The sequence below is a fragment of the Malania oleifera genome, chromosome 8 (genome assembly GCF_029873635.1).
Source record: "Malania oleifera isolate guangnan ecotype guangnan chromosome 8, ASM2987363v1, whole genome shotgun sequence".
Taxonomy (NCBI): domain Eukaryota; kingdom Viridiplantae; phylum Streptophyta; class Magnoliopsida; order Santalales; family Ximeniaceae; genus Malania; species Malania oleifera.
This window is the reverse complement of record NC_080424.1, coordinates 57,236,273-57,297,220: the sequence shown is the minus strand read 5'-3', so window position 1 is coordinate 57,297,220 and position 60,948 is coordinate 57,236,273. Positions and strand designations below refer to the sequence as shown.

The window sequence follows — 60,948 nt, the reverse complement described above, 5'->3', positions numbered from 1 at the left end:
GAACAGAGTCCCCGTGTGAACAAGCCTTGTGGGAACAATCCCCAAGAGAGTCATCTCGTGGGCGTCGTCCCTTGCTGCAAATCCCCTACAAGGGCAATCCCCTACAAAGACGAGCACCTTGGGAGCAAATCCCCACAAGGAGGCCTGCCAAAGTCAACCCATCTGGGAACGTCCAACAAAAAGTTTAAGCTGCTTCTACAAAAAAATTTCTCAAATTTCATCCTTTCCATTATTGCATTTAACGAAATTCCTTCAAAGCATTTCAATGACTATATGTGTAGAGGGTCAAATATAACTATCACTCTAAGTCAAAGTATTGATTGATATAAAATTTACATGTGCATTCTTTTTAAGGTAATTATTAATTATATTTGGTCAAAATTAGCAATGCATATCAAAGTTGGCCAAGAAGACATGTGACATGACAACATCTACTAATCCTAATCTTAAAATATTGTTGAGAGTTTTAGTTTGGTATGTCCGAGTCAAGATTCGCTTAGTCTTTTCTTAAGTTACTCAAAGCTTTCGCGTGTAACTACCTGTGTTTTCTTAATTTTATTCTCACCCTAACTATGCATAGTGGCATGATTGATTCAATTTTATCATTTTTCTTTTGTTAATTAAGATTTGACATGAACAATGACCTTACTTTTTTTACACTAAAGCAATTAAACTCTGTGCATGTGTGCACGCGCGCACCCTTGCCTATACCCATCAAAAACACCTTCGCTTGCAACTAAAACAATCCGCACGACTTGATTCTCCTTTTTGGGCCTCTCTAGAGTATCCATGTAACTTGTTTGTAACAAAACTCTCGTGTCATATGAAGAACCCCATCGATGGTAAGAGTTTACCTAATTCATGAAACAAACATGCAACCCCAAAAAATAAAGAGCAAGAACAATAGTCTTTCAAGTATTTTATGATAGGTAGGTAAGATAAACAACCAAGCAAGCAGTGAAGAAGAAGAGACTCGTTTAATAGTGAAAAACATTTTTTGTTTTCCATTTTTAGTTTTCTAGAGAATTATAAAATCGTAAACTTAATTTTAAATTTTTAAAAATTTGTATTAAGAGTATAGAAAATAAAAAGTTTGTTTAAATGTGAAAAATATTTTTTTTTATAATTATTAAAAAAATTAAAATAATCACAAAAAAAAAGCAACTTATTTTTCAATTTTCCAAATCTCATATAAGATAATATTTTGAATCATGAATATTAGGACTTGAACTTGGATTTGTGTATTATTTAGAAAAAATTATATACAAATTTCATGTTCCCATATACAAAATACGAGTTAAAAATATAAATAAAAAAATAATAACAAAAAGATGTTTTTCAAAGTTTTTATATAAATTAAAAAAATAAAGTGATACTTTATAATTATTTAAAAATTTAAAAATAATAAATAAAACTATTGTCACAAGCAAATATTGTTAAAACTGTTTATTGTTGTTCCTTTATTTCATACAAATATTGAAAAAAAAAAAAAAATAGCTAACATTTTCCTAATTTTTTAAAAAATTAAAATGAAAAATAAAAACTATTTTCCAAAACTAAACAGACCTTTCTCAAATTTATTCCAACTCATTTTGGAATTACCAAATAAATACATAAATAAAGTAAGGGTTGGGTCTGCCAAATGTAAATAAACATAGAAAGCAAGTCTGGCCAGCTCTAACCAACATTATGGATGAGTTCCACAACAATCTGGAACGGATATACCCAACTTCTTGTTCGACCTGAAAGCTGCTGAACTTTGAAAACATTTGATCCTTACTCGCAGGTCCATAAGTACCGGTGCTAGCACCAACTGGAGCCAGATCCCTATGATATATTTCTCAAACCTGAAGTAGCCAAACAGATGGGGACAATGATTTGGGACTGTTGCTACTGCAAAGATGACAGTGCCAACGACACATTGCGAGAGATGCGATCATGTATCGGTTCCTGCACAAAGACAACACAACCATGTCAGATTCAGTCCTAAGAACAATATGGCAGCCGCTACTAGGCTAAATTTTACCTCCATCACAGGCATTTCAAATTTCGAATTTGTTATAGTCTCGAACAAGAAAATGTATCTGCAGGCAGAGAAAAGCACCAAACTCAGCTAATATGAATGGATGAGCACATATTAAATTTGACTGCAAGGAACATAGAAAATCTCCAAGAAAACATTTTAGAATTAATTGAAATAAGCATTAACAGAACAACAATTCATCCACGGACAAATGGACTACTGTACTGAAACAAGATTAAAATCAATTTGATTCTATAACAAACTTACCAATAAAAATGATGTGTTGGTGCAGACGAGCACAATATTTTATTATCGCACTGCTTGAATGTCATACCAATTATGGGACAGAAAACAGATGGAATACGGAAAAGTTTTCACACACAACCTAAGGATGGGTTGGGGGTTTTCATTCTTGCCACGAAAAAAAACAAACGCTCCACGCCAGAATAACAATGTGAGACCATGATTGTGGTTCAATGCCACACTTATTTTTGTGAATTTACAGTCTCAAGTGTTGATCCCAATCCAAAAATAAGATGTTAACTTCTAGCTGCAGAGGTCCACAATAAAGTTTAAATATTTGAAAAATTAAAAACATGAACAAAATATCATCTAGTTTTTTGATTTTGAATCTCTAAAAATAAGAAAGAAAATGAAGACAGAAAGGAACTACCCTCAGGTTATCCCGTGGTTTTAAATAATGGCCGTGACTGTTGCGTAATGATTTTTTCGGTTACCAATATTGTTACACGCCGCAAAATCGGTGGGAAGAAAAATAACGGCTGTAGCGGCCATTACGGACCGCGACTGTTACGTAAAGGCCGCTACGGCCGTTACGTAACCACTACAGGACTGTTACACCAAAAAAAATATTTTATTTTTTACTTTTTCTTCTCACTTTTTCCCTCACTTTCATAAACCATATACCATGCAGTGAGCGGGGGAAAAGATTATAATAAGAATGACAATGATACAAAATTTACTATTTCTTTAAATACTCATAAGAGATGCATTAATTAACAATTTAAAAATACTAACTTGATAGGAAAATATTTTATTTTGATAATATTAGTAATGTGATATTCATGTTATATATTTTTTCAACTTGAACCTTCTTTCTTTTCTAGTTATTTTATATTTGTATTATTCGCATGTCTTATGTGTCTAATAGATTAATGGAGTGTATAATGTATTTTGTTTTATTATTTAATTTAGCACACATAAGAATTTATCACAGATAAGAACAATGAGAAGTATAAATACACACACAAATGTAATTATTATCAGTGATAGTTTACAACAAATGTAAACTTGTTGCCCTTACCAAATAACTTAGTTACTTGAACTAAATGATTCAAAATACACTAAAACTCTTTCAAAGAAGAGCTAAAAGCTTAAAACATGCAAGTATGCTAATATGCACAAGGTTGTGCGTGCTTCAAAATAATTCGTGGTTGTTACACCCACTTCCCGTTATGTAACATCCGCTACTCCCGCTTCCCGTTACATTACGCTACCCTCTACCGCGATTTAAAACCATGGGTTATCCCTCACAATTAACAAGAAAAAACACTAAAAAAAAAGGGGAAAAAAAAGAAGAAGAGGAAACCTAACATCAGATTATCATTCATAATCATACCTCAAAAAAAGAATAACACATTTGGGGGGGGGGGGGGAATAGTTTTAATACTATCCAGTATCCAGTCATGATGTGTATGCTCCAAATATTTTAAATTCCGAGCACAAGAACACCTCCGCTCCTGCTGTTGTCCTCAATTTGTTGTTCAAAGGCATCACATTGTTTTTCATTACGAAGCCACTTCACATTTCATATTTGATTGACAGCTAAAGAAAGTTGCCATATAGGAAATGAGGGTGTTTTATAGATTTATCATAGATAATATGGTTGATGTTGTGAAAACACGGCCCAAGTTTATACACACATACACAACAAATATGAAAAAAAAATAAAATCAAAAGAGAGAAAAGGAACAACAAATTTGTGTGGTTTGGCAATGTGCATATACGGAGCCTTTGCACAATTTCTACTATATCATCAAATGAAAACTATATTAGTGATTCAATCCTGAGCTAATATGTATATATAGCGTCATATAAAAATCTCAAAATATCCTCATATGATAATACAATTACACTGCACCTTAGCTCAAACATATAGTACCATATCGCAGAGGGCTTCACCGGCCCGCAACCCCCCCCCCCCCCCCCCCAAAAAAACGCATGCCCCCCATGGCTTGGAGATATTGCACAAAGGCTGCAGGAGTCCTATACAGATTTCAAGTGGATAACTCCTCTGAATATGAGCCATAACTCAACAATCACCACTTTGACAAATATTCACATCCTAGGAGCTTTTAGATCTATATCTCTGCCTAATGTTGCACATCATTGATTCAACAACTAACAATATGCTATTCAACCAATGCAAGAACTCTTTAGTAACAACCTTGGTCGACATGTCAGTTGCATTTTCTTGTGTAGTTATTTTAACCAACTGAATCTCATTAGTACCAGTCAACTTTCGTATCTTGTGATATCTAACTATAATGTGCTTTGTTCAAGCATAATAGACTTGATTCATTGCTAAGTAAATAGCACTTTGATTGTCATAACGCAAATACTAGTCTACTGCTCTATGCCAAGTTTAGTTACCAATCCCTTCAACCACATAGCCTCCTTTGCAGTCTCTATCACTATCATGTACTCTACATTAGTTGTAGATAATGCAAAAACTGATTGTAATATGAATTTCAAACATATAGGTCCCCCTACCATAGTGTATGCATAACCTATGGTAGGCCTCCTATTATATAAATTCCCTACATAATCTATATCAACAAATCCATGTATTAAAGCTTAATCCTATCTTGTACCAAATTCAATGCCAAAATTTGCAGTTCCTTTCAAGTACCTGAGGAATCACTTCAAAGCACTCCAATGCTCCTTGCCTAGATTTGTCATAAACTTACTCACCATACTAACTACATGTACAAGATTTGGATCAGTACAAACCATGGCACACATCAAATGACCCATTGCATTTGCATATGGTACCCTTGGCATCTCCTCCATATCCTCCTATATTATGGACATTGTGTTGAAGATAGCTTGATGATTTACCATTGGGGTAGACACTAGCTTAGCATTGCTCATACTAAATCTCTCCAATACTTTCCCTATGCAACTCTTTTAAAAGACCCAAAAGTTTTTATCTTTTCTATCTCTTCGTATTTCCATCTCAAGGATCTTCTTTGCAGCACCAAAATCCTTCATCTCAAATTCCTAGCTTAATAAGGATTTTAAACCATTGACATTATGGATATTCTTTGCAACAATTAACATATCATCAACATATAATAGTAGAAAGATACATGACCCATCAAATAGACTTCTAAAATAAATACAACAATCATACTTACAGCGGATATATCCGAAACTCATCATGTATGAATAAAATCACTTGCACCACTACCTTAGTGATTGTTTCTGAGCATACAGTGAATTCCTCAATCAACAAACATAATTCTCCTTCCCATGTTCCTTGAAACCTTTTGATTGCTCCATATAAATTTGCTCCTAAGTCTCCACGAAAAAAATCTTGTTTTAGCATCTAACTGCTTTAACTCCAAATCAAACTAAGTTACCACGGCCAATAAAACCGGAATGGAGATATGTCGAATAATCAGAGAAAATACCTAATCATACCCTATCCCTTCTCTCTAAGATTACCCTTTTGCCACTAGTCCGACCTTGAATCGTTTACCTTCTCTTTCTGAAATATCATCTTTCTTCATACCTTAGCAAAGATGCCTCATCGAACACCACATCTCCACCCATAAATACATTCTTATCCTCTAGATTCCATAACTTGACCTTTTAACCCCTCATTTCCCCTTTTCATAGCCAATTAAAATGCACCTCTTGGATTTAGGATCTAGTTTGGATCAAAGCTCACTAGAAATGTGTGCATATGTTAGACAATCGAAAATCCTCAATGTGGAGTAGTCAACCTTTTAACCTATCCAAACTTCCTCAGCCACTTTACCATCCAGCTTTGTAGAAGCTGACCTGTTAATAATATAATAAGTTGTGTTGACTGCGTCCACCCAAAAAGTCTTAGGCAACTCTACATGTAGTCTCATTTTCCTAACTTTCTCAAGTAGGGTCCTATTCATCCTTTTAGCCACCCTATTTTGTTAGGGAATCCGACGAACTATAAAATGCCTGACAATTCCCCAAGACCTGCAGAAGTTTAGAACCTCATTAAACTTGTGCTCCAGCTCGTTATCTAACTTGAGACACTTCACTGACTTTCCATTTGTTTCTTAACCTCTGCCTTCCACTACTTGAATTTGTAAAATACCTCTGACTTTTCCTTCATGAAGTAAATTCAAATCTTTCTAGAGTAATCATTGATGAAGCTAATAAAATACTGAGCTCCATTCCTAACTGGTACCTTGCAGGCCCCCCAAACATAACTGCAAAAATAATCTAAAAGGAAGATAGTTTTAATTTCACTCTACATTATTTACCCAAAACACAATGCCTACAAAAATCAACTCTGCACTCCTTCAATTCTTTCAGCAATTTTCTCTTATAGAGTTCCATAATACCCTACCCACTCATATGTCCCAGACGCATATGCTAGAGCATAGTGTCAACTGTATCACTATCCAATGACACGACTGTTGCACAAACCACAACTGTACTGCCTATTAGTTGATACAAATTGTTATCAACTTGTTTACCTTTCATGACAACCATAGAACGCTCTAACACCTTTAGGATTCCACTTCCAAGAGTTGTTGAAAGACCATAAAAAGACTTTTATAAGTAACTTGGGGAAATCAAGTTCTTCTTCAATTTTAGAGCAGGTCTAAAATTTTGTAATGTTCTAATAATGTCATTCTAACTTTCATAGTATCAACGCCAATAATTGGACAAGGATGATCATTCCAAAGAACAACTGACCCACCATCACATTCCCTGTAAGTATAAAATCACTCTCTATATGGACAATAATGAAAGGAGCAACTAGAATCCATAGTCCAAGTATCCTGAAAAGAATTGTTACCTGAAGCAACCTGCAAGAGCTTATCATTGCTTGAACTTTCTTCCCCCACATTTGCAGAGCTTGATGATCGGTCTTTCTTGTCTTTCTTTTTCTTCCAAAGAGGAAAATCCCACTTGTAGTGCCCCTTTTATATGCCCTTGAAGCACTCAACATTCTTAGTCCTTGATCTAAACTTCGATCTGTCCCTCTGCTTATTCTTCTCCTTGGATCTCCCTCTCCTATGCTCAGACTTAGCAACCAAGCCCTTTAATTCATGGTCCTCTTTGTTAAGTCTCCTTCTAGCCTCATTTGACTTCAGAACCCCATAAACCTCTTCATAGCTTAGAATGCACTTTCCGTAAAGTAGTGTTGTAACCAAGAGTTCAAATAAAAGAAAAAAGAGAAGATAACAACATTAGCGCTTTATCTTCGTCTTCAATCCTCACATTCACTTTGACCAAATCATTGAGAATTTGATTGAACAATTAATATGCTAATTCAGATCCCTACCCTCAAGCATACGAAAAAACAATAATGGCTTCTTCAAGAGCAATTTGTTAGTATTGTTCTTCGGCATATACAGACTCTCCAATTTCTTCCATAAACCCTTGAGAGTTTTCTCCCCCATTACATCGAATATGACAAAATCTACCACACAAGATCGAATAGTATTGAGGGTGATCTATTCTAGTTCCATCTAATCATCTTCATCCATCTTCTCTGGTTTCTCTCCTGTTAAAGCCCTGCAAATATTCTGTTGAACCAACAGATCAGTAACCCGCATCTACTGCATGTTGAAGTTCCCTTTACAATCGAACTTTTTGAATCTGGTCTTCATCCCACTCATCCTTGCTACAATCAAGATGCAAACCCTAAAAAACCACCTAGCATGAACCTAGTACTTTACTACCAAGTGTTGTGAAATCACGCCCTACGATTATGCACACAAACACAACAAATATGAAAGGGGAGCAAAGGGGCAGCCCAGTGCACAAAGCTCCCGCGTATGCGGGGTCCGGGAAAGGGGCGGACCAAAAAGAAAAAAACAAAAAAAAAAAGAAAAAAAAAAAAAGAGAGAGAAGAAGAATAATGAGTTTATGTGGTTCGATAATGTGCCTACATCCATGGAGGGGAGCACAATTTCCACCATATCATCAAACGAAAGCTACCTTAGTGTTTTAACCCTCAGCTACAATATGCATATATAGTCCCATATAAAAACTCCAAAATAATCTCATTCAATTACATTACACTATGCCACAAACATACTGTACCCCACCACATGGGGATAAAGCCCCCTTTCATCCCCCCCCCCCCCCCCCAAACGCTTCGTGCCCCCTTGCCCTTCACATGAAACCTCCCACTTGTAAAATACTTCAAGTGGATAACCCCTTTGAATGAATCATAACTTGACAATTGAACATGCTAAATTGTCTACTTCCTTATTTGAGTCAACCCCCAACCAATGTGCCTAGGAGAAGAAAGAAAGAAATTTGTTTCAATGTGCTTTAGCACAAACTATTTGATAAAATGTTTTCGTTTTAGCAGTGCACTACTGTTTTTTTTTTTTTCTTTATTTTTTCTTATTTATTTTTACAAAGTCAACTATCCAAAAGTGTTGCACAAACTTCCTAATGATTTAAATGTGACAAAGATCAAATTTGTCAAATGCAAAAGAAAAACACCCCATTCAACCAATTTCTTGAATAGATTCATAACAAAGTTGGATAATGAATTCCTATAAATTTTTTCTTAAGTAATCTGTAATCTAAACCAAAAAAATTCAAAATTTACATTGAATCCTAATTCTGACATTCCCCCATTCTATCACTAACTTTAACTAACTCACTCCTCACTGGCTATGCTACAAATGCCCAAACCATTTTAGCTGACCTTCCCTTACCTTCTACAAGTGTACACATAGCTTACCATGAATATGTTCAATTTATATTTTCCAAAACTACCAGTCATTCACCTTAGCATTCACATTTTAGCAACTTTTACCATTGTATATTTTGCTTTAAGGTATTTGTTTGCACGTAATGACCCTAAACAGAGATGGTTCACTTGAGGGACCCTAAATTAAGAGACCCATGCTGTGTTTCTTTACTTATTTGAATGTCCTTTGAACTGATCTTATTCGGTCAGTAGCAAAATTGTTGCTGAACGCCATTCCAAGAGAGAATACGCTTGTCCCACTCTCCCTCCCCTCTCCCAGCAAGCAGCAGCTCTGCAATGACCACATCCATGGACCCAAATCACTAGCAACCATGGGTGACTGGAAGTCAAAAGGATTCAGTCTTGGCCTCTGCTCCAGAATGACTCGGCATTCTGCTCCTACACACTGGTCTTGTCTCCAAACATTGCACCATCCCAGCTCGGATCCTCCATGTTCGCTATTTCCCTTTCTCCTCTTGTTGAATGGAGTTTTGTTAAGCAGCAGAATCTCCCATGAGATTCAAACTACCTAATGGCAAACATGTACTGTGGGTAGTCATAAATGACATTATGGGTTTTGAGTAATGGCACCGAATTGGGACTGCAATCCAAGATTACATTATTCTTACTGCAATTATCAATCTGATGAATTAGCCCATAATGAAATTCCAGGAAGAGCAGCGAAAGGGAAGCTGCTGCTGCTGCTGCTGCTGCTCTGCTCTTCCAATAACTATCATCCCCATGGATGGAGCTGCAATTGGAGTTCATCTTTCTTTTATTTTTGTGCTGATTTTTTTGGTTGAATTGAACTGCAATTTGTGTTCAATTTCTGTTTTATTTTTCTTATTGAATTTTTTCTTGAATTTGAACTGTTATTTTTGTTCAGAGGAAACAACTCTGTTTTATTTTTGCTGAATTTTTTCTTTCATTTGAAGAATGCCAGCAATTTGCATTCAAACAGAATTAAAATGGCAAAAGTACACGTTCAGATGTTAAACAATTCAATTATCAAACATATATGGATGGCTTAGTGTTTAGAACATAATATTTGTTTGTGAACTGGTTCACTATTTCAGAAGTTAACTCTGCATTCCGCTTAATGCTTAATTCTATCAAACCCCCTTAGTTGCCCAACATTCTAACCCACATTACGTAGCTGGTCTTATAGTCATCTGATAGAACTTTCTTTCTGATGTAATGGTACCATATGATCACAACACGCCTGAGGCACTTTTCTACTTTACCTAACCTGCTTCAACAGTGTATGACGCTACTTTCAATTTCTCCTTCAGCTTACATTAACAGATACAAATTATCAAATTATACTTCTGCCAAGGATTTCTTGATCATTAAGTTTAATATATAGGCCAATATTCCTAATAAATGACTAAAATTAAATTTCATGTAATTTTTCGTATTTCCACTTATATTAAAACCTTTAAATTTTAAATCTTCTCTCCATAATTTGAATTTAGATTTTACTGCATCTCTAGTTTCATCAAACAAGACAAAATCATCTACAAAACAACAAACACCGTGAAATTCATTTTGGAAATTCCCAGTAAATTCATCCATCACTTGAACGCCATTATAGAAAGGAAGATGGAAAGAAAAAAAAATGATACTTAGCTAGGGAACATCCAAAACCCGAGAACTTCTGCTATAAACATAAGAGGTCAATTACCACTCACTACATGTACATTGATCAGTTTATTCTACAACGGATTTGAACAAAAAAGTTAGTCCGCTTAAAAGATATAGTGACAGAAATGACATACCTCCAAGCCAATTCGCAAACAAGTTCTTGAGGAGCATCCGGTAGCACCTAAGATAATTGTATCATCAGGGTGAGATTTGATTTATGGTTTTTATAAGCAGAAACATGAGAGTAAAAATAATAGACTTCTTGCGGTGATTTACCTCATCTTCATATGGATTACAGTGATCTCTGAACCATAACCTCAAAAACTCCTAGCAAGATTTCATTTTATTGGGAAATCAGTCACTTGACATTACCATGGTATGATATCACTACAGATAATCATGTAAAACATCACATGACAATGAAACCACACCATATTTAAAAAATACAAATGGGATGCTTGCATGAGATTATCATCTACATCAATTTTTTAAAATTAACAGCAAATCCACCTCAGCATATATAGATGCAGGATAACCAGGAAAACAAAAAAAAGAAAAAAAAATACAACACACCTTGTCTACATTTTCTGGTTCAAGACCATTCTGAAAGCGCTCTTCATAAGAATGTGAAATCCAATATCTGCTTGAGTCAGGTGTATGGACCTAAATTTGACATATAGGAACTCAAGCCTCACCATGAACTCTTTCTTTTTTAGTGCATGAGGGCACACATACCCATGATAAAGAGAGGACTAAGAAAAAAGGCAACAGATGCTTCATTGAAAATGATATCTAACCTCATCAATCAAAAGAACTGCACCATCACTTCCCTTTCCAAATTCATATTTTGTGTCTACCAATATCAAGCCATGTTCCAAAGCTATACGCTGCGCTCACAAAGGAAAAACATAGCTAGTTAAATTCACGAACATAAAAACAAACTTAACCAAAAAACCCACACCATAAGGGCAAATATGAATGAGGCTCATTTTTTTTTTAAAAAATAAAATTCTAGAGGAAACATGACTTGCCAAATCAAGTAGCAGTCTTAAGAATCCAAAAGTAGTTAAAAGGAAACTATAAATAGCAACTAGAAATGAACCAGTTGATCAGCATCACACCAGTACCAAAAGTTGTAGAAACCCAGTGCCTAGGTGAAGGCATTTATTCAATTGTAACTTTAGAGCAACAAAGGAAATCCCTGTCAGGAATTTATAAGAAATGTGCAATATGCATGACATTCAGGGGATTTGAATCACTTAATGGGCTTGAAATCTTGCTGTACTACTCCTTTCACCTAGGGGTCCTGATGACTACAGAACCAAATACATGGAAGAAAACATTAATTTTTCAGCAATTTTACAGGGAAGAAAATTCAAAGGCTGTAGGAAGATGGGCTAAATATCTGTTTTACTTTGAGAAATTTTAGAGCAGTGTACACAAATCAATGGATCACACAAACATCACAAGTATATTCTAAATATTCTAACTCTAAATCAGTTTTTATCCAACTCAGGAACCTAGAGGTAGTTATGGCTTTGTGGTTGTAGTTGTTTGTCTCAAACTTGCATTAAACTATATCACATATCTAAAACAAGTTGGGTATAAAAAGAGAAGTTTTCACACACAATACTTCATGTTTTGACCTTATTTCCTCACTGGCAGTAGGTATGTCAGTCACTTCTCAATACACCAATTATGCCCTTCCATGTCTGAGATCAGTCTGAGCATTAACATAAATGGGCGCCACCTCTATTTGATTCATAAGGTGGGACCGAGAAAAAAAAAAAAAAGAGGTGCATTACATGTTTTTGTTACAGAAAGATACCATCTTAACATTTTTGTTAACCTCTATCATCCTTCTACACTTGGACAAACTAACACAAATATAAGTAGATCTGTGTGGGCCCATTCATTCAGGTTTTTTCAGGGGTTTGCTGCTGCCCAATCTTGTTAAGGATTGGCAGGCAGCGTTTTGTAAATTTTATGGTTGTTTCATTTTGTTCTTTGGAGTTCTTCTTGTTCCCCCCTTATGTACAATTTCGTTCTTTGTTAATATAAATCTTTGTTGTTATAAAAAAATAAGTAGAAGTGTGTGTTTTTAAAATGAAGTTCCTGTACATGTCCAAAGATATAGAAGGAACCAAAAAAAAAAAAAAGAACTACGATTATGGTAACACAAAGTTCCTGTGCATGGCCAAAGGTCCTAGCATACACTACACCTTTCTAATGGTGGGACACTCAAATTTACATTGTGTAAACGGCACATAATGGGTGTGAAACAATAAAAGACGCAGAAAACTTAAGGACACATTTTTTAGCCTAGTTTATGATGTATTCCCTTCTTGAGCCAATGTATAATATATAGCACAGAGAGATGGGGGCGGACTAAAATCGAAGGCCCTTTGCAGATTTAAAAGGCCTGTGTTTTGAAAAGATCTGAAACATTCTTTCACTTGGAATGTTCCCACAACAAAAACCAAAAAATATGTTGCAAAACACATTTCACATGTATAGCCTTTTAAAATGTGATATAGAAACAATATCATTTCCAAGCCAGGCCTTAATTTACAGTTTTTCTTTTCTATTATCCCATATGATAGACTCCTTTTATCATTTATTTTTTTGGAATACTAGAAGGCATGACTTTAAATTAGCTGGCTATTTTGAGAGCATTGGGTGGTGGATCTAAAATGTTTGATCAACATAGACAGCAAAGGTTTTATGCATCATTAAATTTCAATGGATGAATGAGCACAATAACCTAGAATAGGAACAAAAGAAAAGACACCTGATTATAAGCAAAGATACCTGCCCATATTCAAATAAGCTTAATGCTTTCCTGCTTGCTTCATCATAATCAGCTTGAGTCATCAGCCCACGCCTAATTATCTGCAAATAAAATACATCACATAAGCTGACTAGGTCAGCAATCACGGAGATCAAAGCAGCATTATTAGTTAAACAATAGATTAGTCCTATTAATAAAGGGGAAGAAGGGGAATGAAAAAGGTTTTCCATATAACCTGAAAAGGATCACTTATGTTTCTCTAAGTCTTCCTATATTTTGGAATTGTTAACATGAATTCTGCAATAGCATGTATGCACACCATCTGTACATCTACTATCCTTATGTAATTCAAATAATTAATGTACATGCTTTGTGTCCTCTTTCGACATGAAAATTGTGTTGAGATAAATGTCAACAATAGCAAACTGTATATTGATAGCCTTAGCTCTTGGGGTAATCTGAAGGATTGCAGCAGCGAGGAGCCAGATGATTGATGACTACAGTGTGAGAATTTTATAGAAATAAAAATATAACACACTACCAGAACAAAAAAAAAAACTAAGAAGAAATATATAGAATAATAAACACACTGTAACAACATATCAGTTAGACAACTGCAGCTTCTTTTTATTCAAACAGACAGACGAGCTTTATCAACAAATAGTTTTTTGAGATAAAAATTAAAGTGTGAAATTTGTAGACAAGGAATTCAGTTATGACAGAGCACATCTAAAAAAAACACAATTCAACATCTTCTGGAATCACAGGAACGTCATGATGATCTGCAGCTTTAGTTGTATGTGTAAGTACACTGAGAAGAAGCTATTGGTTTTCTTACCAAGCCTATTACATGTTAAAGGGTAATCTGAAGGGTTGCAGCAGTGAGGAGCCAGATGATTAATGACTACAGTGCAATAATTTTATAGCAAGAACTATAACTTAACATTTGAACAAACAAATATGGAGAAATATACAGCATGATGTGAACATGGAATAACAACATCATGATCAGTTAGATGATGGAAGGATTTTTTTTTTTTTTTTTCTTTTTTTAGTTTTTTTGCCAATGGACAGGGAAGCTTATCAACAAATAATTCCTTGGGATGAAAAATAAAGCCCAATTAATTGTAGTCTTGTCGATAAGGAATTCAGTTATGACAGTAAAGCACATTTATAAATAAATAAAAGCACAATTAAACCTCTTCTGGAGTCACAGGAACATCATGATCAACAGCCTTAGTTGTAGGTGTAAGTATATTGGCAGGGAGCTTTTGGTTTTTTACCAGGCCTATTAAATGTTCAGAGATCATTAGAAAAAAATGTATCTTTTTTATAAATAAAAAGGCAATATAATGATTGGAAACCACACCATCTGCGAGCACATTGCCACAGTAATTTCTGGCACCTCCCTTGTAGACTGTCCAGAGTGATGTATCAGTACTTCCAGTTACAAAACCTCTGACTGCAAGCACACAACACAATTGCCATACATGAAAGAATTAATGACTTCATAACATGAAAGATGAGCATAGGTTTTAAGAAATTCATAATGCATGAATATTATACATCTTGTCTTATTCAAAATAGTTGACAGCATTTCTAACTCAACTTGTAGGATTAGATGCTTTCTTAAATCATTGATGGTAATATCAAATGAAAAAATGTATCCATTTAAACGATATTCTCACTAACCAAGAATTGTTTTTTTTTTCTCCAAATCAAAGATAGCACAATGAAACTGCAATGACAAAGGGTTTGATTTGCATTTAATCCAAAATACAATCAAAAGTATATTTGAGCAAATATGATTTGTTAAAAACAGTATGAAAAAACAAATTACTTTGAGAATCATATTGAAATGATAACATGTAAATCATCCTTCATGCAAATAGCTACCAACAAAAAACAAGGTACGTAACAACTCACCAACAAATTCAACGGGAAAAACGGAACATTTCTTAGCAATTGTAACATTCCTATCAGGAGAAGATACAATTGCATTTGGACTGATGTGTTGAGTTTTATCAAACCACCACAAGCTTGTCTCGTTAAGAACCTGTAGGATTTAGCTCCAAATGCAACATAAAAGAAACCTTGGTTATAATACCAAATCAACCTCAGTAAATCACTATCACATATCAATTTATAGACTTCATAACAAAGAATTCTTCAATAAGCTTTCCAACCATATTGCTCTTTTCCCATGCCAGGTACTAGACAAACCAATAAACATACATACAAGGTACCTGGCCTTTGAATGGAATAGACGCAAGAATTCTATCAAATGCGCTCTGCCTATCAGTTGTCACCAGAACAAGATAGTCTCCACCATCATAAATATCTCTGACCTGCGATGTCAATCCAACTGGTCATATTTGACAGTCAAAATTACAAACCAACAATACTCTATTTGGTTGCTGATAAATTTATAGAGAAGGTGGATTGTCTAAAACATTAGTCATAAATTTCTGCTATTTCTGAACAGTTATACCATGCTCAGTGAGTGGACACTTAGGCTTTCTTTGGTCCTAACTAGTGACAAATCTAAAACTCAAAATTCTAATTTCTTCTCTCTTCCTGCACTTTCTCAGCAACAAAACAATATAGTCATTTCTGAATTGATTATGGTTTGGGTGTGTGTGTGTGTGTGTGTGTGTGTGTGTGCATGAGAGAGGGAGAGAAGAGGGGGGGGGGGGAGAAAGAGAGAGAAAAGGAGAGAGAGAGATCACCTTGCCTCTAGTTTTAGATTTGAGACCAGGGACAGTCAGATGGAGGTTTGTTTCAGACAGACAGTTCAATAATGAGTTTTGAATGGCACCAATGACCTCTTCTTTGCAACGACTGCTCGTGATAGCATCGAGAGAGGGTTGCTGCTGTGGACTCGATGTTATGGAACAGGAGATTCTAGGGGCTTTCTTGGATCTTTGTATGGGCCTACAGTGGCGGATTAAAGAGAAGGAAGAGGGTTTGATTGATGATGTCTGGTTATTCAGGGTTTTGGGTGGGTTTAAGGCAGGTATATACTGAGCCATGCTTGCGTCCGTCACTCTCTATCTGGCTAATAAGGCACTCAAGCCTGTATGCGCACATTACATCATGATTCACAACCATAGCAAGTGAAAAATGCAATCAATCTAACATATATATACACACACGCAAACTAGCAGTACCTCATGCTACGCACACACAAAAATGTTATCCATCAATTATTGTAATGACAACATATTTTTTTTCCATTTTTTAGTTCATCCTTAAATTTCTTTACTTCACTCCCTATAATCTCACTCAACTATTCTTATCTTATTTTTCATAGAGCTTTGAAATAAAATTGGAATGTATATTATGTCATCCAGTAAATGTAAATTTTAAGAGTTTTCAATGTCAGACCAGTGTTGTAACTATTACAATTGAATTATAAAACAATCTAAAACTTACATGCATGCACATCTCTTATTTACATGGATGCACATTTTTAGATGCTGCAGAAAACTTGAAACTCTTATTTTTGGACAATCCACATTTTTTAACCAGCAAAAATACAGGAAAAATGTCTCTATACAAACTATAATATTCAATTTCACATCCAAATCATCAGTTGTTTAACAATCAATCAAGTCCTATCCAAATCTGTTTTGTGGATGGATGTGCGTGTGTCCAAACAAAAATTAATGCAACAAAAAAAAAATTGGAAAAAAAAGAGGAATCTTCTTCTTTCTTGTTTGGATAGAAAGAACAAAAGGGACAATCATGGAAGTAAATCTGAAAACAGTTCTATACATAATTTTGCACTGAATCGAAGGTTGCCCAATTAGGATAACTAAATATAGGCCTTACTTTCCTTTAAGAGGCTGCCTTAGGAAAGTACCTTTAAGGAAATTGATGTTTAGGAAGCATTTAAGTAAATTAATTTTTTAGGTATACATTATAGTAAGAGAGAATTGTTGTGGGAAAAAGAAAAGGCAGCAAACATGAACACCAATGGCAGCAAATTTGTGCAGAGAAAAAGACAAAAGAAACAACAAATAGCAACAACACAGGCCCAAAATAGTTGCAAACGGCACAACAAAGCACCTAAACAACACAAAAAATCCAAATTCGTAACAAAAAAGAGAACAAAATAGACAATTTACAGTAGCGAAAATCAATTTCAACAGCAGTCATTTTGTGGACAAGAAAATTCCAAAAAAAAAAAAAAAAGGTCCCAAAAGGCACAAAAATAACACCAAAATAGCAGAACAAAGGCAAGGCGCAAAAATCAGCTCCCAAATATCACCAAAGAACACCAGAATAGCAGGGATTACATGGTGAGATTATTTTCTTCTCTGCGCTAATTTTAGTAGTGGCATATGCTCCATGCCTCAAAAAAGAAGGGTTTGTTAACCGTTAGTTCTTTTTAAAGATCTTGGGCCAAGTATAAACTTAATTCCCTTATGTTTGATTGCTGCTTGCAGCACGCATGGTGGTTCAGCTTCGAGCTCTTTTTCAGACACATCTTTCATACGTTTCAGGGACTCCACATTGAATTTCTCGCACATTTTGTACTTTTGTGCATTTTCTAGCTAAGATTACACATAATAACCAAAATTTGAGAACAAATGACCAAGTAAGCTTAATGGTTCCAAAAAATGGAAAAAGAAAAGAAATTGTGCTACTTGCAACCCTCTCATACCACATCTCAATCGTCACGCAGTATGGTTTCAAAGTACTCTAGAATATTCATTTAAATTTTAAAAAAAATAAAAATACTTTAAAATAGTAATTAGTAAGATATTTCACAAAACACATTTTATAAAGCCGAATTATTGCAATCCTATTACAGGGAACATGGCCACATGCTGCTACATATCCTAGCTTCCTTAATTCGCCCAGTTTTAGCACATAGAAAAACTTCAAATGCAAGGCCTGCCATACTTTCTGGAATTCTTGTTTATATTGTTCAGATGCCCAAGCTCTGATGCACCAACTTACTACACTGCATATCAACACTGCAGGAGTGAATTTTCCATACCATTATTTAAATGCTTTTTTACAGCCATACCCCTAAAGATATTACAATGGGTGGCACCAAGCAAATTTTTGCTTTAAGGTGGGAAAACATAAGATCCCTGCATAACCCAGGGTGCACTTAGAGAAGAAAAGTTAGACAAAAGAAGTGTTTTCCTTCAATTCAATTTAAAACAGGGATCCAGGTTGAATTTCCCACAGCAAATGCATGCTTCTAATAATTTAGGATAAAGGAATCTGGGACCATCTCTCTGAAAATCAAGCTCTAATCTTTGTCTCAAAATTATTTATTATCTTATCTACAGACACATAGCTACATTTGTAAAACTCTTCTAAAATATAAGCTGCTATTATGATCCAGGTCTGGTTTTTCTAGTTTGCACCCTTCTTGAATTTTCATGCAAGTGTTAAAGAAGACTAAAAGATAGCACCAAAGAAACACCAAAACAGAAGCTAAAAAAGGCATAAAAATCAGCAACTAAACAACACAAAAAAAATATCAAAATAGAAACAAAATAAGGACAATTTACAGCAGCAAAAACTGACATCAACAGCAGCAAATTTGTGCATAGAAAAATAGAAAAAATTACTGAAACGACATCACTGCACCAAAATAGCATCAAAATCAACGAACAAAATATCAGCACCTAAACAATAATGTTAACACCCAGAAAAGAACTCCAGAGTAGTAACACCAAAAAAAAAAGGATCAAAAAGACACAAAAATAACACCAAAACAGCATAAAAAAGGATAAAAAAAATGCACCTAACCAAAATAAAAGAACACAAGAATTGAATTGCTAAAATCATGTCTTATCATTCTATTGGTAGGGGTGTAATAGGCTCTATATGGTTCGGTTATAGACAAAACCAATACGAAACCGAATTTCTCAGTTTTGAAACTCTTTGAAGTTTGAATCGAAATGAAACCGTAAACCATTGGTTAGTTTGACAAACTTTGTCAGTTAATTAGTAATATCAGTCGACTGCATGGTTATCAAAATCCCGATCAACATCGAACAATTCTACAATCCTACAATCCAGACTTGCCTAATTGATCCAGATCATATGTAAAATTGAAAGTAGGATCCCAGTAGGTCCCTAATAAGATCATAGGATCATGGTCCTACTTGGGATCTCACCCATCCTACTCGTGCAAAAGAATATGGATTTTTATGTTTAGAATTTTAAATAAAAAGGCTAAATTTATATTTTATTGGCCTTGACACTTTACTTTTGCAATAGAGACAAAATTTGGTTCAATTGGCCCAAATGCATCAAAATTAGGGCAAACTAATAAGCATCTCCTAGGATTTGTTCGTTCAAGTCAAGAGAGCTACTGAGCATCCCTTGAAAGCTCTTGTCCTTCCAAACAAAAAGCTCTCGAAGAGCTTAGAGTTCTTGATAGGCAGATTCCAAGTTATCTATCAGCAGGCAGGGACTGTTCCTTCTTCCAAGAGCAGCAAAGGCAAGCTGAGAGCTTAAAGTCACAGGCATGCAGCTGTTAAGCATTTTAGTAGATTTTTTGCTTTCTTCCTCTTCTTTTCTCTCATCATCAACAAACCAAAAGCCTCATTTTTTTTCCTGAAGCAAAGAGCAAACAGATTTCTTTTTCTTCTTCTTTTCATTTCAACTAACAAAAAGTTCTTATTCCTTCAAACAAAAGCTTCTTTTTCTTCATTTCTTCTTCTTCCTCCCCTCTTTCTTTGTTCTTCTTTTTCTTCTTATGGTCTGATGGCAAAGCCACAGAAGCTGAGAAGTTTACAGCAATTTGAATTCAGATTAGCAATTTCTTCTTCTTTTCTCTTCATTCTTTTTTTATTTTCTTTGAATTACAATTATTAAATAAACAAGCTAGCAACAGTATGCCTTTGTGGAGATCTTTGCAATTCAGACCATTCAGATTTTTTAAGAGTCAAAATTATTGAAGGAAAAACCTGCTAGGTGATAACTAGCAAGCAAGCTACGCTCCTGAAATTTGTTTTAATTTCTTAAAATATTTTATTGAGAGTTGTCATAAAATGGCAAATAGGTAAATTTATAATTTATTTTATGCTGTAAGTAGAATATTACAATCCACGATCCAATCCTATGATCCAATCCTGTGGACGCCCCCAACGATCCTATGTAGGATGCCTATTCTAACAACCTTGGTTGACTGTTGGGTTTTTAAAGGGGTGTTGGACTCTTCCTCCTCTTCCCTAGTTTGTTGCATTTGTGTTTTGGTTTTATGTTAGTGTTCGCACTTCTGTTTAACCCAGAAAGAGTGGGGCAAAAATTGTATCCAAGCTCATGATTAATGCCGAGGCATTTTAACTGACACAAAATGACAGGCATAATCATATTGAGACATTTATACAAACATTTAGTACCCATGTTAGCACAAATAAATGAAATCATGACCAGGAATTTCAGTAAACAGCAGCTATATAAACATAAGGAATATTATTGAACTCAAAACAACCATCAGTCTCCAAGCTAGAAAGAATCAAATTACTCAAAGAAAGCAAAAAATCTTGGACGAGTTAGTAATTCAAAACAACCTGTCTGTTGGAAGAGGAAGAGGATATCTCAATGGATCAAAATAGATACGATACATCACACGTTAACTGTTAAATTAAAGCTTAAAAATAACATGAAAATAAGAAAAGGTGAGGAAAGCTGAAAATGCAACGTAGAACAAGGATATTTATTCATCCGACCCTTAAATCCACCCATCCGCATACATCCAGCATCTCCACGAGTTTATACTAAGTCAAAAACAAAAAGACAACATAAATGCCAGAATACATAGAAACACATGACGGGGGTGAAGAACCAAGGCTTCAGTATTTTGTTAGGCTTCAAATAGTAGAGAAGATGCAGCAGGACGTTGGGGAAATTTGTCAAACACTGGTTGGGCGTAGAGATGCACTGGGAAAGAAAACAATAAATAGCATCCAAACCAACATCTACTCGTGTATAGCTGCAAAAGAGATGCAGTAAAGAAAATGTGACCTGCGCTGCTTGGCGCTGTCAAAGGGGAGAAGTTGGCCGGGGTGGAGAGGGATGCTGCCCAGTATTTCTGTGTCAGCTAAAGCGAATTTGAGAATTGAGATTCAGAAGGGAGACCTGTGCCGTTCGGCGCTGTCACAGAGGAGAAGGCCGGGGTGGAGAGGGCTGCTGCGCCTGCCGGTATTCCTGGGTCAGCTAAAGCGAATTTGAGAATTGAGAATCAGAGGAGAATAGTTTCAAAACTGGAATTTGGCTGAGGGCGTGAAAATTATGAAAATTAAAGTTAGAAATAAAAAAAATTAAAAACTAATAAATAATAACTTTTTAACTTTTATTAATATTTTATAAATATAAAATTTTTATTTAATAAATATCCATATTTGTCCTCAAATCAAATAATACTTAAAAAAATGATTTAAAATATTTAAAATATAAAAAGAAAACAAATTACAAAATTTTATAATAAAAACAAAAAATAATTATGATTATCAATTTTAATTATTATATTTTAAAATTTTACTTTTAGTATTATCGGAATTTGTATGCCACAATTGGAAAAATAGTAAACATGTATTAAAAATGATTTATTAATTTATTTTTAAAAAGTTTTAGGAATATTTTATTTTAATTATATTTTAAATTCAAGTGTAATTTTATTTTATTTTTAATTAAAAATTATTATATAATGAATGATTTAATCTACATTAATTAACTTTGCATATTAAAATATTTTAGTAATAGGTTATCAAAATACCTAAAAGGCATCAAATATATTTTTTAAAACTATTTCAAAAATGACTGAAAATTAACAATAAAATGCAAAGTCCTAATTTTTTTTAATTATATATATGTATATATATATATATATATATATATGAAAATAGAAAATAAAAAGCCAAAAAATGATAACGAAAACTAGTCAAAATTTTTGAAACTGGATGAAAATACTAATGAAATATCAAATTGAATGTCTTAAGGGTATTGAACATGAAGCACTATAAGAAAATTAGTAGACGTATTGGAACAGTTAATGCTTAGCACAATCTAGCATACATGAACTCTGAATGCATAATGACGCTAGAAATCTCTCACCTTAAAAGAATTAGTAGAAAAAGGCATTGAAATCGACGACAAAAAAAGGGCCTATAATTGGTAAGAAAACCTAAAATCAATTTTATTCTCAAGCAACAACTTATACATTAGTTAAATAGTTGAAAAAAAAACTACTTTTTCCTTTTGGATTATTATAATCAAACATTTTTAAAAATAATTTTCTTTATTTTTTATTATTTATTAAAAATTCGTTTCCTAAGTATGTTTTTATTTTTATTTTTAATTTTTCATAAATTTTATCGCATTTGAAGCCATGTTATTTCTAGTGTTTTTTTTTTCTCCATCCTTTTCATGCCCAAATATAATGTATCAATTTGATGCAATTCAATTTTTGTTGTGTGTATGTGCGGTGGTTACAAAGTGAAGAGGAAAATATTTGAAAAATCTATGTGTCTGTAAAGTGATTAAAAGAAATATACAAATGATGTTAATGAGAAACATTTACAACAAATTGCCTAGATGCACAATCTTTATACATGAAAGATATTGTTATTTACGTAGTTCAAACTTCAATTCCCTTTGTTATATAGGTAACAAAATGTTATATTACAATTGTAAATTGGAAGGAAGAAATGGTTAATAGATGTAAATGAATTTATATGTTTTAAAGACTTGGTAGTAGAATGAAGAAAATCCTTTTCCTTCCCAACTACTAGCATGTTTGAGAAATATTGTTAAGATAGGGATAGTGGTGAATATTATCAAGGAAGTGTCCATATGGATTATTGGTGTTGTGTAAATCAATGCACAACGGAAAACTGAATCACACAATGTAGCAACCAACGATGAAATATACAGAAAAACATAATCACGTAAATTATATGAAAGCAATAAAAAAATAACACGAAGAATTACGTGTGTAGTGACCCAAAAATTATACTACTATGAATATAAAAATGCTCTGATACTAATAATAATAATAATAATAATAATAATAATAATAATAATAATAATAATAATATCTATAATGTCAACTCGAACCCAAAATGGGGTTCCGGGGATATTCCTATTCTTAAATACATACTTTTCATGCAGCGGAAAATACAATGTACCTGAACCTCACATACAATACTAGAGTTCTACTGTTTCCATAAATATACATACACGTCCCCAAAAAATCCATAAGATATCCTAAGGATTCCACAAACATATCCTCCAACTCAAAACACTTACCTTGATACTATAGTACCAAGGCCTCCTCTACCTTGAAGTTCGCTCAAGACGGCTATCTGGGTTTCCTAAAATATTTAAATTCTTAAGTAAGACACTTCTCAGTAAAATGGGATAGATTATCATCAATGTGTGGCAACATGAGCTCTAGTGTGTTATAGACATATCCTGTAAATAATTAACTTTAACTGATAAATCATGTAAATATGTACCCATACTAAGTTTGGTAAAATCATATTTTCAACATAAGCTTACCTTGACATAATAAGTTTCTATATACATGTAAATCGTCTGCTATATCTATATAATACTGAAAATTTTCCCCTAGATGGATTTAGCTAGTTGATATCATGTATTACCCCCACATGATTGGGTTGTGCAGTCGTAGGTGGAACTTAGCAATGGCTAGCCTACCATGCTAAGCCAAAACTGACTCATCTGTAAGCACGATTGGCCACCTTAACCTGGTTCAGACTGCCATAAGGGATATACTACTCTTCAATGGCCCAATCGTCTACCATACACCAACACTCTATTTGAGACGTGTGGTGGCAACAATCTGAAATAATAGTTATGGTACAGTGCTCTGAATTTAAACTAATCCATCAAGGTTCTGCTACCATATAATACATAATATAACTGTAACATATCTCATTTTCATATTTCTGCGTAAAAACTATTATATCATAATTTTTATGTCATATCATAATTTCTGAAAAAACTGTTTTATCATAATTGATCGCGGCATAAAACCGGCTGAATTGTCACGGCACTGGCCCGACTAAACTATCATGACTCTAGGCCGGCTGAACTGTCAGAGCACTGAGCCGGCTGAACTATCACGGCACTAGGCCGGCTGAATTGTCACAACACTAGGCCAGCTGAACTATCACGACATTGGGCTGGCTGAATTGTCACATTATAATGAACAATATCATACTTTCTATAATGTTTATAACATTTTCTAAAAAATCATTACCAAAATGTACTTGTTCTATGTAATCATAAAATAATTTGGCTTGCTTATATATACTGTGAAATATTCATACTCATGCCACACAAGTGAGTATTACTCTATAATATACTATCTGCCCGGGGGAAACATATTTGCTGAAAAAAAATAATATTAAATCAACTTCTAGGGTTTACTCAACTCAAACACCTGGTTTCCCAAAAAAACACATTAATTTATAAACACCATTTCCATATACCTCATTATCCAGAAAATCATACATATAATTTTTTGTAATAATTATTATTAATTAAATAATATAATATAATGCAATAATGTATTAATATAATATTATATAATATATATATATATATATATATATATATATATATTATAACATAACCTTTCCTAAAGAATCAGGAAAGGTTATCTTGAGAAGACCCCCTAGTGGCGTGCTTCACTCTCTCTCTCTCTCTCTCTCTCTCTCTTTGTCTCCCTCGCTCTCTCTCTCCTCCGCCACTTCTCTCTCTTTTTCTCCTTGATTTCCTCGGCTAAAGCTGCGTCGATTGAAGAATGGAAAATACCCCTCGGTTCCATTCTCTGCCACCGACATTTTAACCGAAGTAGATTTATCGTAGGAGTTTCGTAGGCACCACTCTTGGGGTGAGGTAAGAGGAATAAATTATGTCATGAATTTTTTATAATTTAACCGATTAAATTGTAATATGAAATTACAGGAATTATATATACGTTTTTCTGAATATATTGGTATATGGAAATTGGATTTTGAATTATTATTATTATTATGAATTAATTAAATAGGTGTTTATGAGTTTAGGGATTTTATAATAATTGTATTTTAAAGTTGAACCAATTGAATAAGAGTATTTGATTTTTGGATTATTGTAGTAAATTTTCTGAATGATTTGGCCAATTGAAATTATTAGTTTGAGTTGTTAAACATGTTTTGGTAAAGGATTAAAGTGAGTAGGGTTGGTTATCTCTGTTTTTCCTTTAAATATATATATTGAGTTAAATAAATAGTGGAGATAATTAAATTGGTATTTTCAGTAAAACGGATATTGGGTATAAATTTTCTATTTTCCAGTAGTTTATATAATTATAATTATAGAATAAATTATGTGGCATGAGGTTTAATTATATTTTACTGCATAATTGAATTTGAGTATTTTTGTGGTATTATCGTGAAAATGTGATTTGGACTATTTGATGAAAATACTGGAAATGTGTTGATATATATATATATATATATATATATATATATATATATATATATATATAAATTTTTGGAATGGTTGAAAAGAATGCATGTATAGTAAATAATTATGGTGGCATATAGACTATGGGTAGTTTTATCAAATTGCAAAGTATGGTTTAAGAACTCCGATGGACCATAAATCGCTCGGTATCGTAGCTACAGTAATGAAGAGTTAGTGCAACCACGCGTCTCGAGGAGAATGTTAGTATTGAATAGTCGATTGGGCCAGTGAAGTGTAGAGTTTCCCTTGGAGTCTAGACCAGCATGGGAACGCTAGTCGTACTAGCAGAGATGGAGTGTAGTTGACTTAGTTTGGTGGTAGGTCGGCTAGGTTTAAGTCCAGCATATGGGCCGCACAACCCATCATGGAAGGAAGCATGTCGTTTATCCATTCGAGGTGAGTTCTTATATTCATATTTGTAGATTCAATTAGAGTATAACATGTAGAGTATATGAAAACATAGCATATTTAACAGAGTATAACTAAGCAGAGTATTTTAGGTATTACAATTCACAGAGTATAGTTACAAAATATTTACAGTACACAACTTATAGTTACAAAAGTATTAACAGCTTATAGTTTATAGTATTTATATAGGTGTGAGTTATAGTTTGCATGTGAATGTTATTTATAGTAAAGTATTAAATGTATTTTATATTGTGACATTACATGTGATTGAAACGAGGTAAACTCTCCGTTCGAAGGCTTGCTGAGTAAGGCGAGTGCCTTGATAGGTATCAGATGTAACTACGCCCAAGTTAAATGGGCAAGGTTATATAAGGTATCAGAGCAAAGGGGCGCTACATGTTATGGGCTTGTAATCTCCCCAATCCTCGGGAACTCTTGCTTATAAATAATGGTGTATGTGTGAGTATAATCGATAAAATTATTAAACATTTGTTGTTGTTTATTAACAAATGGTTATTTTATGTATACACCAAACTCATTGGCCACACATTGATGATAATTTATTTCATCCTTACTGAGAAGTGTCTCACCCCATCATTATCAAATATTTTTCAGATGCCCTGGGGAGAGAGTCATAGTAGCGCAACAGAAGCATGGGTGAGGTTAGAAAAAGTAGCTTAGATTAATAATTAAATTTGTTATTTATGGTTTATCTTAGAATTTATAAGAATGTATTTAAATTTTTTATTGGAGATATTCTTGTAATAAAAGGTTTTTAGTACTCTAGTATTTGAATATTGAGGTCTTCCGCTATATAATTATTTGGTATCAGAGATTTATTATTTTTAGATAACACTCCGGACCCCAATTTCAGGTTCGGAGCGTTACATTTGACATGTCATGAATATCATCAATTTAAAATGAATCGTCAACAATGTACTCACCGATTTTACATTATCCATGCTAAACCTCTCCAACACCCTCTCAAAATAGCTCCCCTGAGATAACCCCAATCTCTCTACAGCTCTATCCCCACAAATCTCCATCCCAAGAATCTTCTTGGTCGCACCCAAATCCTTTATGTCAAACTCTTTACAACAAAGTCTTCAACTAATTTACCTTATTCATATTTTTCGCAGCAATCAACATGTCATCAACATAAAGCAACAAAAAATGAGTGAATCATCTTCAAGACTCTTCACATAAATGCAGCAATCATACTCACACCTCTTGTAGCCAATCCAGATCATGTAGGAGTCAAAATGTTTGTACCATTACCTCAGAGACTACTTTAGCCCGTAAAGTGATTTCCTTGGTTTACAAACTAAGTGCTCCTATCCAAGTTGATTAAACCCTTCTAGTTGTACTACGTAAATCAGCTCCTCCAAAACACCATGAAGAAACGTTGTCTTTACTTCCATTTGCTCCAAATGTATATTGAAAGGCGCCACCAATCCCAACACTATCTTGATGGAAGTGTGTCGACCACAAAGGAGAATATTTCATCATAATCAACTCTTTTCCTCTATGAGTAACCCTTTGCTACTAATGGAGTCTTGAGCCTCTCTCCTTTTTTTGATACCACTTCTTTCTTCCTATACACCCACTTGCATCTTATCACCCTCTTCCCTTCTAGAAGCTCCACCAACTTCCACGTCTGGTTCTTATGCAATGACTCCATCTCCTCCACCATAGCACCCATCCATATACTTTTCTCTTGGTTGTGCACCGCCTCTTGAAAAGTAGTAGGATCTTTGCTACTGGTAATGAGTGCATAAGACACCATATCATCAAATCCATACTTGAGCAGTGGCCTAATGGTGCATCTAGGGTCTGTGTATAGATATACTGTGATCCTACTGGTCTCTCAAGTTAGAACTCCCTACATTCTGAACATTGCCATCTCTGCCCTGAGTCTCTAACTCCACCTACATCACATGCTCATTTCTACTTCAATTTTCTAACACCTATTTCTCTTTTTCTTCCTCTTAAGTACGCTATAACATGGCTTTTTGAAAAAAAACCACATCACTATTGATCACTACCTTATTTGCCTTTGAATCCCACAACTTGAACTCTTTCACACCTTTCTGATACCCTAGAAAAATGCACCATCTAGGCTTTGCATCAAGCTTTGATCTCTTCTCACTAGGAATGTGCACATAGGCTGGACATCTAGATACTCTCAAACCAGAGTAGTCTACCATATTACCTATCCACACCTCCTCTACAACTTTCCCCTCTAGTGATGTCCTTGGTGATCGGTTAACAAAGAAACACATTATACTCACTGCTTCAGCCCAGAAGTTATTTGCACACCTTGTATTCAACCTGAGACACTGAGCTCTTTTAGCTAAAGTTCGATTCATCCTTTTCGCCACACCATTCTGTTACGGTGTCTTACATACTGTAAAACGTCTCCTTATGTCATGCTGCTCACACAACTCTATGAACCTCAAATCAGTGTACTTAGATCCATTATCTAACCCGAGGCATTTAATCTTTCTCCTGGTCTAGCTTTCCACCTCAACTTTCCACAATTTAAACATGGCAAGTGTCTTTGACTTGTGCCACAAGAAGTACACTCAGACCTTTCATGAGTAATAATCGATAAAACTCACGAAGTATATATGTCCACCTCTATGATGTTACCCTAACCGACCCCCAATCATTCGAATGAATGTAGTCAAGAATATCCTCCATCTTATGCGTGGCAATCTTGAAATGCACCATGTTCTATTTCCCAAAAACACAATACTTGCAGAAATTCAGCCTACATGTCTTGATCCCCTTCAAAAGATTTCCCTTATAAAGCTTCTTCATTCCATGCTCACCTATATGCCCTAACTGCATATGCCACAAAACAGTATTATTTGACTCAGAATTTGCAACTATAGCTCCACCTACAATTGTGGTACCTAACAATGCATATATATTTCCTACTAATTTATGTCCCTTCATCACCATTAAAACGCCTTTACACACCTTCATTACCCGACTTTCAGACTTGTAACTAAACCTATTACAATCTAAAGTATCCAATGCAATTAAATTCTTACATAGATCTGGTATGTGCCTAACATCACATAATGTTCTCACAACACCATTAAACATTTTATTTCTGATATTACCTATTCCAACAATTTTGCATGAAGCATCATTTCCTATCAAAACAGAACCAGAATTTACTGACCTGTAGGTGCTAAACCAATTTTTATTTGGTGTCATGAGATAAAAGCACGCTGAATCAAGGATCCAAGAATCCATGAGGCGATTTGAACCGGTTGAAATAAAAGCATATCACCATCACCGCTCTCTGAATCTACTTCTTCAACTACATTTGCCGATTTTGAAGAACCATCTTGATTTTTTGCATTCCCCTTCTTCCTTTACGAGCACTCTAATTTTTTGTGCCCTTTTTTCCCACACTTAAAACATTGTATGTCATTCTTCTCCCTAGATTGCAACTGAGAGTTATTATTACTCGATCCACTCCGGAACTTGCTTCTCCCATGTTCCTAGTTACCTTTCACCATAAGCCCTTCACCTTGTGAAATCTCATCGCTAGCTTTCTTCCTCTGATGAAAACCTAGTAGAGCGCTTGTAACATCCTCCAAATTCAGGGTTTCTTTTCCCTATGTCAGAGTTGTAACCATATTTTCATACATATGAGAAGCAGGTAGGGAATTTAGTAGCATCAACACCTTGTCTTCCTCCTCAAACTTCACATCAACTCACATCAAATCACTTATAATATGATTTGAATACATCAACTCACATCCGCCTAAGATACAAATTGTTCATCAAAGACTTGGAATTATACCGACTTTCTAATTTCTGCTAAATATCGTTGGAGATTCCTTATCCATGACGTGATACAACGCGTCATCAGCCAAACAAGGCCTGATAGTTAACATAGCCTTTGTTTCTAATTCCTTCCAACTTGTTTCATCCATGCCTTCCGATTGACTTCCGTATAATGCCTTCACCATACCATGTTGCACTAACAAATCCTTAATCCTTCTCTGCCATAGTCCAAAATTTTCTGATCCATCGAACTTGACAACATCGAACTTTGTAGAAGAAATCCCATCATTGTAATTGATAACTCTGATACCAGTTTGTTATGCAGATCAATGCACAACAGAAAATCAAATCACACAATGTAGCTACCAACGATGAAATTGAGAAGTAAGGTGTACTCCCAAGAGGGGGTGAATTGGGTTTTTAAAATTTCTTTAGAAACTTTAATATAGTATAGCCATTTTCAGATTAAATTAATTACAATCACACAAGTATAATTGATTTGCAGTGACCAACACTCAATCCAAGATTTAGTATTTATTGTTGAATGATGATAAAGGTTAGAATTTCAATATTTAGAATTCAACTTTTCAATATATCAATCTAATCAATAAGGTAAGCTTGATTTCACAATATGAAACAAAATAAAAATTTCAGCAAGCTTCCAAATTTCAGATTTTGATATCAAACGAGTTACTTGAGTTTAAGTTTGTTAATGAACTTTGATATTTATCAACATACTTCCTTTAATCAAGATTTCTGCTACCAACGTACTTTCTTTAATCAAGGTTTCCGCAATTCCCAATAACTTATTTAATTTGTAGCAATTAAGTAAACATCCATGCAATTTATATATGTAGAAACTTAAAGAGATTAGGGAAGAGAAAGACACCAAGATTTTACGAGGTTCGGCTATACCCGCCTACGTCCTCGCCTTAGGCAAACCATCCAAGAATTTCACTATACCACTCCCTTAACCGGGTGGAGCAAACCGTTTACACACTCCTTCTAGTAGGATAGAGCCCTCCTCTCCAAGCGATACCCTACGCTCGATAGTCCAACGATTCAACAATCCTGAACCATAAAAAACAACAAGAGAAACAAAAACAATTTTTGTTTACAAGAAACTTTCTCTATAGTAATCCTAAAAAAAAAATTAAAATTAAAATTTAAAATGTTAAAAAATAATAATAAAAATATTAATTATTATTATTATTATTATTATTAATTAATTAATATTATATTATATATATATATATATATATATATATATATTAGCTAAGTTTCCTGAAGGATCAGGAAACAGAAAATTTTTTTTTTTATTTCTTCTTCTTCTTCTTCTTCCTCTTCTTCTTTCTCAGTCTACGCAGTCTCAACCTCTTCCTCGTCTCTTCTCTCCCACTCTCCTCCATCACGTCTCCATTATTCGGCCCATCAAAAATCCAAAAACTGTTGGACTCTGCTCGTTGCCACTGACATTTCTACTAGTGCGGATATGTCATAGGAGCGGCGTAGACATATCTCCTGGGGTAAGGCCAAATCTCAAACTTACCTCAATTTCTCTTAAATTATAAGCCCTATTAACAAATGGAAATTTCCAGGAGACTCGTGGGGAGATTCTCTACAATCTAACCAGAGCAAGTTTTCGAATTGGAGCTCTGGGTACCAATCCTAAATTGGGGGTAAGTTTAATAATTTAAGCTTTTATTAGGCTATTTAGGGTATTCAGAACTTAGGGAAATTTTAGGGAAAGTTGTTCTAAGAATTGTGACGAATAATATAGTGAATTTTGAATTTTAGGGCTCAAGGATTTTTTTTAACGCCTGAGGTGTAGGCCGGGGTATTAGCGGGGTTTTTTTTTCAGGAATCAGGTAAGGGGATTAAGTTAAGTCAGGAATTTTATTTAATTTGAACTGATTAAATTAATATATATATATATATGTTTTTATTTATTCATTTGGGAATTTAAATACTATTTTGAAAACCAACCGTTCGAAATGGGTTTTACAAACGTAGGATATAAGGTATGATATTTTTGAATAAAATGAATGGTGGAAAGCTTGTTATTTATATAGATATGTTAGAATGGGGAAAATTGTGTGGCAGATGATTTAATTTGTATGGATTATTATATATTTGGATTTGAAATTTTGAAATACTGGAATTGTTGTGGAAAATACTGAAAATGCTTGTGAAAATACTGGAACTGTTTGTGAAATGCAGGGGTTTGAACTAACAGCCAGTGGCTGAGTATTGTTTGGTTGGCCAAGGGCCAGGATTATTATTTGATGGTCGAGGGTCGAGTTTTATTTGATGGCTATATGCCGAATTGTATTTTTGGCTGGGGGCCGGGTGTTTGGAATAATAAGAAATATATGTGAAATGATGTTTTAAATGATATTTTCTATTATTTAAATTGCATGATATGATTTAGGAACCCTAGGGACTAGTGTAGTGTGAGCACGTTTTGTTGCTAGAGATTTGTTATGTGGCCGTGTGCGCCCACACCTGTGCTGAGAGGTGTAGGGTGGCCTTATCCGATTTGTCTACATAAGGAGAATGCACCCCTGGGTGAGGGCAATCGGACTAGCAGTTGAAGTTGCGTGTACCCGCGAAGTATGTTAGCGGAGAGTATAGATGACTATTGCTTGGGTGGATCCCCCAGGACATTAGTCCAACCTTCGGGCCACACAATCCGTGCCATGGGATGTAAATGGCGTGTTTGTCACAGGGAGTGTCTTATATGCATATCTGTTAATTTATGTGAATACGGTTAATTAATAAGATAACTTTGAGGGCTTACTGAGAAAGGTGAGTGCTCTGGTAGCAGTAATGGTACTAGAGCAGAGGGAAACTACTTGTATGGGCAGGTAATCTTCCCTATCTTGGGCTAATTGTATGTGTGAGTATGAAATAAGAATGTTTTCATAAATGTGTTTATCTACTTGGTGAACTGGTTATTTTCTGTACACTAAATGCATACTGGCCACACACTGACATTAACTTAGTCTTTCCCTTACTAAGCCATGCCTCACCCCTACTTTAGAAATTATCTTTTCAGGAAATCCTAAAGATCGGGTCTAGCGGGCTAAAGGTGTAAAATTAAGCAGGTGGTGTGTAGATAGAGATTTTATTTTTGTTTAGTTTTGTGTGATGTAATTATGTGAAAATGAATATATTTGTGTATAAAGATAGTTAGAACTCTGGTAATGTAATGTGAGGATTTTATATTTTATTTCCATTGCGTATGTGTGTTATATATTTGATGAATAAGGTATCAGATACACTTATGTCACTAAAGTAGCACTCCGAGCCCACATGACGGGTCGGGGTTGAAATAAGAATGTTTTCATAATGTGTTTATCTGCTTGGTGAACTGGTTATTTTCTATACACTAAATAAATATTGGTCACACACTGACATTAACTTAGTCTTTCCTTTACTGAGTTGTGCCTCACCCCTACTTTACAAATTATCTTTTCAAGAAAGCCTAAAGATCGGGTCTAGCGGGCTAGAGGAGCTGGGCTAGAGGTGTAAAATTAAGTAGGTGGTGTGTAGATAGAGATTTTGTTTTTGTTTAGTTTTATGGGATGTAATTATGTGAAAATGAATATATTTGTATATAAAGATAGTTAGAACTCTAGTAATGTAATGTGAGGATTTTATATTTTATTTCCGCTGCGTATGTGTGTTATATATTTGATGAATAAGGTATCAGATACATTGACGTCACTAAAGTAGCACTCCGGGTCCACATGATGGGTCGGGGTTGTTACAGGTGGTATCAGAGCTTACCTTTGTTAGATTCTGCAGATTTCGAGGATTGATAATTACCAGAGTATAGGTTGAGATAAGATAGGGATAGGAGTGGGTAGGTTAAGATGAGTTTTAGTCTGGAAGCTTGGGGGCAGAAATTTATTGACGGAATTTTATGATTTTCTGAATCAGTCGCAAGTTTCAAAAAACCATGGTAAATCCATTGATGGTTTTGTTTCTAGGTTGAGGGACTTGAACTCAGAAAATTTAGGTTGGAATATTAGGATGAGTGGGTATATGCATGAAGTTAATGTTAGGATGGTGATTTTTACCTCAATGGTTTGTGATAGAATTGGAATATGAATATTATTAAATTAGAACTCGTATATTATATCAATTCCACTATTTCCATATTGTCAGATAGTGTCATTGTATTATTTGATTCAGGTGCAACCCACTCGTTTTGTGTCTTAGGGATTTGTTAAACTATATGGGTTAAGGGTTCAACTGTTAGAGACAGAGTTAGTAGTGGACACACCGACAGGGTCAGTGCTAGTTTGTAGCAAGGTGATCAGGGATTATCTAGTTGAGATTCAGGGTAGAGAGTTGCCTGCTAGTTTGATAGTCCTTGATATGCATAGTTTTGATATTATTCTGGGAATGGACTGGCTAGCATCCAGCTACGCGAGCATTGATTGTCGCAGGAAGGAGGCGGTATTCAGACCTCCTAAGGAGCAAGAGTTTGTATTTGTTGGGTCGTGTGCGTTCGGCACCACAGATCCTTTCGGCTATCCAGATGAAGATGTTACTTTTGGGGGGATGCCAGGGTTACCTTGCAATGGTGAAGGAAGTACTGAAAAAGGAACTCAAGTTGGAAAATATCCCAGTGATAATGGAGTTCTCTGATGTTTTTCCAGGGGATTTAGCGGGGTTGCCTCCTACTCAGGAGGTGGGATTTGCAATTGATATGATCTCAGGGACAACACCAATTTCCAAAGTCCCATACAGAATGGCTCCAACTGAATTAAAGGAGTTAAAGGAGCAACTATAGGAGCTTCTATATAGGTGGTTTATCAGACCGAGTGTATTGTCTTAGGGTGCAGCGGTGTTGTTTTTGAAGAAGAAGGACGGGTCAATGAGTGTGTGTATCGACTACAGAGAGATTAATAAAGTAACGGTGAAGAACTAGTATCCATTACCCCAAATTGACGACTTGTTTGATCAGCTTCAAGGTATGCAAATTTTCTCTAAAATCGATCTGCGATCTAGATATCATCAAGTGAAGGTTAGATCAGATGATGTATCGAAGACTACTTTTCGGACTCGGTATGACCATTACTAGTTCTTGGTTATGCCATTCAGGTTGACGAATGCTCTAGCGGTATTTATGGATTTGATGAACAGGGTATTCCACGAGTACTTAGACCAGTTTGTTATTGTGTTCATAGATGATATTTTGGTTTACTCGAGGAGCCTTAAGGAGCATGAAGCTCATCTGAGACTAGTACTTCAGGTGCTCATGGAAAAGAAGTTATTTGCTAAACTTAAGAAATGTGAATTCTGGCTGGAGTAGGTTGCATTTCTAGGTCATGTGGTATCCAAGGAAGGGATTTTAGTGGATCTGAGCAAAGTGGAGGCTGTAGTTGACTGGGCAAGGCCGAAGAACGTGCAGGAAGTCAGAGGTTTTCTAGGTCTTGCCGGACACTACCGCCAATTTGTCGAGGGGTTCTCCAGATTATTAGGGTCTTTGACGTGACTGATGAAGAAGAATGTGAAGTTTGACTGGACCGAAAAGTGCAAGCAGAGCTTCCAGGTGTTGAAGCAGCGTCTAGTCACTGCCTTAGTGTTGACCCTTCTATCAGGTGAGGGTGTATTTGTAATTTACAGTGATGCATCACAAAAGGGACTTGGTTGTGTTCTAATGCAGCAGGGAAAATTCATTGCATATGCGTCTCGCCAGTTGAAAGAGTACAAAAAGAACTATCCTACACAGGACTTGGAGTTTGCAGTAGTTGTGTTTGCATTAAAGATCTGGCGACACTACCTTTATGGTGTAAGGTGCGAGATTTTTACTGACCATAAGAGTCTCAAGTACTTCTTCACCCAAAAGGAGTTGAATATGAGGTAGTGCATATGGTTCAAGCTGATAAAGGATTATGACTGCATCATTAGTTATCACCTAGGAAAGGCGAACGTGGTAGCCAATGCATTGAGCTGGAAATCTGGGAGTACGTCAGCCTCAACAAATATGGCTTCTCATCATATCATGATGGACCTGGAGAGGTTGGGTGTAGAATTGGTAGAAGGGAATTATTAGGCGCTCATTTCTAGTTTGGTGGTTCAACCAACTTTACGGGAAAGAATCAGAACAGCTCAGTTGAAAGATGCAGCGTTGATGGAGATTGTAGAGAAGATACAGGATGAGCAGTACGCAGAATTTAATGTTGTTGAGGATGGAGTTCTCAGATTTCACACTCGATTGTGTGTGCCAGATGACGCAAAGATAAAGAGGACGATTCTAAGGGAAGCTCACCGTTCTCTCTATACTGTTCACCCAGGTAGCACAAAGATGTATAGAGACTTACGTGAAACATTCTGGTGGAGTAACATGAAGAGGGAAATTGCTAAATTTGTGGGTCAGTGCTTAACATGTCAGCGGGTGAAGGCAGAACACCAGAGGCCAGCAGGACCACTTCAACCACTGGACATCCCTACATGGAAGTGGGAGCATATCTCGATGGATTTTGTATCGGGATTGCCTTCAGCGTTGAATGGGTAGAATGTCATATGAGTAGTGGTTGACAGATTGACGAAGACTTCCCATTTCATTTTGGTTAGAACCAGTTATTCCATGGATAAGCTCGCAGAGCTCTATGTTCAGGAGATAGTTAGAATACATGGCGTGGCTGTATCCATCGTTTAAGATTGGGATCCGCGGTTCACTTCCCGTTTCTAGAAGAGTTTGCAAGGAGCGTTGGGTTCTTAACTCACTTTCAGTTCTACATTTCACCCTCAGATGGATGGACAGTCCGAACGAACCATTCAGATTCTCGAGGATATGCTACGGGCATGTGTATTAGATTTTGGGGGCAGTTGGATTTGATATCTGCCGTTGGTTGAGTTTGCATACAATAACAGTTACCAGGCCAACATTGGAATGGAACCATATGAGGCATTGTATGGTCGCCGGTACAAATCTCCGTTGTACTGGGATGAAGTAGGCGAGCGGCAGATTTTGGGACCAGAACTTGTTCGCATGCCTCTACAAAGGTTGAACTTATCAGGGAAAGGATTAAAGCAGCCCAGAGTCGGCAGAAGAGTTATGCGGATACTCACCGATGAGAGCTAGAATTCGAAATAGGGGATATGATATTCTTAAGGATTGCTCCAATGAAGGGAGTGATGAGGTATGGAAAGAAGGGCAAGCTGAGCCCTAGATACATTGGACTGTTTGAGATTTTGGAGAGGATTGGTTCGGCGGCGTACATGATAACACTACCCCGAGCGCTGTCTAGGATACACGACGTGTTTCATGTGTCCATGTTGAGGAGGTACGTTCCAGACCCCTCGCATGTGATCATTTATGAATTGTTGGAGATTGGGGATACTCTGGCATACGAGGAGGTACCAGTTTAGATTTTGGATTGGAAAATACAGGAACTGCGTACTAAGGATATACCGTTAGTGAAGGTGTTGTGGCAAAATCATGCAGTTGGGGAGGCTTCTTGGGAATTAGAAATGAAAATACGTCAGAAGTACCCGTAGCTATTCAGTGAGGGCTAGTGCCAGACAGGTAAAGGTATGGATGGTATATAGAGAGATTAGAGTAGGTTGTGTGGTTAGTGGTGTATAGTTTTTATTATGGATAGTCTTTGAGAAAATTTGTTATGGTTATTGTAATTTCCCAAAAGTAGTATTGTAACCACAGTATTCCTCCGCCATAAGTAAGGGTAGTTAATAAACGTGGGATGAGGCCACTATGTGGGTGGCTACCGACTCTTCTATAGACAAAGATCGTAAATTAAGGAGATAATTGGTAATACTTAACAAATTTCGAGGATGAAATTTTTGTAAGGAGGGGAGAATGTAGTAATCCTAAAATAATAATAATAATAATAATAATAATAATAATAATAATAATAATAATAATAATAATAATAATAATAATAAAATTAATTAAAAATATATATTTAAATTAAAATTAAAATTTTAAAAAATAATAATAAATTATTATTAATTATTATTATTATTATTATTAATTAATAATATAATATAATATATATATATATATATATATATATATATATCAGTTAAGTTTCCTGAAGGATCAGGAAATAGAATTTTTTTTTTTTATTTCTTTTGCTTCTTCTCCTTCTTCTTCTTCTTTCTCAGTCTACGCAGTCTCAATGTCTCCCTCTCTCCTCTCCCACTCTCCTCCATCACATCTCCCTTATTCGGCCATCAAAAATCCAAAAATATTGTTGGACTCTGCTCGCCGCCACCGACATTTCTATTGGTGCGGATATGTCGTAGGAGCGGCGTAGGCATATCTTTTAGGGTAAGGCCAAATCTCAAACTTACCTCAATTTCTCTTAAATTATAAGCCCCATTAACAAACAAAAATTGTCAGGAGACTCGTGGGGAGATTCTCTACAATCTAACTGGAGCGAGTTTTCAAATTGAAGCTCCGAGGTACCAATCCTAAATCATGGGTAAGTTTAATAATTTAGGCTTTTATTAGGCTATTTAGGGTATTCAGAACCTAGGGAAATTTTAGGGAAAGTTGTTCTAAGAATTGTGACAAATAATATAGTGAATTTTGAATTTCAGGGCTTAGGGATTTTTTTTAACGCCTGAGGCATAGGCCGGGGTATTAGCGAGGTTTTTTTTTTCAGGAATCAGGTAAGGGGATTAAGTTAAGTCAGGAATTTAATTTAATTTGAACCGATTAAATTAATATATATATTTATTTATTATTTATTATTTATTCATTTGGGAATTTAAATGCTATTTTGAAAACCAACCGTTCGAAATGGGTTTTACAAACGTAGGATATACGGTATGATATTTTTGAATAAAATGAATGGTGGAAAGCTTGTTTATTTATATAGATATGTTAGAATGTGGAAAATTGTGTGGCAGATGATTTAATTTGTATGGATTATTGTATATTTGGATTTGAAAATTTGAAATACTGGAATTGTTGGGGAAAATACTAGAAATGCTTGTGAAAATACTGGAACTGTTTATGAAATGCAGGAGTTTGAACTTACGGCCAGTGGCCGAGTATTGTTTGATTGGCTAAGGGTTAGGATTATTATTTGACGACTGAGGGCCGAGTTTTATTTGATGCCTATATGCCGAATTGTATTTTTGGCTGGGGGCCGAGTGTTTGGAATAACAAGAAATATATGTGAAATGATGTTTTAAATGATATTTTCTATTATTTAAATTACATGATATGCTTTAGGAACCCTAGGGACCAGTGTAGTGTGAGCACGGTACCGTTGTTAGAGATTTGTTATGTGGCCATGTGCGCCTACACCCACACCTGTGTTGAGAGGTACAGGGGTGGCCTTATCCGATTTGCCTACATAAGGAGAATGCACCCCTGGGTGAGGGCAATCGGACCAGCAGTTGAAGCTGCGTGTACCCGCGGAGTATGTTAGCGGAGAGTATAGATGACTACTGTCTGGGTGGATCTCCTAGGACATTAGTCCAACCTTCGGGCCACACAACCCGTGCCATGGGAATGTAAATGGCGTATTTGTCACAGGGAGTGTCTTATATGCGTATCTGTTAATTTATGTGAATACGGTTAATTAATAAGATAACTTTGAGGGCTTACTGAGAGAGGAGAGTGCTCTGGTAGCAAATGGTACTAGAGCAAAGGGAAGCTACTTGTATAGGCGGGTAATCTTCCCTATACTCGGCTAATTGTGTGTGTGAGTGTGAAATAAGAATGTTTTCATAAATGTGTTTATCTGCTTGGTGAACTGGTTATTTTCTGTACACTAAATGCATACTGGCCACACACTGACATTAACTTAGTCTTTTCCTTACTGAGCTGTGCCTCACCTTTACTTTACAAATTATCTTTTCAGGAAATCCTAAAGATCGGGTCTAGCGGGGTAAAGGAGCCGAGCTAGAGGTGTAAAATTAAGTAGGTGGTGTGTAGATAGAGATTTTATTTTTGTTTAGTTTTATGTGATGTAATTATGTGAAAATGAATATATTTGTGTGTAAAGATAGTTAGAACTCTGGTAATGTAATGTGAGGATTTTATATTTTATTTCCGCTGCGTATGTGTGTTATATTTTTGATGAATAAGGTATCAGATACACTAACGTCACTAAAGTAGCACTCCGAGCCCTCATGACGGGTCGGGGTTGTTACATTCTCAGCAAGGGCAAATTAGTACAATTTAAAACAAATATACTTCAATCAAATTCAATATAGAAAGATGAAGCTCAAGAATTTATCACCGGGGTTCTTTCTTAGATTAAGAAACTCAGTAGAAAAGCAAAGAACCGTAGACTTTTATCAATAGATTTTCAGTAGAAAACTTTAGCAAGGGTTTTAGTAAGATAGCTTTTGAAAGAGTAGAAAGTATTATGCTTGAACTTTGATTGTATGTATTGGTGTCTTTAATCCTTTGATATAACATTTATTAAGATGGAAAAAGTTTAATTTTCGTATTCCCCAAGTTACTTGGAGTGTTTCCCAAGTTTTCATAAAGTTTGGGGTTCAAGCAATCTATTTTGGAAACTTTTCATCGCTGTTTAAATTTGAATTTTACGAAGGTCAGTCGATTGGACTATCAGGGCCAATCACCTGATTTTTAAAAAACCAACAAAATTTCAAAGTCAGAATGGATTCAGTCGCCTAGACTCATTGGGTCAGTCGACTGGGCCTATTCTGTTTCCCAAAATATTTCAGCATAAAAGGTCAGTCGCTGATCATGCAAAATTCCATAATTGTTGATTTTAAAGATACTGATTCTTCAATTTTTGAAAAACTTCAATATAACTAAAAAAAATAACATTTTTCGAAGTTTTCAAAAATTGGTCTCTATGTCAATAAAAGATTCCTAAGAGCTTCATTCATTCATATTGAAATGTTTGAAGTACTTACATGAGACTTCTTAAATATTATGACTCTTCTTATCACTAAGTCTTCATGTATAGCTTCCATTCTTCATATTGAGATTTACTTTTAGATTTGCCTTTAGCTTCATGAAATCTTGTCACATTAAGTTCGAGCTTTTCACAAACTTTGTCAAACACTTTGATGTTGGTCACTTGAGTCACTTGATCTTGATACTTGAGTTACCTAAAACATCATCACTTAACCAAACATGTTAAGTTTCCTTGATTTGTTATCATCAAAATAAGATTCGTAAGACTTGTTAGGCCAACAATCTCCCCCTTTTTGATGATGACAAATAAAGAGCAAAAGTGAGTGAACCTGAATAAGGCTCCTCCTTACAATAAGTGTACTCTTAATAATATTTGAAAAATGAAATATCTGATGTTATCAGAATTAATTTAAGTTCATATTTCAAGATCAATATATCAACCATGTATAAGTGTTTATAAATGTTAGCAATGTACATATCTCAGTTTGAATCTCAAAATCATACTTTGTCAATTTCTCATTTGAATTCGAAAAAAAAAAAAAAAAAAGCAATGCAATATCCATAGTTGAATTAAAAAAAAAAATTTAATATCATCATTACGTAGTCATATCTCAGTTTTTGCTTTTCATCTTTTATCTCAATTTTGCTCTTAAAACTTTCTCCCCCTTTTGACATCAATCAAAAAGAGAAGAGGATCAAAGAAAAGTCAAATGAAGACACATAATAGCACAAAAATAGAGAATTATATTCATCCAGATGTGTACACAATGTAAGAACATCAGAAGATACAAAAATATAGAACTATGTTATAAAGCACAAAGAGCAAAAAAAAAAAAAAAAAAACATCAATCATCTACAGCATCATCATCATTAGCTACATCAGTTTCATCTTCTTAAGTACTTTCATCATCAACTTCTTCTCGTCAGCTACTTTTTCTTCTACTCTATTAGAACTATCATCACTAGCATTGGCTAAACTAATGCCCTGATAGTTGAGGTGTAGTCCCAAAAGGGGGAGTTGAATTGGGTTTAAAAATTTTCTTTTAAATCTTTTTATGAATTCTTAAACTCTTTTAATTCTTTCAATGAATTCTTAACTTTTTGTTGATTTTAGTAATCACACAAAAACTTAGTTCTTTTTATTCAATCCATAACCACACAATTAAACAAAAATCTTAATTAACCAATCAATCAACCAAACCAATCAACCACAATATATTCAACCAAGATATGAGATTCAACTTTTATACAAGTTTCAGCTTTTACAGCCCTGTCTATGTTTGTAAGCCCTATAAATAATGAAATTTGATTTTGCTGTCTCAATATGATGTGCAATATAAAATCCAACACTTTTTCCAAAAGCTTTGACTTTAAATAAACTTTTAGTTAAAGAGTCTTTGGGTTAACCAATCAAAGTACTCCCTTACGGTTGCTGCAAATTATTGATCAACCAACATACTCCCTTTCGGTTTCTGCAAGCCCAAAAATAAATTAATCTTCAGCTTATTTAATTTCCAAACTACATAGTATATGATCAGGAATTTAAATTATCCACGCAGTTTATAAGTATGCTTGAAAATAAAGAGAGCAAGGGAAAGAGAGAGTGCGACCACAGTTTTTACGAGGTTTGGCTTATCCCTAGCCTACGTCCTCACCTTAGTTAAACAACCTAAGGATTCCACTATACCTGTTCCTTTTCGGGTGAAACAAAACGGTTACAAGTGATATCCCACACTCAAACACTCCTTCACTAGGCTAGAGCAACGCCTCTCCAAGCAATATCCCAAGCTTGGGTGCTCCTTCAATAGGCTAGAGTAATCACCTCTCCAAGCAATACCCAATGCTTGGTCAATGATCCAACAACCTAGAATTGTCATGATCTACAAAAACAAGATCAAGAATTTGTGTATAAAGCAATACCCTCAGATAGGACAGATTAGTACAATTTCAAACTATATACTTCAATCAAAAATATCAACTAGAAAATAAGATTGAAGCTCAAGATATGATATCACCAAGTTTCTTCTCTTAGATGAGATTCACTGGTTCAGAATTCAGAGAAGAATCACCAGTTGCTTCAGAATTATCATAGCAATTCGATTTAGCAAGGTTGAGTAAGAGAGAGCTTTGAGAGTATGTGAGAGTTTCAACTTGAGAATAGATTTTCAATTTCTTGGTTATGTTTGATTTCACAAACCACGTATTTATAGGCTTAGAAAAGTAATTTCGTGCTGCCCAAGGTTGCTTGGAGTGTCCCCCAAGGTTTTAGATAATTTGGGGCCCAAGAAACTTATATTTGAATTAAAAAACTTTTAAAATTTCTAACCATTAACAGTGTTCAGATGTCAGAGGAGCCGAGCTTAGTCATCTGAGGTACTTTAAAACTCTGGAAAACTTAATTGGTTACAGGGTCAAACGTCTGAGGTTCACACTTCAGTCGTCTAGGCCTCTACTGCCTCTTCAGGATTTTGACAAAAAAATCTTCAGAAGATTGAACTAATTCTTTAGTCATTAGAGCAAATTCTTCAGACGTCTGAGGTTTTATCTTCAGTCGTCAGGGCAGACAAAAACCAGTTTATCATATTTGTTTTCAAAAACCTCTTTGCTCTCTTGCTTTTGTTGATTCATAAAAATTTTTCCTAGGATTTTTTTAAAGTAGAGTCTCTAAGTCCATAACCCCTAAAGAGCTTCAAAAATATTTTCATATGACATTTTGAAAAGAAGTACTTACATCACATATCCTAAAGCCGTAGTACTCTAAGCTTTGAAGTCTTCCAAGATATTTGGCTTTGAGTTCCTTTTGACTTGAACTTGAGTCAGCTTTAAATATCTTCATGCTTTGCTCATATTGGTGTTACTTAAGCTTTTGTTGGATCACTTTAAATCTGAATATGACTTTTTTAGACCTTTAGTGATCTTGAGTGTTAACTTTACCGTGAACCCAAGAGGGGGGTGAATTGGTATTTTCAAAAATTAATGTCCTAGGTTAATCCCCTAACAACAATATTACACAACCTTATGGTTAATCTAATGCAAATAAATTAAATCAATTTAAATATGCAAGAAAAATTAAATTGCACAATAAAATTAACTAAGCATGCACGAGAAAGAGGTAAATAAGAGATGACACCTAAAAATGTTATCAAGGTTCGACAAACTGCCTACATCCTCGCCTTGGCCAACAAGCACAAGGATTACCACTATAAGGCTCACTTAACGGGTGGAGCGGCACCTAAACAATCAGGTTAATTAGCACAAGGCTGACCTCAACCTTTACAACCAATCCGTACTGGGCTGGATTACCGCTCCCTTAGGCCACACCTAGAATACAATAGATTTCTCTAACAAATTTGCATACAACAAGAATGCTTCTTATATAAGACGATTATGTACCAATCTAATCAACACACCACTGAATGATATGATGAAGTAAGCTCAATGTGTTCTATGTGTCTACTCTCAAATATTTATGTAAATATTGCAATCAGTGCATGAGAGTGTAAGTGATATGATCTTTGTGTCAAAATAATGATTTCAATCACAATGCACAAATAAAGATCCTTAGCACACTTTAAATATCTCAACAAATATTTTCTCGAAATATAAATCTCAAGAGATATTCAGATTTAGTTTGTAAAAATGATTTGATCTTTGTGTTCAAAATGATGAAATCAATTAAAGAATATTGCTGCAAAGATCTTTTAGCACATGGACAAATATCTCAACAAATTTTTCTCATAGTAAACCACACGAGATATTTGAAGATGACTTGAAAAGTAATTTTAGCAATCAAAATACAATATGAACTCCTTGAGATATTGCAATGAAAATGTAGCATTCAAAAGCTCAAATGAAGTTTTCCTAAGGAAGACTTATCAATAAAGTCTCCTAGGAAAAACTTAAAGCTTTGCTCTTAAAGAAAATAATCTCAATCAACCAAGCAAGAAAGAGCAATAACTTAATGATAAGAACACTCAAGCACACACTTACAAAGAGATTTTAGCAATAGGAAATAACAAGAGTGAGTGTAGGAGGCTTCAAAATGAGTATATGAGATTTTTGAATTTCAAAAAAATTTTGCTAATCAAGATTGCTAATCAGTTGCTAATCTTTTCAAATGAGGGGGTTTATATAGAGTTCCCCAAAATTATAACCATTCATGACATATATGGTATTATTAGGATTATTTTAAAACATTTTAGCAAAGTTAACCCTGTTTAAAAACTTTTAACCTCGTTAAAAATATTTTCCAACCCGAGAGCACCGATCAACCGAACTTAAGGTTCGGTTGACCAAGTGACAGAGTTTGGTCGACCGTGCAAGAAATGAATTGAGAGTTCGGTTGACCGTGCAAGAAATGAATTGAGAGTTCGGTCGATTGTACTGAGGGTTTCAAAGGCGATTTTTCCAATTTCGCACAGTTTGGTCGACTAGGTGATTTTGAACTAGGTAATTTGGTCGACCAGGTGGTTGGAATCTCCTACGTGGGGGTTCGGTCGACCAGGGTGTTGCCCATATATTTCTGATTGGTCGAATGAGGGGTCAAACCGTTGACCCAGTGGGAGTTTGGTCGATCAAGCTGTATGAACTTGGCAAGGTTCAGTCAACCATGCTATGGTCAAAATATTGACCTCTGACTGGTTCGATCGACCGAATGCTTTTATACATTTCGGTTTGGTCGATCGAACATGCATTTATAATGCATTTCGGTTCTAATCCCCTTATACTTAACCCTATTCATATAAACACATTTGTTTATGCATGCATGTGGGTCCTAAGGTCATTCTAGGTCTTTTTGAGCTTACCTATCATATCATGCATGTACTGCATTTGATTATTACAGACCATTTTTCTCCTAATTACTATTACAGACCCGCATTACATAAAATGAATTTAAAGTACAACACAAATATGGTCGTCAGGGTCTTCAAGCTCTACTTTATGTGCCATCATTTTGATTTTCCAATTATATACTTGCACATATCCTTAGATAGCCGTCAAATACAACAAGTATTTGTCATTATCAAAACCGGGTGTGACCTATAAGGTCAACATTGAGCTTGCATTTATACTTTCTTTTGAACCTTGTGTTTAAATATTCTTGCAACATCACCACTTTACCAACATATGCTAATCCATCCTTCATTTGTTATCATCAAAATAAGATTTTAAAGCCTTGTTAGGCCAACAATCTCCCACTTTTTAATGATGACAAATAAGGAGCAAATGTGAGAGATCCTTTGAAAAGGCTACCCTTTACAATAAGCATGCATTTTAACAAATTTTGAAAAATGATGACATGTATAAGTTAAAAAAGAATTACAATTAAGCATCTATAGCATATATAAAGCATATGTTTCAATATACCTGTATAAGTTCAAAAAGAATTACAATTAAGTATCTATAGCATATATAAAGCATATATTTCAACATATCTTGCTCACATTTTATCATGTTACAATATAGTTGGCTTATCATGTTCTCATATTATCAATATCATCCTCACACTTCTTTTTGCTTAACATTCATTTTTGCTCACATTTGCTTAATATTCTCTCCCCCTTTGACATCAATCAAAAAGAATCAAGGGGCATTGAGCAAATAATAATCATAAAAGAACATAGTTATGTTTTACAAGCATAGGAAATATAAGCAAGGATAAATTAGCTTAAGACAAGCATAAAACTCAGTGTTTTACAAAGAAAGTGCAAAATACATTAGAAAATAAAAATCCAGTTGTCAGCATTGCCATCTCCTTCTTCTTTTGCATCATCTCCTTCTTATTTTGCATCATCTGCTTCTTCTTCTTCATTGCCTTCCTCTCCTTCTTCTCCTTCAACAATCTTTTCTTCAGAAGCTTCATCATCACTTCTAGGAGCTGAACATGTGTCCATGGGATCAGCGCCACGGGAAGAGCTTGCCTAATATTGCTCAATACGTGTGAGACGCTGATCAAGAGATGCATATGTAGTCTAAAGTGAATGAAGACCTGATCGCATGTCACTGCTAAAAGTGGTAAAATCATGATGAAATGACCTGAACCAAGCAGGAATGTCTTCAGGAAGTCCTAGGTCATGAGCTAGGGGAGGAGATGGAGGATATGTAGCTGCTAGAGCTAGTGCAAGTCTTCCTCCTTTAAGATGCCATCCTTGATCATTCTTATCGTATCCCATTTGCTTAAGAGTGGTAGAATCGAAAAGATCATAATAGGTATGCTTAATGAGCAATTCAGTGGGAGGAGTGAGGTTAAGCTGTGCAAACAAAAGATTTAAAGCACCTCCATAGGGAAGAGTTACTCAAGGTACTTTGAGCCTAGACCACATCCACTTCAAGATGAGACTAGACAAGTCAAGCTTCTTTCCTTTAAGCAGACACCATAGAACAAATAACTCTATGTAGGAAAGATGATCAAAGGAGCCGAACTTGGGTATGATATTATAGCAAATGATTTTATGAAGAATTTGGGCTTGGAGATTTAATTGCTTATACAGTGGAGAGTGTCCAAAATATGCCGATTCATTCTCCATGATCAGAGGCATAAATTCTTTAGGAGTAAAACCTTGTTCTAGAATCCAGGATTGTGTAAATGTAAGACAATTAAATTCTCCTAGAGTTATTTGCAAGATGGGGGCTAAAAATTGAAGAGTTAAACTAATTCTTTTGCCTCTAACTTCTAAGGTTAATACTTCATCAATATGAACCATGTTAGCATAAAATAATTCGATGAGATTAGGAAACATGCCTTTGGCTTGGTACACTATAAAGTTCAACCATCCTATATTCCTAAAGACAGATAATATATTAGGAAATTCTGTTTAAAAGAAGGTGGAATCAATTACCTTACCAAGAATAGGATTAGTGGAACGAAGAGTGGATTGATAGCGGAGTTTAGATTGAGAATTTACGAGCCATCTTTCGATATTGCTATCATCTCTTCCTGCAGATGGACCTCGATTTACCGTTGACTTTATATGAGGCATGTTCAATATCAAAGAGAAATCAAAACACTTGTTGTAAACACTAGAATCCGTAGGAGGTGAAGTATAATCGAGTTGTGAGGTTTGAATTCGAGTGAGTATTGGTGAGGACTCAAGGAAATTTAGAGTAGGAACTTCAGAAGAGTTATAGAACAGGGTTCAGAGGTTTGAAGTTAGGGTTTTAACGTGTTATATTTATAAATCCCGTGACTTCATTCTTTTAAAGATTTAGTTCAGACATCTAAAGATTTTCAGAATAGGAAACTGAACAGACAGTAGCCCCTCAGACGTCTAAGGTGTGATGCTCAGTCGTCTGAGCCTTCACAACTGTAGTGTTCAGTCGTCTGAGCTTCCAAGCTTAGTTGTCTGAAGTCTGTGAATTTTATAAAATTTTGATTTTGCTTATTCTGAAATCTTCCTAACTCACGTCCTTACTATGCAACAATCCAAAGTACCTTCTAATATATATAAATCTTTCTTCAGATAAGGGTTTTGTGAAAATATTAGCCTTTAGTATGTAGCATACATCATATAAGCATGGCGCATATTATTTACTTATTGTGCATCGTACTACAATTTTACTCAAGTTGTTCTCATTCTTAGTTATCTTTTCTTAATCAAAATACTCATGTAATAAGCTCAATATGCTTCATATTTTCTTTTCTTTTGATATTATATGAACACCCAAAATCCATATTTCTTTCTAAATATTAATTCTTTCTAAGTTAAGTCTTGTATGAATCATCCTATGATTTTGGCCAACAATGTCATTTTTGATGTTATAGTTGCCAATAAGCTCATAAATTCTTCTTTGAGATTTTCCATTTCAACTAGCTCAATATGCTTGTATTATAGGATTAAGAGCTTTCTTAATTTCTAATAGGGAATGACTAATCCTAGTATCTTTGGAGTCCTTAATTTGTGAACAAGTCTTTCATCTTGGTACCCATACTTTCTTAGGTCCAGATGGTTTAACAAGAGATGTTTCTTCTACTCTCCAAACTTGTTTAGTTTTCATACCCTTTCTCTTTAATGGACATTTAAACTTTATATGTCCCTTCTTTTTACATAGGAAGCATGTGGTGTGAGTGTAAGCATTTGAAGAGGTGCTAGCATAACTTTTAGATGCTTTTGTAAAGTATCCCATGTAAAGATTCTCTTTCCTTTTATTTTCAATTCCCTTGAATCCTATACCTTCTTTATCTAATTACATTCTTTGTGAGCCAATCATTTTTTCAAAGTTTTCTTTTCCCTTAGTAAAGTTGTAAATGATCTTTTCTCTATCTTCAATTTGACTTTTGAGATAATTTATCTTTATATCTTTCTTGCCATCAACATTCACTTGTGATTTCACTATTTCTTGAGACAAGTTATTGATTTTACTTTCTAATTCAGAAATATATATGTCTTTCTCAATTTCCATAGAAGTTTGGAATCTTAGATCTTTTATTTCTTTCATCATCTTTTCATTCTTGTTTTCTAATCTCTTGATTTTCAAATCATTCTCTCTTTCAGCAAGTTTAAGGGATTCTAACTCCTTTATTGTACCTTCATTCTTTATTTTCAATGAAGTATATTGTTTAGTTACTTTAACTAGGATCTTATGAACTTTGAATAATTCAGTTTGTAACTCTTCATAAGATGGCATGCTCTCATCATTTGATTTATTAGATGAATCACTATTATATTCATTAACTGATTTGTATGAATAGTTTTGTTCTTTTTCATCATCATCCCATGCCATATAACAAGTATAAACAACCTCTTGGCCACTTTATTCATTCTTTGAACTACTAGTACTTAGATTGTCCCATGTAGTGACCTTCATTTCCCTTTTCTTTTTCTTTTTAGAATCTTTCTTAAGTTTTGAACAATCCGGTTTTAGGTGTCCAACTTTCTTGCAATTATAGCATGTTGGAAGTTCTTTCTTTGTTTCTTTATTATTAGTTTCTTCCTCATCTGAATTTGAGTTCTGGAATTTTCATTTGAATTTATTCTTCCTTCTTAGTATTCTTGCAAGTTTATTGGATATAAAGGCTAGTTCATCTTCTTCATCTTCACAATTAGAGTTTTTGTTTGATGCTTTAAATGCAACAGATTCTTGGGCTTTAGTTTTTCCACTCCTTTCATTCATGGCCATCTCATAGGTGAGAAGGGATCCTATGAGTTCATCTAAGGATGTGTTTTTGAGATTTATTCCTTCAGTTATTGTAGTAGCATTGGGTTCCCATATTGGAGGAAGTCCTCTAAGTATTTTCCGGATCATCTCATAGGTTGAATATGTTTTTCCTAAAGCATTGAGGGAGTTTATAATATGTGTGAACCTTGTATACATATTTGTTATAGTTTCATCTGGGTTCATCATGAAAGCTTCATACTTGCTTGTGAGCATGTCTATTCTACAATCTCTAACATCAATGGGTCCTTCATAAGTAACTTCTAATTTATCCCAAATCTTTGGCTGATTTAGATGTCATGGCCCTATTAAACTCATTTATATTAAGAGCACAATATAATACATTCATGGCACTAGAATTTACTTGCAACATCTTATGGTCATTGTCAGTCACGTCTTTTTCTTCTTGGGAATTTCCTTGCCATCTACTGTTTTAGTAGGAATTAAGTCACCATGTGTGACAACCTTCCAAGCCTTCCAATACATTGTTTGAATATAAATTCTCACCCTTTGTTTCCAAAATGTATAATTTAAACCACAAAAGATGGGAGGCCTAGTTGAGGATTGACCTTCTCCAAAGTGAGCTACTCCTATATGTGTCATCTATATCTTTATATAACTACTTGTTAGGAATTGTTATAACCCCGCTCTGATACCAATTGATAGTTGAGGTGTAGTCCCAAGAGGGGGGGGGTGAATTGGGTTTAAAAATTTTATTTTAAATCTTTTTATGAATTCTTAAACTCTTTTAATTCTTTCAAAGAATTCTTAACTTTTTGTTGATTTTAGCAATCACACAAAAACTTAGTTCTTTTTATTCAATCCACAACCACACAATTAAACAAAAAACTTAATTAACCAATCAATCAACCAAACCAATCAACCACAATATATTCAACCAAGATATGAGATTTAGCTTTTATACAAGTTTTAGCTTTTACAACCCTGTCTATGTTTGTAAGCCTTGTAAATAATGAAATTTGATTTTTCTATCTCAATATGATGTACAATATAAAATCCAACACTCTTTCCAAAAGTTTAGACTTTAAATAAACTTTCAGTTAAAGAGTCTTTGGGTGTTAACCAATCAACGTACTCCATTACGGTTTCCACAAATTATTGATCAACCAACGTACTCCCTTTCGGTTTCTGCAAGCCCAAAAACAAATTAATCTTCAACTTATTTAATTTCCAAACCACGTAGTATATATGATCAAGAATTTAAATTATCCACGTAGTTTATAAGTATGCTTGAAAAATAAAGAGAGTAAGGGAAAGAGAGAGTGAGATCACAGTTTTTACGATGTTCGGCTTATCCCCAGCCTACGTCCTCACCTTAGGCAAACCACCTAAGAATTCCACTATACCTGTTCCTTTTCGGGTGAAAAAAAACACCTTTACAAGCAATATTCTATGCTCAAACACTCCTTCACTAGGCTAGAGCAACGCCTCTCCAAGCAATGCCTCTCCAAGCAATGCCCCAAGCTTGGGTACTCCTTCAATAGGCTAGAGTAATCACCTCTCCAAGCGATACCCAATGCTTGGTCAATGATCCAACAACCTAGAATCGTCATGATCTACAAAAACAAGATCAAGAATTTGTGTATAAAGAAATACCCTCAGATAGGACAGATTAGTACAATTTCAAACTATATACTTCAATCAAAAATATCAACTAGAAAATAAGATTGAAGCTCAAGATATGATATCACCAAGTTTCTTCTCTTAGATGAGATTCAGTGGTTCAGAATTCAGAGAAGAATCACCAGTTGCTTCAGAATTATCACAGCAATTCGATTTAGCAAGGTTGAGCAAGAGAGAGCTTTGAGAGTATGTGAAAGTTTCAACTTGAGAATAGATTTTCAATTTCTTGGTTATGTTTGATTTCACAAACCATGTATTTATAAGCTTAGAAAAGTAATTTCATGTTGCCTAAAGATGCTTGGAGTGTCCCCCAAGGTTTTAGATAATTTGGGGCGCAATAGTGTTCAAACGTCCGAGGAGTCGAGCACAGCTGTCTGAGGTACTTTAAAACTCTGAAAAACTTAATTGGTTACAGGGTTAGTCGTCTAAGGTTCACACTTCATTTTTTTGGGCCTCTACTGCCTCTTCAATATTTTGACAAAAAAATCTTTAGAAGACTAAACTAATTCTTCAGTTATCTGAGCAAATTCTTCAGACATCTAAGATTTTATCTTCAGTCGTATGGGCAGACAAAAACCAGTTTTTCATATTTGTTTTCAAAAACCTCTTTGCTCTCTTGCTTTTGTTGATTCATAAAAATTTTTTCGAGGATTTTTTAAAATGGAGTCTCTAATTCCATAACCCCTAAAGAGCTTCAAAAATATTTTCATATGACATTTTGAAATGAAGTACTTATATCACATATCTTAAAGCCTTAGTACTCTCAGCTTTGAAGTCTTCCAAGATATTTGGCTTTGAGCTCCTTTTGACTCGAGCTTGAGTCAGCTTTATATATCTTCATGCTTTCCTCATATTAGTGTTACTTGAGCTTTTGTTGGATCACTTTAAATCTGAATATGATTTGTTTAGACCTTTAATGATCTTGAGCTTGCATTTATAAATTTTTTTGAACCTTGTGTTTATATATTCCTGCAACATCACCACTTTACCAATATATGTTTATCCATCCTTCATTTGTTATCATCAAAACAAGATTTGAAAGCCTTGTTTGGCCAACATGTCCATAGGATCTATGCCACGTAAAGAACTAGCTAGATGTTTTTCAATATGACCAACCCTCTTATCAAGTGAGGAATATCTGGTCTGAGAGATGCAAAATTCTCTTGAAGAGAGTGAAGTCCTAATCTCATGTCACTACTGAAGGTGGTGAATTGGTAATGAAAGGGAAGGAACCAGGAAGGAGCAACGTTATCCTAAGGAGCAGGGTGCTGAGCTGGCGGTTGCAGCTCAGGAGCTTGTCTATGCCTTCTACCCCATTTGGGAAACCAACCTTGCTCATGTTTTTCATACCCCATTTTCTTGAGTGTGGTTGAGGAAAAAAATATCGTAATGGGTACGTTTGATGAATAGGTCAGTAGGAGAGGCAATATGAAGATAAACGAAGAGGAGATTCAGAATTCCTCCATAAGGAAGAGTCACTCGGCGAGCTTTAGTACAGGATATCATTCATTTAAGGACTAAGCTCGATAAGTCTAGCTTCTTGTCTTTTAGAAAACATCACATAATAAAACAGTCCAGGTATGTCATATAATAATGAGAACCAACCTGAGGGAGGATGTTGTATTTGATAATCTTTTGGAGGATCCGGGCTTGGAGATTCAATTGTTTGTACAATGGAGGATGTTCGTAGTAAGTAGGAGCTTCAAACATATTCTGAGGTAAAAATTCTTCGAAAGTAAATCCTTGCTACATGATTCATGTTTGTCCAAAAGGAGGACATTCGAATTCTCCTTGGCGTATATTGAAAATAGTAGCCAAGTTTTGTTGTGTAAGTGTAATGACCTGAAGAATAAAGATATTTAAATAATAGAGAAAGGGGAAAATGGAAACAGTAACATAAGGAGGCAGAAGCCTTCAGCGTTTGTCGACGATGTTGCATACTAGGCTCGTTAACGAGGGTGTGTCTCGTCAATGAGAAGATGCCGAGAGGATGTTTTGGGCGACTCTGAAACTCATTGACGAAGGGGAGAGTTCATCAACGAATTGCCTCTTGACCTCATCGACGAGGTGACGTGGCTCGTCGATGAAGCTCATAGTATAAATAGTGCAAAACTTGGTTTTACATAGAAAAAATCGGCAGAAAACATTTTCTCTCTCCTCCTTACGGGTTCTCTCTCCTCTCTCTTTGATTTCGGCTCCATCGTTTGCCGAATCGACGATTTGAGGTCACCACAATACTCCTAGGGAAGTTCTCTCCAAGTCTGTCGGAGCAGATCGTCGGTAGAATAGAGTTGAAATTCATCCCTAATTTAAGGTAAGACTTTTTATGCCAAATTTGGTCTTACCGTAGTTATAGAGAATGTTATTCACAGAAAAATACTGAAGTTTAGTTCTGGGAGTTATCATTTTCAGGGTGTTAAATGGGGAACCCTGCGAATGCAGGACGAGCATATTTTTAGGGGATTTATTTTCAGTATCAGGTAAGAGAATAAACTAAAGTAGTCATTTTCCATGAAAATTATTATTAATTAGAAGAATTATGTTCAGGAAAGCATGTATTATTTTTGTATATTATTTAGAATATGCATATTTGGGAAAATACTGCTATGATGTAGAAATGTACATATATATATATATATATATATATATATATATGTATGAAATGCCATAAATTATAATTTTAGAATGGAATGTACGGTGTATTCAGCATTGTGCGGCATGAATATTATTTTACATGAAAAATATTTTGTTATGGTTATTTTACGTATAAAGCATGTTTTAGAAATTATGAAGTAATACGGTACATTATGGTTTCAAAATTCATAATAAATGAATTATTTATTCAGAACAATATTTATGAGATGTTCAGTGCAAGGCCGTGGTTGATAGTCGGCGCAAGGCCATGTACATGTATGATATTGGTGCAAGGCCACAAATATGAAAGTAAACGGCGCAAGGCCGTATGTATTTACGTTATTACAGAAATTGCTATCAACCTTTTTATGATAAACTGTATATTATCAGTATTATGTATTATCAAAACCCATATGATAGTTTAGTTCAGTTACAAAAGCACAGTACCGTAGCTATACAAATCAGATTACTATGTTCAGATTTGTGCTAACCGCCCCACGAGGGGGTGGGAAATGGATAGTCGATGTGGCTTTCAGTGTAGAGTTGTAGACGTCCACCTGACAGTCTGGACTAGGGTGTGGAGGGCCCATCGTACTTACAGACATTTTTAACTCGGCAGTGGTCGGCCAGCCATTATCGGGTCTCGCCTTCGAGCTGCACAACCCGTCATGGGGGGTAATACATGACATCGGCTAGCTATACATCTTAGGTAAATTTTCAGTATTATCATTAGTTATACCAGATAGTTCATGAACCGTATGATTTATTAGAAATATGAAAGTATATGTTTACGCAGTTATTAAATGATTAATGTTTTCTGGTATGCAAAATGTATTGTATATCTATATTAACATTAAATATTCATGTTGCCATACAACTGTATTTAGTTTATTTTCCCTTACTGAGAAGTGTCTCACCCCCCAAACTTAAATGATTTTCAGGAAACCAAGAAGGACCTGTAGATCGAGGCCGCCGTTGAGTTAGTACAGTACTGCCCCACTAGGAGGGTAGGTTTTGATCTAGGAATAGTAGATTGGTATTGTGAGTTCCTAGATATATTTATATTCTACATTTTTTTGGAGATTGTACATAAACACAGTGTTTTGGATTATAATTAACTCTGGTATTATGTATTTTGTGGTTATGAGAATGTGATTTTCATTTACTGCTACTTAGGTTTTCGTTGTGAATGTTAGAGGTGTCCCCATTACCCTTGGGTTCGAGTTGACCTTATTATTAAGTATGCTTTATTATATGATTAGATAAGCAGGTCATTACAGTAAGTGCAATGGATTTACCTAAGACTTCGGTAGTGGTTACCGACTCCCCTTTAACCAAATTGGCGTAGAAAAATTTTACAAGTTTAGGAAAATGGCCTTTGGCTTGGTAAGTAATGAAAATTTTCCAACCAAGATTCCTAAACATGGGTAGGATGTTGGGAAAATCTTCTTCAAAAAATGAAATATCAAGAATTCTACCAAGAATTGGATCCATCGAATGAAGATGATCTTTATATAAATGCTTAGCATGAGGAGTGATAGGCCATTGCTCGATTGACGAATCATTATCTGCTGGTGTTGAAGTCTTACGCCTAACCGTCTTCATTCTAGGCATCGTGAATTCAAAACTAAATGGTAAAACCCTAGATTTTTATAAGGGAGTGATGTAGGGTGATGAGTTTCAAAGGTTAATCTGTGATTTTTGAAGTGTAGGTGCACTGAAGATCAAAGGAGAATGAAGAGAAAGGAGGAGCAAACTAGGGTCAGTTAGCTAGAGGCTTGAAATTTTAGAGTTTGCGTACTATTCGTATTTAAAATCCCGTTAGTCAATTGACTAAACTCGAGGTCAGTCGCCTGACATCTAGCATATTTTAATATTTTTTCAGATAGTATATTAGTCGACTGAGGATTAAGGGTCAGTCGCCTTACCTTGCTCATCCTTAAAAATTGATAAATTTAGAAAGGGATCAGTTGACTGGGGCTTAAGGCTCAGTTGCCTGACCTCACCTATCTTTCAAAATTTCTTTTATCACTCATCATGTATCCTTCTAAGCAACTTCTCTTTTGCGTCATAAGCCAAGTTCTCTTCTTATAGATATAAATCTATCTTCTGGAAGAGGTTTGGTAAAAATATCCGCCTATTGGTCACTTGTATTAACAAATTCAAGTATGATATCTTCTTTTTGCACATGATCTCTTAAAAAGTGATGTCTTATGTCTATATGCTTGGTTCTTAAGTGTAATAAAGGATTTTTTAGAGATGTTAACTGCACTTGTATTGTCACACTTTATAGGAATTGCTGAATACTCTAAATTAAAATCTTTTAATTGTTGTTTCATATAGAGTGTTTGTGCACAACAACTACCTGCTGCCATATACTCAGCTTCAGCGGTAGACAAAGTAATGGAATTTTGTTTCTTAGAGAACCAAGAGACAAGAGACCGTCCTAGAAAGTGACAATTCCCACTTGTGCTTTTTCTATCAATCTTACATCTAGCATAAACAACATCCGAATAACTGATCATCTCAAAGTCGGTGTCCTTAGGATACCATAGACCTAAGTCAATAGTACCTATCAAGTATCTTAAATTCTTTTTACGGCTATTTGGTGAGATTCCTTTGGGGCTGACTGAAATCGGGCACATATGCATATACTAAACATTATATCTGGTCTACTAGCTGTCAAATATAGTAGAATTCCTATCATGCCACGGTAATACTTCATATCTACTGGTTTTCCCTTTCCATCTTTGTCAAGACTTATGGATGTACTCATTGGAGTTTTAATAGGCTTGCTACTTTCCATGTCAAACTTCTTAAGCATGTCCCTTATGTACTTAGATTGATTTATGAAAGTTTCATTTTTGGCTTGCTTAATTTGAAGTCTTAAGAAGTAATTTAATTCTTCCATCATACTCATTTCAAATTCTTCTTGCATACATTTGACAAAGTCTTTACATAGTTCTTCATTTGTAGTTCCAGAAATAATATCATCCACATAGATTTGAATGATAAACATATCTTTATTTTTAGTTTTAATAAACAATGTGCTATCTATTTTCCTCTAGAAAATCCCTTTTCTAGTAAAAATCTATGCAACCTTTCATACCAAGCCCTAGGGGCTTGTTTCAACCTATATAAAGCTTTTTTTAACCTAAACACATGATCAGGATTATGGATATCCTCAAATCCTAGAGGTTGTGCCACATAGACTTCTTCATTTATATATCCATTTAGGAAAGCACTCTTTACATCCATTTGGTATAGTTTAAATTCTTTGTGAGATGCATATGCTAATAATATTCTTATGGCTTCCATTCTAGCTACGGGAGTAAAGGTCTCATCGTAGTCTATTCCTTCTTCTTAATTATATCCTTGAACCACTAGTCTGGTTTTATTTCATACTACAATACCATTTTCATCTTTTTTATTCCTAAATACCCATTTTGTTCCAATTATTGAATGATAATCGGATCTAGGAACTAATTTTCATACTTTATTTCTTTCAAATTGATTTAACTCTTCTTGCATAGCACCTATCAATGAATCATCACTTAAAACTTCTTAAAGATTCTTGGGTTCTTCTTGAGATAGGAATGCATAATAATTACATAGATTTTTCAATGAGGATCTAGTAGAGACACCACGTGAAGGTTCACCAATGATTTGGCCTTTTGGGTGATTCCATACAAACTTCCATTCTTTAGGTAGTTCGGAATTTTCTAAAGATTCATCATTTGGGGTTGATTTATTGTTCTCATTTTTGTCTTCTTTTATTTCTAAGTCTTCTAGTTTTTGTGTTGCTTTAGATTCCTTAATATCAATTGATTTAGGAAATGGATTTGCTTCATCAAATGCTACATTAACAAATTCTATAATTGTGAGTGTTCTTTTGTTGTAGACTATGAATGCCTTACTATTTAATGCTTATCTTAAGAATATTCCTTCATCTGATTTTGCATCAAATTTTCCTAAGTCATCTTTATTATTTAACACAAAACACTTGCATCCAAATACATGAAAATAAGATATATTAGGCCTTCTTCCTTTCTATAGTTCACATGGTCTCATGTCTATATTTGATCTTAAGGAAACTCTATTTATTACATAGCATGCGGTATTTACCGCTTCAGCCCGAAAGTACTTTGGTAAGTTATGTTCATTTAACATGGTTCTATCCATTTCTTGAAGAGTCCTTTTTTTCCTATCAACAACTCCATTTTGTTGTAGAGTTCTTGGTGCTGAAAAATTGTGATTTATTCCATGTTCATTACAAAAATTATCAACTTCTTTATTTTTAAATTCCCTTCTTGATCACTTCTAATATTTAAAATTCTATATCCTTTTTCGTTTTGGAGCTTCTTGCATAAGTTAATTAGTATCTTGGAAGCTTCATCTTTGGAGGCTAAGAAAAGTACCGAGGTAAACTTGGAGTAGTCATCAACAATGAAAAAAGCATCATGCTTTCCTCCTAGATTTTGACTTCTAGTAGGGCCAAATAAATTTAAGTGAATAAGCTCTAAGGGCCTACTAGTGGAAATATGTTTCTTTCTTTTAAAGCTAGTCTTAGTTTGCTTTCCAAGTTGGCATGCATCGCAAATTTTTTCTTTTACAAACTTAGTACTGGGTAGAACTTTGACTAAGTTTTTCTTAACTAGTTTAGAAATGTTGGAATTGGTGTATTCCTAGGAGAGGGGGGTGAATTGGGTATTTTAAAATTTTCTTCCTAGGCCAACTAACCAGCAGCAGTATAGCACAACCTAGGGTTTGTCTAAAGCACATACCAATTCAACAGATAAACTACTGAGCAGATATATAAGCAATTAAAGCCATCTTAGTATATCAAACATTCAGAGTAATAAATATCAACATACAGGTGCAGAAAGTAAATTTCAAAAAATAAAATTGACACTAGATATATTATCGAGATTTGGCCAATACTGCCTACGTCCTCGCCTCAAGCTCACAAGTAAGAGGATTTCACTAAGTTTGCTCACTTGCGGGTGGAGCGACACCGTTTACAACCTCCCTATCCTTACTGAGCAAAAGAATACCCCAGGTCAGATTAACAGGGCTGACCTTAACCTTTACAACACCTTACTAGGATAGTGCACCTAGTTCTCCTAACTGGCTCTGAACTAGTTCGGTACTCTCCTAACCGAGTCTGAGCAATTCGAGACCATTCACAGGGCTAGTCTCCCTTTTCCGACCACCCATTGGGAATACAACAGATATTCAAATAATTTTTGTGTACAAGAAAATGCTTCTACTACAAGCAGATGTGTACAACAATAAGCACAACTACACTCATGTATGATATGCAAATAAGCTCAATGTGAGAATGTGATTTTCATAAAAATAATCTTTGAATAAAAATGTGCATGATGAGTGCTCAAAGATTTTATGCCCAAATAAGAAATTTCTCCAAAAAATATTTTTCTAAATAAGGTGCTGGAGAATTTAGGGTTTATGGCTCAAAAATATTTTCACAACATGAACAAATGAGCCTTTGAATCTTGCAATGGATGTGCAAGATTCACAAATAAATAATATTAACTCCCAAGAATATTTATCAAATGAAATATGTGGGAGAAACTAAAATAATACTCTCAAAATAATATATAAAAGATATATGTAGGATGAGAGTAAAAATTATTTAGATTTACAAAACAAAAGCCCAAAGTATGTTTAAAGCAAAGCTCTCTAAAAGATTTAACAAAAGAATTAACAGAGTATATGTTGTTGAGTATAAAATTTAAGAGAGTTTTTGGGCTAATCAACTTGCTAATTATGAGTAATGAGGGGGGTATATATAAAGTTGGGCAAAAATATAACCGTTGGGGACACATTGGGAATTTTTAGAAAAGATTATTTAATTTTTAAGCACGTTTAGGCGTTTAAAAAATGGTTGACCTGAGAGGTTCGGTCAACCATGGCCAATGTTCAGTCGACCACTTTATTAGTTTGGTCAACCGAGGCAATTTTGAACCATGGATTTGGTCGACTGTCTCAGGGCGATTTTGAACCCTTCATAGGCTCGGTTAACCAAGTTAGAGGTTTGGTCTGCCAAACTTTGAATTTCACTTGACCGAGCTCATTTTGAACTGCAGGTTCGGTTGGCTAGGGAAGGTAGAAAAAGGTACTTTTGAAGTTTGGTTGATTGAGGAAGCTCTGTTAAAAAATAGGTCAATAGACTGAGCCAAGTCAAATATTTGACTTCTACTCGTTCGGTCGACCAAAGCGTTTATAAAATAGATTGGTCAGTCGATTGAGACTTAGTCAAATTGTTGACTTTATGGCCTATGGTTTGTTCAGTCAACTAGGCTTTTAAATTTGACCCTAACCAAATAGTTATTTAAGAAAAGAGTTTCTATGAGAAGTGCTAGTCCCTAGGGTCAATCTACGGCCATCTTGAGCTTATTTTCCAT

The 60,948-nt window shown here is 34.9% G+C and overlaps 1 protein-coding gene across 2 annotated transcripts; it reads right to left on the bottom strand.

Annotated features, from left to right (window-relative positions):
- Positions 1-1,433: 1,433 nt before the first annotated feature.
- On the bottom strand, positions 1,434-21,751 carry LOC131162351 (phosphoribosylaminoimidazole-succinocarboxamide synthase, chloroplastic). 2 transcript variants are annotated; one of them, XM_058118726.1, is made up of 13 exons: positions 21,472-21,751; positions 16,200-16,546; positions 15,717-15,818; positions 15,397-15,526; positions 14,840-14,932; positions 14,670-14,758; positions 13,491-13,571; positions 11,477-11,566; positions 11,253-11,342; positions 10,956-11,006; positions 10,814-10,860; positions 2,027-2,084; positions 1,434-1,950 (listed from the first exon to the last, which is right to left on the bottom strand). In XM_058118726.1, exons 2-13 carry the CDS (start codon positions 16,500-16,502, stop codon positions 1,891-1,893), a joined length of 1,194 nt encoding a protein of 397 aa, XP_057974709.1. In that variant the 5' UTR covers positions 16,503-16,546; positions 21,472-21,751; the 3' UTR covers positions 1,434-1,890. The 2 variants fall into 2 exon arrangements, with proteins under 2 accessions (XP_057974709.1, XP_057974708.1); XM_058118725.1 differs by having other exon boundaries at positions 21,586-21,718.
- Positions 21,752-60,948: the final 39,197 nt, after the last annotated feature.

Coding starts and splice junctions, on each gene's coding strand:
- LOC131162351 (XM_058118726.1), bottom strand. CDS start 16,502: ATGGCTCAGTATATACCTGCCTTAAACCCACCCAAAACCCTGAATAAC. Junction 11,567..13,490: donor GCTTATTTGAATATGGGCAG/GTATCTTTGCTT, acceptor TTGTGAGCGCAG/CGTATAGCTTTGGAACATGG. Junction 10,861..10,955: donor GTAATCCATATGAAGATGAG/GTAAATCACCGC, acceptor CAATTATCTTAG/GTGCTACCGGATGCTCCTCA.